Raw genomic sequence first — 63509 nt, forward strand, 5'->3', positions numbered from 1 at the left:
TATGCCTCTGCTAGACCAAACCCCTTCTTATAACCTCATCTCCATCAAAGGAGGTCATCAATGGAAAACCGTCGACGGACGAGTCACTGAAGTGAGGATTCATGAACTGGGTAATGATATATTTCATTTGGAATGTATTGTGGCTTTGGGCTTCCACTTTGGTTCTATTTGAAGGTTCTCACTTGGTGGGGAAGGGCTGCCAATGGATTTTTTTTTCTCTCCTGGGGTAGGGTACCCTACAATAGAGCTTTCTTATTTTCAATTTTTCTTATATTTATTACATTAGCAAGATGTGATATCGGTTCTGACTCCCCGATTTTAGTAGTTGAAGTGTCGATGATCAGACAAATTTTGATAACATTTAGTTCACAATTACATTGACAATATTAAAGAAACTCCAAAGATATAATTTTTCTAGACAGAAAGCCCTGAAGTATCTTTATTAGTATAGGTATGGCTTTCATCTTATTCCTTATTCATCGTATTTATTTGTCTCACCTAAACTAAGGAAGGGAGCCTTACATAAAAAAGGATGCTTACATCCTCCTATCATTTTCCTCCCATCTCTAAGGAGCTATTTGGAACCACATGGAAAATAATAATAATAATAATAATACTAAGATTTTAACTATTATTATTCCCAAAAATAATGTAGGGAAAAAATAATTAGACGAATTTTATATATGGCTATAATAAAAATTTATATACTGAATATTAATCAAATTGTTTCCATTTTTATATATTGTACATCACATCATCATATATGTGAAGAGAAATATTTAATTAAATACCATATTATAATTAAAGTAATAAATTATGTCAAATTAAATTATAATAAACATATTATATATATTTATATTTTATAAAAAATTATAAAAAATATTATTTTTATTTTAAATATAAATTCATAGAGAAGTTTCCCTGCTTCATCTAGTTTCAAAAACCAGCTTCAAAGTAAGATAATGACTTCATCAAAGTACAATTTTTTGTGCTAAGTGTATTTTAGTATTATTCGGTTTTATTTACTAGAATCGTACAAAAAATAAGGGAAAAATTGATCTCTAGAGAGGATAAGAGGATCGAGCAAAGCCTACTAAGATCATATGGTTCTCCTTTTTTATTAGTGTTTTGGTTTTTTTTATTTGTATCTATATTTGTATCAATTTTTAATCGAATATTATTATTATTATTATTACTAGTTAGAAGGTTGAAAGAACAAGTGGCTAATACACTTTATGCATGGTTCATCGACCGAAATATTCATCTTTCTCCAAAAGTAAATGGTATACAGATGAAACAAAATAGATTACTCTAGTTCCGATTACCATTATGGTTGATGATTATTTTTTAAGACATTCCGGTTTCATTTATTTATTCGGCTAGGTTAAATAAAATAAAATAGTAAAAAATATAATTTTAAAAATTATAAAAAAAACATAACAACATATTTATAATGTCCAAAGATAGTAAAAAATCATATAACAATATACATGACAAATTCTCCCTACATAGGTATATAAGACAATTATAAAAATATTAAAAAATTATTATGATTTAATTGAAATACCATGGTATAGTCAAAATATAATGTAGGATGGATGAAAGGATTTGGAGTCCACTACTTTGCTCATTGATGATTATGGATCAATGAAACTACCAAAATGGGCCTTAACAACCATGGAACCTTGGGTTGTTAATAGGCCTCTTGAAACCCCCAGATAAGTCCATTTCTATTCTGATGCCCAAATCTCTGCCCCTACATTTCCGTCCCCCTCTCCTAGATGTCCAAATTCCGAGAGGAGTTACCTTACCAGTTACCTCCCCTCACTTTCTACCCTGCTCTGACTAGCTTTTCTTCTCTCATGGCGGCCTCCTCCTCGTTTGGCGGGGGAGCTTCCGAGCCGCCTTCCGGCGCTTCCCTGCCGTCCCCGTCAGCGCCGGACGCCAGGAAGCGGCTCGTTAGCTACTTCTACGAACCCTCCATCGGCGATTACTACTATGGTCAGGGTCACCCTATGAAACCTCATCGTATTCGAATGGCTCATAACCTCGTCGTCCATTATTCCCTTCACCGTCTCCTTCAAATCTCCCGCCCTTTCCCTGCCTCCCCCGCCGACATAGGAAAGTTCCATTCCGACGACTACGTCGATTTCCTCGCCGCTGCCACTCCACGGACCGTCTCTTCCCACCAAAGGCACTTCAAGCGCTTCAACGTCGGTGAAGACTGCCCAGTCTTTGACGGTCTTTGGGGGTTTTGCCGCGCATCTGCGGGTGGCTCCATTGGCGCCGCCGTGAAGCTCAATAGAAAGGACGCGGATATAGCCATAAATTGGGCCGGTGGATTGCATCACGCAAAGAAGTGCGAGGCCTCCGGTTTTTGTTATGTTAACGACATCGTGCTGGGCATTCTTGAACTGCTCAAGGTTCATAGGGTACGTGATATATGTACGTTTTCTTTCTGGTGATTTCCATCTTTCTTTTACTTGATTTCAGTTCTTGAGCAACATTTTCAGTTTTAGGAGGTTAGTAGAGTTGTGGACTTTTGTACGACTGATTTTTAAGCAAGGTAGTTTACGTACATGGAAAAGCCGTTGTTGTAATTAAAATGATTTTATGAGTGATTATGGTTTTTAAGTTTAAATTGATTAGTTGATAGTTGAAGAATATCTTGATGTTTTAAGTGGCATTTTTACTGTAAAGATAATAATGAGTCCAATGTTTTCATACATTTTGTTAGTGTTTCTTATTGTTACTTGTTCTTCATTTATTTATTTATTACTATATGTCAACAAAGTGAGGGCGATCGGTGAAAGGGATGTCTAACATCAACTCATGCACAAAGAGGAACTTAAACCGGCATAAAATGACTAGTTAGTAGATGAAAGGAGAACAAAAGAAATCAACTTTAAGCATCCCTCGACTCGAGGAGCTGCAAAACATTTAGTGCACCTGAATCTCTTCGATATTCTGTTGCATTTCTTACGGAATCTTTGTTTTCAGTATAAATTTAATAGGTGGTATTGCACTTTTTTATGAATAGAAACTCTCATCAACTTGCCAAGTTCTACAAAACTAGCTATATTCATGATTAACAAAATTCTAACATGCTTTGATGGTTTCCTATCAAGTACTAAACCAAATGACAATCTGACTGTGTCTTATATCCTTAAATGGTGGTTCGTATTTTAGTCCTGAATATCTTTTATCAGATGCTTGGAAGGCATGGGTTTTCTATATTATTCTTTTAAGCTTGAGACATTTATAAAAAAAAAGTTCATTTTACCTTATCTGTATAATATCTGCTTGCAGCGTGTTCTGTATGTTGATATTGACATTCACCATGGAGATGGTGTGGAAGAAGCTTTTTTCACAACTGATAGGGTCATGACAGTTTCTTTCCATAAGTTTGGAGACTATTTTCCAGGCACAGGCCATCTTAAGGATATTGGATATGGCTCTGGCAAATACTATGCTCTAAATGTGCCTTTGAATGATGGAATGGATGATGAAAGTTTCTGTGGGCTCTTTAGACCTGTAATCCAGAAAGTAATGGAAGTTTATCAACCTGATGCAGTAGTGCTTCAGTGTGGGGCTGATTCTTTGGCTGGTGATAGGTTGGGTTGCTTCAACCTGTCAGTGAGGGGCCATGCAGATTGCCTTCGTTTCTTAAGGTCATTTAATGTGCCCCTGATGGTCTTAGGTGGTGGAGGTTATACCATCCGTAATGTTGCCCGGTGCTGGTGTTATGAGGTTTGTGGCATTTAATATCCAGGGACTGCTAGTGCTGTAGCTAATGTATCAGCAATGAGAAAGTGCACTTGAGCTACCTAAATCTGATGTGATATGCAGGTGACCCAGACTCACCATTTCCTTAGCCCTACCATGGTTAGCCTTAAATGAAAATTTTGCTTACCACTATTTGTCCTTCTACCTGATCTATACCAGAAAAATGGAGATAAAGTACTTAATGGACAATTCAGCTAGTGACTCTGATCAGATAGAAAGACATGCTCAGTATGAGAAATTTGATTCATGCTTCCAAATGTGTGGAGCCTTGGAATGGTGGGTCCAGGTTGTGAAAAACAGTCATGGTCATTTTTCATTTCTGTTGTCCTTAAGGCCTGTTTGATGTTTTAAACTATCACTAGCTTATTTTAGGTTTGATTTGTTACTTTGGAACAGACTGCAGTTGCAGTTGGTGTTGAGCCTGATAATAAGCTGCCTTACAATGAATACTATGAGTACTTTGGCCCTGACTATACTCTTCACATTGCACCTAGCAACATGGAGAATCAAAACGCACCAAGAGATTTAGAAAAGATGAGGTAAAATTGCACATCGTGGAATCATTTAGATTGGCTCTGGTAACTGAATCACAAGGGTAGGCTATATTACTTACTTCATATGATGATTTTGCTGATTACCATACTTTGGATCATATATTTTAGTGGCGTTTTTACTATGAAGATAATAATGAATTCAATGTTTTCTTCTGCCAGGAGTGTGTTGTTAGAGCAGCTCTCAAAGGTACAACATGCTCCTAGCGTTCAATTTCAGGCAAGACCACCAGAGACAGAACCTCCAGAAGAGGTAGGATCCTCATGGTAATGAAGTTTCTTGATCTGCTCAATATTGTTTGAGCTTGCAATTGATTCAGATATTTGTATTTTGAGCTGTTCAAATATAGGAGGAAGATCATATGGAGCAGAGGCCAAAACCTCGAATATGGGATGGGGAGTATTTTGAATCAGATTCTGAAGAAGACCCCAAGCCTCAACCTCACAATGGTGACCATGTCATGCTGGATTCTGAAACGTGGTATTTCTTATTTCCTTATGTAGTCAGGATTTCTTTATGAGTTCATTTTCTTGTTCAAAAATCATCAAATGCTTTTATCTGCTACACTTTCATAAAGCAGTCACTTGATAAGAGTGTGACTTCTCATTAGCATTTAGGAGGCTTAGTGCACCTGGAGAATAGATCTCCCATGGAAAGAGAAAGTGAGTTTCACGGTAATCTACTTTTCTATTTAGTAAGACCTAATAAGATGGATTTGAGACATTTCTTTCTTAATATATAATTAGAAATATTACATCAGAAAAATAAAATTAGAAATACTCTCTTCTAGGTTGTCTCTTAAAATATGATATAGAATAAGTTAAGAAATTACATTAATACAAAAGCTCTCCCATTGTGTGTAAAATTGCTGAAATACCCAATGCTTAATTTTATGATTTTAGATGCTCCCTACTAAGTTATTTATTATATATGCCATAGAAAATGGATCTAAAATTACCTAAATTCCTATACCATCAAATGTTAAATTTAATGACAATGTAACCTGTATTGGATCTGCTCTCCTCGACTATTGTTAGATAACCTGTATTGGATCTGCTCTCCTCAACTATTGTCAGATATAATATACTGCATATAGCACCATTCGTATGTAACTTACCAAGATATCTTTATCATTGAATTCTTTTGTATTGATTCTTAAACCCTGAGAAATTATAGGTTTTATTTCTATACTATTAAAGAAAGAATCAGCTCACCCAAGAAATTGGTCATATTTTTTGACAGGAAACCAAAATTAAAAGTTAAATTAAAGCATATTGATGTGATTTCTGTGCTATTTTCATCTTATATATCAGAAAACTATAAGAAGAACGCTGCCTATTTTCTTTTAATTGTGTCATATAAAGTACCCATCACAAGTTAAACACCCCCAACTAAAGTGAAACTCCAAAAAAAAAAAAAAATTACATTAAATGTAATATAACATGTTAGTATTTTGTCAGTTGAAAGCAAACCTAAATGTTCAATTTCACAAGTTTCTAAAGCAAATAAAAAGAAACAGGAAAACAAGAAAGAAGAAAAATAGAAAAAGAAGAAGAAAATCAGAGAAAGAAGGGGGGAAATAGAGAAGGAAGAAGAAAAACATAAAAAGAAGAAAATCAGAGAAAGAAGGGTGGAAATAGAGAAGGAAGAAGAAAAACATAAAAAGAAGAAAAAGAAGAAAACAGAGAGAGTAGGAAAAACTGTAAACAACTCTGACAGTTGCAATTACTAATATATGGAACAAGAAATATATACATCATATTTTCAACTATGAAATATGAAAAACAGATCACCAAACCCAAAAGAGTATACAAATTTAGATGAATAACCTTATTTAAATGTTAGTCAATTTTTATATAAATGAAGCACTCCTTTCCTTTGTTATGTATATAATTGCCTTTCAGCTCATTAGGTTGATATATATTGGTGGTGGGAGTAATTAGTTTATTTTACTTTCAAGAGATAGGAAAGATTAGGGTTGACAGACCCTTCTCCCCTATTTCTAACTTAAATATTATGAAAAATTGCATCCATGTCCCTGAGACTCATAAAACCTAGGAATCTACTTTATGCAAGAAATGACTTTCCTAGAAATCAAAGTAAACTAAAATTGTACCTTCCAACAAAAGCATTGGTTACTGAATTGTTCCTGTACAATAGTCAGAATCTGAAATCCTAAATGGCTATCCATAAACGTATCTGTAACCTCATGATTGATGGCCTAACAGTCTCTTGAGCCTTGGACTTGGACTAATCCTGTGCACCATGGAACATTCTAGCTTTCTCTTATCTGGTCTTACTTCAAGCAATTTTTTTTCCCGAACATAGATACTCAACATCCATTTGGACAAAAACAACAAGAACAACAACATTTGTATTGTCAAAATGCCAAATCCATAGTTCAATTACTATATCTCAAGAAACTCAACCAATAGTCTACATTCATAGAACAACAATAGTATCATCCATACAACAACATTCTAAAATCTGTTAAAATTGCTGAATAGTTTCTCATCTATTTACAAGTACTATAAAAGAGTTCCGTGAAACATTCTCTCTGTTTTAGGTTTTACAATTCCTATGACTGATTGCCTTACATTTTCCATTTCCATAGAGCCTTCCTGTTACTGCATCCACTTTCAAAATACAAGAAGATTTTTTTTTTACCCAATGAAAATTCTAAACAACAAAAAGATAATCCTGACACAAAATAAACAAGAAAATCAACAACCACAAATTCCCAAAGTGATTTCTGTTAAAGCCCCAATTACCCATTCACATTTGGCATGTCTTAATCTAAAGAAAATCATGGACTAAGCTCCCTTGAGAAAAGCTTTGACAAGATTTTTTATTTCTGGGCAAAAATAGATGCCAAAATAAACTTGATTTATGTGATATACCCCAATGAGAGACCTGAAAATGAGAATCAGAGAGAGATTGTATGCACCCACAATGAAATATGGGAAAGTGATATATCTGAAAAAGAAAGTCTCTAACCTTGGATCTGAAGAGAAAAGCTTCGATTTGAAAGAATACTCAGATTTGATCTGAAAGATAACCTTGGCTTGAAGCTCTGATGAAGGAGCTCAGATTTGCCCCTCAATTGTTAGATGCAGATAGCTTAAGAGAGCCTAAAAAATCATGCACTTAGATATACATTGAATAAAGAAAGAAGACAAATACTTATAATAGCTGAGGATTCTAGAGGGTTAAAAAAAACACAAATATAGAAAAAGGTTTGATAACAGTTGATCATGTGGATAGCTGGGGATTCTTGAGGGTTTTAAAAAAACACAAATGTAGAAAATAGTTGATCTTGTGGTACATACCCCACTGCAAAAGGTTTCGATTAGCTTCTTCTAAAAATAAGAGAAGCTCGAAGACGATGATAGAGAGAGGGACAAGGAGGTTTCAGAGAGATCTCTCAACCAACAGCTTGATGGAAAGCAAAATCTCACCCATGAACGGGGTGAAGTAATTTTCCTTTCCTTCATTTTGTGTGGGATATGGGGTGAAGAACATGCCTAGGGAATGTACTGTTTTTTTTTTTTTTTTGCCACATTCCACAGGGAATGTGAGTTCTCTACCCTCATTCCCTGTGCACTAACTGGCCATTGTGTTTTTTTCTTTTTACTAGAATCTTTACATGATATGGATCAAGCTAAGTGACGCCTACGAGTAGACTAGTTTGCACCAAGGTTCTGTCTGCATCATGAATATGGCATTCTTAGGATTTCTATGAGAGTTCGCATCATTATGGGCATTGTCTGATTCGCTGCATGGATCTGTTGACTTGTCTGCTATTTCTGTCTTTTGTGGGGGATTTCTTTACATATTATTTCTGTTTATATTATTTAACAAGAAAACATATGTGACCTCTGCATATAATAGTAATGAGGTTATCCTTTTCAAGGATGGTCTAATAGTGCTGCTTTTTCTTCTTTCTTTTGGGTCTTTTTAAGCAGCAAGGCCGAAACCAAAGAAGAAGATGCATGATGTGCCCTGTGATATTGCCTGTTGAAGCTGATGCATGGGCTGGAAGTTCAAGGACATCTCTATTTCTGCACAAGCTTAGCTTTTTGAAGATCTTGTCAACTGCATAACCTTAAATTATCTTCAACACAGATTGACAGATTCTTCATCCTCATTGTAGACACTGTCTTTAGGAGTGATTTTCATTCCCGTTATTCTATCATCACTGTAAATCAAAAGAGCGTAAGATATGGGTAGGAATTGACAGCGCAGTTTATGTAAAGATAGGCAAAGAAATAGATGTACACTGATGATAGATGTTTCTGTGATCTATGCATCCAAATATAGTATTAACCAAAATTGAATTTGATTTAACCGTTTATTTAGCAAACGAGTTTTTAGCAATGGTTTTATGACTCACCGAATCGAGTTGTGACTCGAACGAGTCGGGTTTCATTATAGAATGGGCGAGTTTGATGACATTCCAGACTGAAAACCCAAAAGACTGGCGAGGTGGTTGGACAGAATCGAAGACAGTTTTGTTTGTTTTCTCGGTGACGCCTCTGTACTGAAATTCCCATCATCTCTGAATTCCGATCTCCATCTTCATAAATGAGGATGATTCCACGCAGTAACTTATCAACGAAACAGACGTTTGATTTGATCTGATGGGTCAGATCCACTGTTCATCGTTACGTCAACATTTCTCTCTGCATAGAACGGACGATTCAGATCGTACCGGACCCACCGATTTCCGTCTCAGATAAAAAAGAATCCAACACGTGAAAATTTTGAAATGGCAGCATGGAACTGTCGCTCTTGGCTGCACAGCCCGCTTTTCCCGGAACCTCTGTGTTTTTTTCTTTCTTCTTTGGCGCGAAGCGGACGTTACATTCCGTATTTTTGAACGTTTCCCGCCAAAGGAAGGGCTGGCGGTCGGGCAGTTCGGGCATGGGTTTACGTAAATTGGGATTTGCATAAATAGCGAGCCGGGCTTTTCTTTGGATTCCCCCCCCCCCCCCCTAGGTTTTTCCTTTTGATAATAGAAGAAAACTGGAAACCCCATGTGTGGATGTCGCTCTGTACATTGGATTCCTTTGCCTTTTATATATCTCTCATGAAATGAAAAATACACATTCAGTTCGTTCATGAACCTTCAATTTTCCAGTACAGAGGCGTGACACAATACCCTTAAAATTTTGTGACAATACGCTATATATATCGTCGATACACCGACCATGGAACGGGTTCCATTTTTTAATTAACTAATTAGTTGAAATAATCATTTTTAAAGAAGAAGGTAAGGACACTTGTGTTTACTCTTTTGCTGACATTTCCATCTCCTTGTAACATTCACGTTTTGGACAATTCCTAATTAGAAATAGTGAAGGTTAGGTTAATGGAGGTTTAATTTGGCTCTATCTGAGGAGATCCATGTGAAAAAAGGTAACACAAGAGTTCAAAAAAAAAAAAAAATTCTAATTTGAAGTACAATTAAGGATTAGTTCAAATCGTTTGTCCAAAGAATGGGAACATGGGCTTACTTATTGCTTGCAGTTCCCTGATCAAAACTAAAGAAACCTTAAGAATTCTCCAAAGGGGACTCTGCCCCCAGAATGGGACAAACTAGGCCAGATCTTCTGGATTCCATTCAAGGGAAAGAGAGTGGAAGCTGATGGAGGCAATGACGTGGATAAGGATGATCCGTTTCAGATGATGACAAAACTCATGGGGACCCAATAATTTGAGTCTTGGGAGACTGTAGGAAGCGCCATGTGGGGAGTTCCCATTGGTTTCTTTTCTAATGGATGTGAGTCAGCACTGAAAGCACTCTGAGAGATTGAATAAAATGGCCAACAGACGTAAGTTTCATGCTGTCATTTCAGCTGCAATGGTGGGTTCTAAGCTCTTGTTCATTAGCCAATCACTAGGGTTTGCTTGATGGACTTATTTGAATTCCTTTCAGAAAGTAAAAGCCAGGAGAAGAAGCACGCTTCCATCTCAATTAGTCAATCTTCAACATGTTCAAGTCGTCATCATCAACTTTTCCCCCATGAAAATTATCAGTTTTCTTCTTCGATTATAAATTGTTTTGTACATGGACAAGTTCATGTTTTTCGTTGAGATTCATCACATTTGATTTTTCTTCAAATCCCTTTTTACATATCGATAGAGATAACAAATAACAATTATCCGTTTTCTCTACGATAACACTTATCTTGTCGATAACCCTTACCATGTAATCTATCGATAATGCTTATATTATAAATCTTTAACCTATAAATACCTATGATTCATTAATATAACGCATGACAAATGCCGATTTACTTCTATCGGATGAAAAATTATAACAAGTGAAAGCGTCTCATTCATGGTGGGAGGAAATGTTAACAAAATGAATTTTACTATCCAATTTAGAAATTTAGTTATGATGGGTACACTGCAAAAAGTATGGTGGAAGTAATTGAGAATGTAAGATATAAGTGCACTTGTACACACAAGGCAGAGGGAATGAATTATTTTGTTGAAGTAGGGGAAGACAAGATGAGGTGAGCTTCTCCCAACAAAAATACCAGTCTCTCTCTGGTGTTTTTTTTGGTTATTCTGACTACTCCACTGTAAGAATGGATTCCCACTTGCACGTAACATGATTTAGCAATAAAAAAAAAGGAAAAACCCACAAAGTTTATCCAAAAAGCCGGTCATTTTATCTTTACTTCATCATCATCTTCACCATGCAATGTGTCCAAAAAGATTTTTTAAGTGGAGAGGTGGCTTCGCTTTCAAATATTCAATGGAGAAAAAGAAAAGCCGCACAGTTGCCTTGTAGACATTGGATTCTGAAACTACTCATGTCGCAGTGAGAACCTTCCCTTGACAAAATCCAAAGTGGCGGTGATTGGGCCACCACGGGAGACCAACGTACTGCTCTCCGACAGCTCGGGTGGTGTGTTCTATCGGTTTCAAGAGCATCCCACGTTTGAATCAGGAACTAGAACGATCTACTTTTTCTTGTCAAAATTTGACTTGTTTTGCTCGATTTGCATGCCCATGGAATCTCAAGTAGGGGGATTACAGAGAGGGAGGGAGAGAAAGAGATTACATGACATTGAAGTCTTTAACGTAGGGTGATTCCCAGTTCAGGAACTTAGCCAGGCAGCCATGAAACCATTCGATAGTACTGCGTTTAATATTTTGTACTTCTGGGTCCAAACTCCAAAGCTTGTGTTTCTAGTTCGAGAGGGAGAGACAGTTTCTGCTAAAAAAAAAAAGAAAAAAGAAAAAAGAAAAGAAAGACAGCTATAAGAAGATATAACTGATAGCAAGAAAGAGATTTCAAAAGATAACCAACATTTTGGTTCAAGTTATCGTAATCTCGGTTGTGAGAATCAAGAAGAGACGAGAGTTAAGTAACTCTGTCAGAAATACTTTGTATACACAAATCGCTCTCTCCTTCAGGAAAATACAGTACTGAAACCGCTCAGGCGCAACGCGAGAAAGACGAAGATTCACCGAGAACCCTCTCGATTATTCACTTGGCTCTCTCTACGCGACGTATAAACACGGAGTCCAAGTCGGGTGGGACGAAGAAGTCTCTAGCTCCGGAGAAACGGCACTTGGAGGAGGACCGGCGCTTCCTTGGTGCAGGCGGACATGGGAGGCTTTCGGGTATTCTTGCTTCTTCGGCGGTGGGAGTCGTCGAACACCCTTCTTCAGCTTCTTCTACCTCCGACTGAGTTTCTTTTTCCGACGAAGACTTTGTATTTATGGGTTTCAAAGGAGCTCGCAAAGAAACTCCGGCTATAACCCACTTCTGCCCTTCGGACTCCAGTCCTCCTTCCACTTGAAGCTTGTCGGAAATCCCCATACCAAAGCAGAAACCTTTCGAACAGAGAACAACGGAACCTCCGAAAAGTGGAAGCTAGATAACAATGGAACCTTTCTTTCTTTCCCTTTATTTTCCTTCCCACTTAAAAGAGAAGAGAGGAGAGAAATCCAGAAGAGATTCGATGCAGTGAGAGAGAGAGAGAGAGAGAAAGAAAGAAAAACAAAATCCAGACAGAAAGAGATGCTGTGGGTTAAGTAGCGAAGACAGAGGAGGACTGAAGGAGAGAAATACCAGGGGGCGAATTGGTTAAAAGCTGAGGAAACCCGTGACCTAAGCAAAGAGGAAGCTGAAAACCCTATATCTCCCCCAAGAGAAGAGGGGGAGCTGCCCGTGAAATTTGCTGACCGCGGTCAGCCCAAACAACTGACCTGGGTTTTGCCGCCAAATTTTTTGGTGGGTGTGGCTCTGTACGGCTTTAACGTCTCTCCTTCTTTTCTCTCTCTAAAAACTCAAAAATATTCCCTTATCCGTATTACTTTTACTTTTTTTCCTGTTTTTTCCATCCATGGCCTCCTCTAAGCTACCGCAGTAGCCTTTCTGATATGGCGTTTTCTTTGCTTTTCGTTCGTCTATAAAATGTTTGATCTCCGATTCCTCTTTGAGCTCTTTCTCCAAAAAGATAGCATTATCATTGTCCTTGATTCTCACTCTAAATATTCTATTGCCTTTTATTATCATCTCAGTACTGATGAATTATCTCTTTCATGTCTACAAAAGATAGATATAGAATCGGCGATGGCTGCTCTCTCTCTCTCTCTCACACCCACAAACAGTTTCATTTTCACTTCTTAAAACCCAGAAAGGAATTTGAAGTGTTAATATAAAGAAATCTCTTTTTTTCCTGAGTTTTACTGTATGGATACTGAGGAGTACAGGAGCTGATTTTTTCTGAGTTTTACTGTTATGGATTCATTTCTTTCAGTAACTTTCAGGAATAGAAGACGTGTTCAATGGCTGGTTCTCTCTATGAACTACAGCGGGAACCCGGGGATGGGTGAGTTTACTTTAATGAGATTAATGGAAACTACGTTGAAGTACAGTTAATTATTTTCCAGTGAGCAATTTATGTTTTTGAGCTTTGCTGGCTTTAAATTCTTGAGCTGCTTTTGTTTGGTAGATCTGCTAATCAAATCGCAATCACCTAAGATGAAGGAGTTCGGCCTGAAAAGCTTCATCCGACCCTTCTTCCCAAAACATTGCGTTTCCATTTTCTTCTAGACCATTCATTCTGGGTCTTTATAAATAACCGGTTGCCTTTCCATCTTTAAATTTTCGAGTCTCGTCCACATGAGAAGAGTTTATAGTCCGTGAAAGGAAAAGAGCCTCACTACCGTGTCATCTTCTTCCCGTCACTGTCTTCAGAAGGGTAGGCGAAGGGCAATCCTCACACGGTTAATAACTGCTTTCTCTATCAGAAATTTATAACGGTCTGTTTCTTCTTCCTCTGCAATGTCACCTTCCATTAACCGCTTAGTGGGGAAATATAAATGAACCATTTCAAGGAAAGAAAGCTTTGTAATTTTTTCTTCTTATATGTTGCCTCTGGCTTTCTGCATGAGTTTTGATTTTTCGAACCTGTTTGAGAAAATGACAAGAGACCCAGGAGCTTTCTATCATTTAACGTAAGTTGGATTAATTACCAGCCTGTGGTCAATTAGATCAAAGCCCTCGAGATTCAGGGTCACTACCCTTCACAAGGATTAAGACAAGTTAATTGTGGTTTTCTTTGGCATGCATGAACATGGTACAAGTCCTAGGTTTCATCAGCAAAAGAGAAAAGCAAAAAAGGAAAAAGAAAAGAAGAAAAAGGATGAAAAAGCAAGGCCAGTCTTAGTTTCTTATATGATAAAGAGGGAGCAGATTAGACATGAACAAGACGATCCATATGCCCACTTGGAAATGTTCAGTAGACATGCAAAATAGTGAGTTTTTTTTTTTTTTTTTTTTTTTTTTTAACATTTTGATGCAGGTTGTTCTTTTAATGTCACCTTTCACATTATGTTGTTGAAATGTTAAAAAATCAATTTGATAATCAGCTAAGGCATCTCTTCTAATGCAAGTAACTTCATGCATGAATCAACATCCAAAGCTCTCTCTTCTCTTAATTGAATGAAGTCAAACACTTCATTTTCCTTTTATAATTCCCCCTTTCTTACCAATCTTCTTTAAATTTAGCTTTAAACAAGGCTACCCTTCTTTGTTGTACCCTTGTCTATCTTCTTTGTTCTTTACAATTTTCTTTTTGAAAAAAAAAAAAAAGGAATATGAACACTATATTCAATTTGAGCACTTTGAAAGGTAGACAATGTGATATGGCTCGAAAACTACGATTTGCAATAGAATTTCTTAATTTGTAATTGAATTTGCCATTAATATCTCTCCATAGAAGAGATGATTTAGACCCTGCAACAAAAATCACTGAGATATTTTAGATTTGATAAATTATGAAGATCTTTACAACTCTCACATAATTTCTAGGCACACTAAAGGTTTTTCTTTGTGATAAGGTGAACTTATATCTCACACTAAATTCAATTGATTATTAGATATTAACAAGTAAATTAAAATTATGTTGTCCAAAATTCAATATTAAATTTCGATTAAAATTTCGCACCAAGGTCATCGAAGATTCTCATATATATATATATAACATAGTGATTTTTAAGTATGATCTCATGCCCAAGAGTAATTCAAAAAAATAGCAATCTAGGTTTCATGCATCTATTTTCTCTTGGCAGGGTACCAGTAAAGCTTGTTTTTTTAACATAAAAAAAATTGTATATGTGACGTGTTTGTTTGTGCAGCTATAGGAAAATAAAAAGATGAAAAAATAATTTTAATAAAAATATTAAAAAATTCCCTTCGACCAAATTTTCTTGTATTTATGTAGCGAAAGGAAATAATAAAAAAAATTAATTTATTATTTCCATATGCACAAGAAACAAAAGGAAAATAGTTTTATAAATAATTTAAGGTTAACACTAGAATTAGGTATATATGTTGTAGCTGATAGAGATAACAGATAACAATTATCCATAATTTCAAAGATAAACACTTATCATGTAATCCTACCGATAACATTTACCTATGATTCATGAATGTTAGCACGGCGAAATATTGTATTTTCTACAATAGTGACATAACCTGAATTGGAAACTTCAACCCTAGACCTAAACCTTTCAAAATACGGATGCATTTGTGTCTATATCTGGTTGTAGAGAGAGAGAGAGAGAGAATCAATCTTGTTTATGCATTGAAGTGGGTAGAGTGGAGGGTAGAGAGTAGAGGGAAGAGCGTAGCATCCTGTGCACGAAAGGGGCGTATCAGCATTGAAGGCTGGAGCGTAAGCCCCACATCTTACATGAGAGTGAGAGAAAGTGACAATTGATGGCATTAGAAATCTGAGCAGAATCTCCTCGCCTTCGCCATGCTCACGCTCACCCTCCATTAACAGCTTATACTCTTGTCAGAAACGTACAGCGTCAGTCTCTGTATCAAAGCCACACACTGCAATCTCTCTACAGTTCTACTTTCACATCGCTTCCCTCTTGCCTCTCTCGTCTGTCAACAATTACCAACTACGTGCAGTACGAAAGAGGGAGATATTTAATAGCTTCATCGACGAGTTTATGTCCGACGTGATGCCTACACCAGATTAACTCCGGTATGGCGGCATTGGGCAGTTGAAAATAAAAGAATTACTGTATGGACGGTGAAGTTGTAAGATTTCTTCTATCGCGGCCATGGTTTTGCGACTCAGTATTAGAAAACAGAGTCAAGATAGAGTTGACTCTTCCCGTCCAATTCGTATCTACCTAAGGTAGGTTGATTTAAGTCACACTGATTTTAGCCAAATATGGGTAATTCAGTTCACGCGGATTTTTCCAGTGGGAATGGTGCTAGCGAGTTCAGTGGTAGAACTTGGGGGTTGAGTTGGGAGAACTTGGGGGTTGAGTTGGGAGAGACAACTCGCCTTTTGTAAAAGGGTTGAATCTGATCTCGACACGACCCACCCAGTCTCAAAATCTATAGTGGTTGTCTTAACCAAAATCTACTGGGAATTTTTTTTTAATAAAATCAGAGATAGCTCTTCTTGAATTCATCTCAAAACCGCGAGAGAGAGAGAGAGAGAGAGAGAGCGCGAATTAATGGCCGGACGTGAAGAATATCAAACCGCAAGATTCCTTTTCTGTGAAATAATTTATTCTTCACTTCTTCTCTGAATCATCTGCATGAAGAGAGAATGAATGTTCTTCTCCGACTCAACCTGCATCATGTCATTTACAGGGCGAGTCGGTCAGCCATGGACATCCCTTTCAATCTTTACATTATTTAAGGAGAAGAAAAAAGCAGGGCCAGAGAGATTGAGAGAATGATCTGAGTGTTCATGAAAATGTCTAGTTTCTTCGGCTTTTCTATTTGTTTACGTCTAAAGAGATCAGTTGCCAAAATATAAAAAGCTTGTGGGCGCAAATCAATCACCTTTCATAATTGACAAAACAGTAAAGATAAGATTCTCAGTATGTTCTTTGTAAGCAGGCGGCTTGGGGGAGATGGAGGTGTCGTTTTGGAACTTTGAAAAGCTTATTTAAGCGGACTGCAAAGCTTAGGGGATTTTTCTTTTTTCTTCTCTTTAAAATTTTAATTTGAACAAGAATATCCCAAAACACAAAAGCTTCTCAAATTCAGAAAAATTCTGAATCATAAATAAAAATTTCATCTGTGAAGAACTTTTAAAAAATGGAACAATACAAATAATACAGCAGCAATTAATCAAATTACTACTAAATTGCAGCCAATTATGCTTGAATATATAAGAGCTTACGGATTGTCATTTATATCATCGCACACCGGTCCCACGACGGACAGAGCGTCTTCATCTCTGTGTTCAAAGCAAGTCCAGTTTCAGTATCCCGAACAGCTCAAAATCAGAAACCCACTTGCATTTAGACCATTATTGACACGTTGGGGGCGGCGGAGACGACAAGCAATAATGCATTGGTCGGTCGATTTTGATCCTCTGTTTTTTGTTTCCATTCGTCCAGTTTCCATTTTATAAATCTTCTTTCTGTTTTATCCCTCCTCCCATGAATCATTACAGCAGCTTTTCACTTAAAAAACTAAGCTGCGTTCTCTGCTTCCAATTCAAAACTGTCAATGTCTTTAGAGAGATTTACAGATTTAATTTATTCCAGTTGCAATAGAAAACTAGATAGTGAAAACTTGTTGTTGTGATTTATGGATGATTATCAATTTATCTATTTTCTTTTCACTCTTGCACTAATCCATCAGTTCAATAAGCAGATTCCTTACGTAAATGGAGATTGAAATCTGGGGATAAACGATGCTGGCAATACCTCATCTTGGAAAATAACAGCCAGACTGCCAAAGCCAGCGACTTTGATGATGATTTCTTTCCGTCTTGAAGCAGCAAATGGGCACTGATGAGGACTGAAATGAATGAGACCGGCCGATGGACTATCATTCCCGTTTTCTACATTCTCCTTTCTTTGACTGGTTCTACCATCCCTGTCTTGGAGGTGTTTGCTTAGATTCCTCTGAGAAAATGACATGGATTTTTAACAGTTTGCATAAATTCAAATGAACCCATCTTGAATTTCTGGATAACAGTTCATAAAAGTAAAGGCTGCACCAACAAAAAGGGATTATCAAAAGAGGATTTGACACCTCGTGGGGCCAAAGTAAAACCTACACTGGGTATAAAGACTGATCAACCTTTTCCACTGACTTCATAATCAGAGGCCAGTGTCCCACAGTGGGTATCAATATCGACATCTTTAATATCTAATAAATACCAAAGTGACTACATATTTATCTACTGGACTGGATTAATCTGGTTTGAGTTTGAAAAAATACAAAACTCTACAATCATCATTTTTTGCTCTTCTTTCCAGAATTTATTCATGGGGAGTTAGAGACCATTAAAATTTTTTTTTAGCTCTACAAGAAATATAAAGAATGAAGTGGCATTTGTCACCATATGGTCAGTTCCTCTCTCAGTAATCTATCTGTAAGACTGATACAGATACCTAACTTACAAAAATTCTCTACATATATGGTTGTATGCTAATCGGCTCTTGCTACTTAATATGGAATTTGAACCATTTGGAGGAAGAATAAAGTTGAACTGCAGCAGCAGTACTTTTCCAGTCTTAGCTCAATCATTCTTTCCGACAAATTAAAAACATCAGCTTTTCTCTTCCTCATTGATCCGAAGCAACTCTGCTTCAACAATGGCGACTGCAACTGGGATCCAAGAAACGATCTCCCATAAGGTGAGTGAATTGATTTTGCTTCAACTTTCTCAGAATTTTTTTTCATATCATATGATGAAGTTTCATCTGCTGAAAATGGAGCTTGCTTTGTCATGTTCATGTACATCAAATTACTGAAAATGAAAAAAATGGATTCTGGGTCTGCAAGATAGTTGGAAGCAAGGATGAAACAGAATCAAGTTTTTCATCAATTTGCTTCACCTTGTAGCCGGGAGAATCTGTTGTGTCTTTCCTCCTACTTCAATTTTAGAATTTTGAATGAAGATAGTTTGGTTTTAAGTGAAGAAATTTATTCCTGATTGTTCATCGCATTCAAATTTCAATTAACTATCCTGGAATCAGAAATCTGTATAAACTTGAGAACCTGACATCAAATATTTTCTGTTCATTGAAATTCTTCATCAACAAAATGGAACTTCCATCAAGATTCCAAGTGTTCAGTGCCATTAACAGGAACGGACCCGTATGAATCCTATTGTGATTACCTCTTATCTCAAAGTTAGAGATGGAACGTAACAACCAATAATTATAATATCAGATAGTGTAGACGCATCAACTTACCATTTCTTGCGCCAATCTAGTTATCCACTCCCTCAATCACATCTCAGTTTCTCTCCACCGCCACGGCGAGCCTCGATGCCACCCCTACCGTAACAATATGTACAATTTTATGTGTTATCTCAGCAAAAATATATTAATAATATGAAATCAAAAGGATTAACAGTGCAGCTATGACATCCTTGGACATTATTCTGTTTAAACGGCTTCGTTCATGTTCAATTTTCTATTCGGTTCTTAACAGTGCAGCTATGACATCCTTGGACATTATTCTGTTTAAACGTCTTCATTCATGTTCAATTATACCTAGTTTCCAAACGAATAATCATCCAGTATTGTGTCATAAATAATCTCTTTCTGGTCTCGCAGTAGTACTACTGCAACTCCCTCTGTTGCTTTTTTTTCTGCGCTGCAGATAGGAGAAAACAAAGGATTAAGCGTGGTAAAGTTTGAAACAGCTGCAGTGGGGCTAAAATTTATGGAAGCCGATCAGAACTCATCAAAGGAATTTGACATTCTCAGAACCGACTATTCGAAAGAGACTACCTGCTTGAAAGAGAATGTATCACTCGGAGAGCAGAGCCAGAGCATGCTCTCTGTTGAGATGTATACCACTGAATCCGATAGCTCTGATAAATTGCTCGAAGCTAAAGACAGGTGGAACTCCATTTCTGAAGCAAAGCAGAGCACTACAGAGCCACAAGAGCATGGCATAGATAAGGAGAAGATCGTGCTTGTTGTTACTGAAGGAGAAGTTGGTGTCAAAGATGAAAATTTTAACAACTCAGCTTTGCAAGATATAGCTTCTTCGGAACTAACATCAATTGAGGAACCGATGAAGAGTGAAACCCAAATGCCGAACACTGTGGCAGATGAAGCAGAAGATGCAAAATGCAACACTAGTAGAACACAATATTCTTCAGCAATTTATGGTTTCAGCAAACAGGCCCCTGAATGTGCAAGCTTCAAGAATGAAAACGTTGAAAATCTGGATTCCAATAATTCTTTTGAATTGCCATCCAATGAGAAGAATACTGAAACAGATAAAACGAGTTCAAATGAAGTGGGAAGAACAACAGATCACATGAAAAAAGATAATGGAGATGTGTCCAATGAGCAGCATACGGTTCAATTAGACACATTTCACAAAGCGGGGAATGGTCAGGAAACTGAATCAGAATTTGCAGATATTGAATCCTTGCAAGAAGCTGCCTCCAAAGTGGAAGACAAGGACAAGCTTGAGCTTGATGTCGAAAAGTCAAAGTTAGAGGAGGCTGAGTCAATAAGTGGAAACCTCAACCTTCAGCCTGAAGAGCAAAATCGGGGAACAGATGAGACTACCTTGCAGGATGAAGCTGCAGAGTTCAGGAAACCCGATATTGACTGTCTAACAGCTGAGGAGACAGAGATTGTCACCAATAAGTTGATGTTGATAAAAAATGAAATCCAGGTTGATCCACATGAGAAAGTTACAGACCTAGCAGAAATGAAAGAGGACTCAACCACTGATTCTCCGAAAAACACAGAAAGCCATGATGATGCATCAGCCTTTCAAATTTCTGTATATGGAGCTGAAGTTGACAAAGGAGATGCGGAAACTACCAAACAGAGTGGTGAAAAGGCAATGGCAAAGGAGAACATCATAAGGGACAACCTCACAGAAGATGTTTCGTCAGCTATGCTCAAAGCAGAGAACAAATTATTGCAAGAGAGTGAAATTGCTATTTTGACTTTTGAGACTACATCTGAAGAACGGATTCATGCCCATAGCGTTGATAAGGAGAATAAGTCTGACGTGATTCCTCTTGTACAGCATAAAGAGGAAGAGGATCACAATGAAAAAGCACAGACCAAGATAAACAATAAAAATCCTGTAGCAACAGATGCAGCACCAGAGGATCAAGACCAAGTGATAAGAAATGAAGAGAACACTAATCTCCATGATACAATGTATCACGAGTCAGGAGAAGAGATTAATGAACCCATAATATTGACATCAGAAGCAAGAGATCTTGATGGGCTTCTGAAGGACAACTCAAACGTCGAAAGAAGTCATGAGAGTCATTATGTTAGTCACCCAAAAGAAGCATCAAGCGCAAAGAAAGAGGTTGATGCAAAGCTTGAGGAGGTCATGGAGATGAGGACCGTGGATGCCAAAGTAAATGATTTCAAAGGAAGCCTTGAAACTACTAAGGAAAAGCATCACGAGACATCTTATATAGATCATGAAGATGTGCCGCATCAAAATACAATAGACCAAGTAGAAGAAGTTCAAAATGGAAAGCCGACTTTAGCTGTGGCACAGACTCAAAGTGAGGAAAGATTGGAAAGAGAAGGATCAAATGAATTGATTATGCAGGAAAAGCTCCAACAGTTTGGAGATTTCAATTCAAATAAGAGTGTCTCAACAAATGTGAAGGCACAACAAATAGAAACCGAGATGCCCAAAGATGAAAGCTCAGACAAAATGCTTGATGCATTAAACAGTGCAGAGGCTTCAGCTCAGGAGAACATGCAAGGAGCTCCTGCATCTGTGGAGGAAGAAAGTGCCAAAGATGAAGAAAACCGGAGTACAAAAAGAGATGAAATAGAAGGCATCTCAGTTCAAAGAAGCCCTGAATATGCACCAGTTGAGGAAGAAATTGCCAAAGCTGATGAAAATGGAAGTACAACAAAAGAAGAAACAGGAGGCATGAAAGTTGAAAGAAGCCCTCACTTGTATCCCAAGGGCAATGTTTCAGAAGCATCTGAATCAAGTGAGCACTGCAAAAAAGGGCTTTTGAATGAAGAGATGGATGGAGATACCAAAGAGAAAAATGCAGAATCTGTTCAGCATCCAGAGGAAAACTTAGGGAACAGGGCTTGGAGCGAGATTCTCAATGAAACAGCATACCAATTGGAACCTCAAGAACGAGAAGAAGTTAGCACAGCAAGTGAAATGACAAATATTTGCTACTCAAATGAAAAGGTAAGACCACAGAAAGAGAGAGATGGCAACTTTTAAACTTGAGCCCTGGTAAACATATCAGCTGAATCATTCACTTTAGATACTGTATCTTTCAGGAACAAGCAAAGATAGATGAAAGGGTGAAGGAAGGAGTACCACAGTTGGAACCAGAAGATCATAATTTTGGAAGAAATGATGCTGATGGCATTGATGAGGATTCAACAATAGAGGTTAGACAAGAATACCACAATTGATATTTCGTTCAGATAGTATGTTTCCTTTTTCTCTCTTTGTTTGTTCTAAATAGCTAACTGTAAAAGCTTTTACAAACATGGTTTGCAGAACCCAAATCCAGATAATCCAACAGAGGAAGAAGATACTGACAGAAAGGAAGTGAAGAAAAGAGACGAAATCATTGAGAATGTGCCTCTTACTCCAGTTTCAGTTGAGGAAACCATGCAGAACATAGACCAGAAGCATGAAGAAACATCTAGGTCTGTTCCTCAAGAGCAGTTTCAAGACATCACTCGCACAAAGGAGACTACTACACACTCAGATACCCCAGAAGTAAGTGCGCCTGAGATGGTTGACATGGCCTCCATACCAGATTTGGAAGAACAGAGAAATATTCAAATCAATGAAGCCAAAAAAGGCAAAATTGAGATCTCAGAAGAGGTGTATCCGTCAGAGGCTGTAGTCAGTATGTACCAAAAAAATGAAGTAGGTGAAGACAAAGAAAGCATAATTAAAGAGACACACACAGAAGCACCCCCAGAAGATTTAGAATCCATCTTACAGGCAAAGCTCACAGAAGCTGTACGACAGGCAGAGGTTAGTCAACTGGATATGCCAGATAAAACTGTGAACAAAACAAAGACCATTGGTATAACAAATAACACAAAAAAAGAAAGTAAGCTGGCCTTAGATAAAAAAGAAGAGAAGCAGCCTGAGGACCTCCCCAATGTGATGCCTGATGGACTCGAGGCAGATGCAGCAAATGAGAGCATCGAACAACAGAAGAAAGATGTCGGAAAAATTGCTACAGCGCAAGCTGAAGGAGAGACAGGTAGAAAAAGTGAGGACAGCAAGCTTGAAAATGATGCAGCTGCAATTGTCGTTGAATGTCACTTTAGGGAACACAGTACAAAGGATACGAAGGCGAACGAAGATCTAAATGAAAAGGTCAGCAAAAGACTAGCATATAGACGCTTTTGTTTCTTTATTGCATTATTATTAAATTAATGTTCACCTGTACTAGCTAGCCATAGAAATCATGGCACAAGCAGTTAAAGAGGTAAGAGCTCACCTTGACAGTGACATTTGTTTTCACATTCACTTGTCTGTTTCTTCTCGGTATTCTCTTGAAATATTGAGAAACAGATTCACACACGGAAAGGAGAGTACAAAGGCAGAATATATATGTTTGGGTCTCTATGCACGAGTTATAGAATATATATGTTTGAGACTTGTTTACTTATTAGGGTTGTCCCAGCAGTCCTGTGTGACTTACATTAACGTTGGAATTTAGATTGTGTCAAACATCAACAATAGGATACTAGGGACTGTCACTTTTACATCAAGTCAACACAACACTTTTCAGAGCACACCCGCACTGACCCCCCCCAACACACACACAAAAAAAAAAAGACAAGTATATTAAATACATTTTTAATGCTACACAATGTGCTGAAATAAAAAAAATTACTGCTACTTAATCAACATAATGTCACCACATAAATGTATTTGATTACAGTGTAAATTTAAATAGGAGAGTCATAATTGTTACACTAGTGCATGATTTTTGAAGCAGGACCTGGAACCAGTTCATCACAGCGAGGAAGTCATGACTCCAGATACCCATGAAGAGAATAATTCAAGTAACAGTTTAGAAGCTTTACAGGATATCCCTGCTCCCATTGAGGTATCTACTGAGCCAGTGGAGAAGAACACCATAGAAGCATCTAGTCCTGCCTCTGAAGAACAGCTTCAGGAAACCATTCATACAGATCAGAATGCATTCTCTAATGATCCTAAAGAAACTATTGAATCTGAGATACTTATTAGTGAACCTGAGGCAGCTTTGGAAGAGCAGAGAAATGAACCAATTGCTGAGTCTGGAAATGGCAAGACACAAAGGCAAGAGGAAGAGAAGTGGGAGAACAGTGTCAGTGATTTATCCACCTCAACTTCAGCAGAAAGGAGACCGCAGAAAGAAGGAAAAAAAGCTCTTCCAGCAGACAATGAAGTCCCCATGCACCGAATCAGTGGAGCAACAGAAAGCAAAGAAAGTATGATTCTGGAGGAGGAAAAAGCAACAGCTTTAGACACATCAGGAGTCACTTTACCATCAAACTTTACCAAATGTGAGCAACTTACAGAGAGTTATGGATTGCACAGACAAGATACATCAGAAGGAAAAGAAAATCAGCTCGAGTCAATGGACTACAAAGAAGCAGAGAGTTCAATTACAGAATCTCCTAGAGATGAGGAGAAGGATAAGCAGCCTAAAGGTGAAACTAACAATCAAGACATGGAACTTGAGATAGATGGCCCATTTAAGGATATACTCGTTCCCATAGTACAAGAAAAGGTTGCAGCTATGACACCTGATAATACGAATGTGGGAATTGAAACAGAGAGAGCTATAGTGGATAAAAATGAAGCGACAGAGCTCAAGAACAGGATCCCAGAAGTGACAGCTGAATATCAAACACTTGAAGTGAAGGATATTATGGACAAAGAAGTTTCAAATGAAGTGGTTAGAACAAAACTTGAAGATCTTTTTCCTTTCTCCAGATATTCTCTCACCAAACTTATGATGATTGAATTTTACTATGCTGCAGGTGTCCTTAGAAATCGAGGCCATTGAAACAGTTAATGAGGTAAGACAAAATCATCCAAGACCTTTATCTACCCATCTTTTCTTTTTCCATCATATAGATCTCTATAAATGTATTAATTTTTTTTTTTAAAAGCTTTTACTTGTCAAACATTTGTGTAACAGAATCTAAAACCAGTTGATCCAAACAAAAATGTTGACACCATGGACTCAGAAGACCAGAATATCAAACACAACAAAAATGGTGATTTACATGGTAACCTTACTTCAGTTGAGGAAGCTTTTCAGGAACAGGCCGAGAAGAACAAGGAAGCTTCTAGCTTTGCTGAAGTACATGTTCATGAAGTCATTACTGCTGATAATGAGGCAGCATATGAAACAGTAGCTGAAACAGGAAAAGGCACAACAGAAATCAGAGAGGAAGAGAAAAACTTGGACCAAACTGTTGACAATTTGTCCACCTCAAATTCAGCATATGGAAGCATAGAGAAAGAAGACGAGGAAGCTCATCCACCAGAAGTTGAAGTCCTTATGCAACAAGCTAGTAGAGAAACAGAAATTAAAGAAAGTCTTATTTTCTATGCAGAAAAACCAATAGCTGTGGATGTACCAGAAGAGAAAAAGAAGGAAGCTTCTGGCTTTCCCAAAGAACATGTTCATGGAGCCATTAATGCAGATACAGAAACAGTAGCCGAAACAGGAAATGGCATAACAGAAGGCGTGTTGGAAGAGAAGAACTTGGACAAAACAGTTGACAATTTGTTCAACTCAAATTCAGCATATATAAGCATAAATAAAGAAGAAGAAGCTCACCCACAAGTTAAAGTCCTTATGAACCAAAGCAGTGAAGCAACAGAAATCAAAGAGAGTGTAATTTTGAATGAAGAAAAGTCAACAGCGTTAGACATACAGGAGGTGAACAACGAGGAAGCTTCAGGATTTGCAGAAGAACATGTTCGTGAATTTGTTCATATAGATAATGAAACAATACCTGGAACAGAAATTCAAGAAGAAGAGGAGAGCTCGCACAAAATGGTTGATGATTTGTTCACCACAAATTCAGCATCTGAAAGTATACAGAAAGAAGAGGAATCTCATCTACCAGAAGCTGTAATTCTTATGCAGCAAACAAGTGAAGCAATGGAAATCAAAGAAAATGTCATCTTGAATGAAGAAAAAGTAACAGCTTTGGACATACCAAAGGAGAAGAACAAGGAAGCTTCTGGCTTTGCCGAAGTACATGTTCATGGAGCCATTAATGCGGATAAAGACACAGTAGCTGAAACAGGAAATGACACAACAGAAGTCAAAGAGGAAAAGAACTTGGACAACACAGTTGATGATTTGGCCAACTCAAATTCAGCATATGGAAACATACACGAAGAAGAAACTCATCCACCAGAATTTGAAATCTTTATGCACCAAACTAGTGAAGCTGTGGGAATAAAAGAAAGTGTCATTTTGAGTGAAAGACAATCCATATCTATGGACACACCAGAGGTGAAGAACAAGGAAGCTTCAGGCTTTGCTGAAGAATATGTTCAAGAAACTGTTTGTATAGATAACGAAAATATACCTGAAAGAGGAGGCAAAACAGAAATCCAAAAAGAAGAGAACTTGGACAAAACTGTCGATGATTTGTCCACAGCATATAAAGGTATACAGAAAGAAGAAGAGGAAGCACATCCATCAGAACTTGATCTACTCATGCACCAAACCAGTGAAGCAACAGAAATCATCAAAGAAAGTGTTACTTTGCATGAAAAAAAAGTAACAGCTTTGGACACACCTGAGGAGAAGAACGAGGAAGCTCCTGGTTTTGCCAAAGAACGAGTTCATGGAATCCTTCATTCAGATAAAGAAACAGTATCTGAAACAGTAAATAACCAAACAGAAGTTGGGGAGGAAGAGGAGAACTTGGACAAAACAGTTGATGATTGGTCCCACTCAAATTCAGTGTATGGTAGTATACAGGACAAAGAAGAAGAAGCCCATCCATCAGAATTTGAAGTCCCAGTGCACCAAATTGTTGAAGCAAGGGAAATCAAAGAAAGTGTCACTTTGAATGAAAAACAATCAACAGCTTTGGACATACTGGAGGTGAAGAACGAGGAGGCTTCAGGCTTTGCCAAAGAATATGTTCATGAAGCGGTCCACATAGATAATGAAACAATACCTGAAACAAGAACTGGCAAGACAGTAATCCAAAAAGAAGTGGACGACTTGGACAAAACTGTTGATGAGTTGTCCACCTCAGATTCAGCATATAGTAGTATACTGAAAGAAGAAGAGGAAGCTCATCCTCCTGAAGTTGAAATCCTCATGAATCAAACTAGTGAAGAGACAGAAATCAAAGAAACTGTTATTTTGAACGAAGAAAAATTAACAGCTTTGGACATACTAGAGGAGAAGAACAAGGAAGCTTCTGGCTTTGCCAAAGAGCATGTTCATGGAAGCATTAATGCAGATAAAGAAATAGTAGCTGAAACAGGAAATAGCACAACAAAAGTCAGAGAGGAAGATGAGAGTTTGGACAAAATAGCTGATGATTTGTCCACAAATTCAGCATATGGGAGTATACATAAAGAAGAGGAAGAAGTTCATCCACCAGAAGTTGAAGTCCTTGTGTACCAAACCACTGAAGCAACAGAAATAAAAAAAAATATTATTCTGAATGAAGAAAAATCACCAGTTTTAGATGCACCAGAACCCACTTTACCCTCCAACTTCTCAAAAGGTGAACAGCTAGCAGAGAGCCATGGACTGGACATGCAAGATGAACCAGAAGACACTGAGAATAAGCTTGAGGCAAGGGAGAACATAGAAGAAGAAAATTCACATATGGATTCATCTGAAGAAGAAGTAAAAAGGAAGTACCCTAAAGACCCATCTAACAACAAAGTGATAGAACTTCAGATAGATACCCCATTTCATTGCATAATCGAACCAAACACAGAAGAAGTTGCTGACATGACACCATGTAACATGGGTGTGAAAATTGAAACAGATAGAGAAATAATGGATAAAAATGAAGCAGTAGAGCCTGAGAGTAGAACACAAGAATTGATAGCTCTACCTCAAACACATGAAGGAGACGATAACAGAGGTGATGAAGTTTCAACTGAAGTGGTTAGAAGCAAAACTGAAGCTCTCTTTCCTTCCTCCAAACATTCTCTCCCCAATGCCATGATTAAATTGAATCTTACAATGTTTTTCAGGTATCTTCACAACTCGAGGCAAATGGAGAAATGCACAAGGTAAGACTAAATCATAAAGAGGGCCTTTAGTTTGATCCAGCTATCTTTTCTTTTTTTCATCATATCTATCTCTATATATGCATTTAAAACAAAGATAAACGAGTTTGTACTGAGCAATATCTTTACACCAGTTAGCTGATCCTACCAAAAGAATTGATACTATAGACTCAGAAAATCAGAAGATCAAAGATGACATAATTGAAGATTTACATGGTATCCCTACTTTGGGTGAGGAATTAGAGCTGAAGAAAGAGGAAGCTTCAAGCCTTGCTCATGAACATCTTCGTGAAACTATTCATATAGATAATGAAGCAATACCTGAAGCAGGAAATAGCAAGACAGAAATCCAAGAAGAGGACTTGGACAAAACTGCCGGTGATTTGTCTACCACAACTTCTGCAAATGGAAGTACGCAAAAAAATGAAGAAGCTCATCCCCCAGAAGTTAGAGTCCTTATTCAGCAAATCTGTGAAGCAACAGGAAACAAAGAAACTGTGATTTTGAAGGAAGAAAAACCAACAGCTCTGGACACACTGGAATCCAATTTACCATTGAACTTCACAAATGGCGAGCATCTTGCAGAGAGTAAGGAATTGGACAGGCAAGATAAATCAAAGGATAAAGAAAATCAGCTTGAGTCAAGTGATAACAGAGAAGTAGAAATTTCATGTATGAGCTTGGCCACAGAAGAGGTGGAGAACAAGCAGCTGAAGGACCCACCTAACAAAAAAGCAATGGAACATGAGATAGATAGCCCAGTTGAAGACATAACAGAACTAAAACCTGAAGAAATGGTTGGTGCTAGGACATCTTGTAACGTATTGGTGGGAATTGAAACAGATAAAGAAATGGTGAATAAAAATCAAGCTACACAGGTAGAGTATGACACACCAGAATTGGCAGCTCAACATCAAATACAGGAAGCAAAAGATATTATGGACAATGAAGTTTCAAATAACTTGGTCAGAAGAAAAAAAAAAAACTGAAGCTCTGTTCCTTTATGCTGACATTATCTTACAATGTTATGATTAAATTAAATCTCACTCTGGTTTTTTTCAGGTATCCACAGAAATCAAGGCTATTGAAGCAATATGCAAGGTGGACTAAATCAGGAAATTAATTACATATTATTTTCTTTTTCAACTCAAACAAAAGAAAGCTTTTACTAGTTCAATATCTCTGCAACAGGATCTAAAAGTAGTTGGCGCAAGCAAAAAATTTGACAAAGTGGACTTGGAAGACCCACAGATCAAAGATGACAATATTGATGATTGTCATGGTACCCCTACAGTTGAGGAAACTGTTCAGGAACCAGAGGAGAAGAACAGGGAAGGTTCTGACTCCGCTGAAGAACATGTTCATAAAGTCCTTCATGCAGATAATAATACACTATCTGATGCTCCAAAAGAACATATTGATTCTATGGCACTTGTAAGACCCTCTGAACCTGATCCAGGAAATGAGATAATGGCCAACACAAAGGATTCCAAGACTGAGATCTCACTGCAAAATGATCAACTGGGTGAAACTCTTGGTCATTTGTCCACTTCACTAACTTCAGCAAATGAAAATAAGCAGAGAGGAGAAGAAGCTTCTTTCGTAGATGCTGGGGATCATTTGTTTGAAACAATTGAAGTGACTAAAAGCCAGGAGAACATGGTTTTAGAAGAAGAAGAAAGAACTCAGGAATCATCAGAGTCAAATTTAAGTACAAGTTCTCCAGAATATGAGCAAATTGAAGAGATACATTCTTTGGCCACCAGATATAAATCAGTAAACATTCATATTGCAGAAAATGAAATTTCATGTACAGATTTGCCTGCGAAAGAAGTTCACCATACTGAGGAACCAGACACAGATGGTCCATCAGAAGACATAAAAAATCCGAACCAAGAGGAAGTTGGTACTGAAAAGAAGCAAGCTATTATCGAAGGTGAAATGGTTGACCAAAGCTCCAAAGAGGATAGTGATGAAGGCATCAAGCCTGAGAAACTTGAACCTGATGCAGAGGAAAAAGAATATCTTGAAACAGACAGCGTTAAGGATGAGGTCAGAACAAATAAAAATTTGAGGATAAATTTTTTTTCTTCCTATTCATACTGTTTTTTTTTATGAATAGTGCGTATATTGATCCTATTCATACTGTTGCTAGCATATAACAATGATTTGCTCTCCAGGTGTCCAAAGGCACCAGGGCTGAGGGAGAAGTTGAAATAAATGAGAAGCTGAAAACAACAGAAAAGAGAAACTTTGAGAAGCTTGACACTAAGTCAATTAAAAGTGAGGTAGCAGAAAAAAGCTCTCAAGAAGGCAACATAGAAGAGAGGATCGAGGGAGAAGCATTCCAAGTAAACAGTGAAGATCAGTGTTGCAAAGAAAGAAATACAATTCAGAACACAGAAAGTGAAAAAAATGAAGAGGTCACATCATACAAATGAAGTTAAAATTCAATTATTATTTTTTTGTGCAATTTTTGCATCATTTAGTTGACAAATCAAACTATCATCATCCAGGTTAAACCTTCCAATTTCAAGTCTGAAGGACAAGATTTTGAACAAATCTCAACTAATGGAGTTGATCCACATAGAACTGGTGATTGTACAGTTGATGCTGGTATATCAGCAGAAGAAAGAAAACAAGAACAAGAAGATGACAAGAACCAGGAAATCCCCAACTTTGTTGCTGCAGAACTGAATCAAGGAGCCATCGAAGGTGAGAGTGAAACAGAGCCTGAAGAAACTCAAAGATACTCAGAACAAGTACCTCTACCTGAAGCAATTGCTGATGAGATGTCCAGTGTGATTGCAATCGCAGAGGATACTAGCAGTATGGACAAAACGGTTCCTCACTTACCTGACTCACACATCTCAATGGAAAAATACTTCCAGAAAGGAGTGACTGAATCTATAGAAGCTGTCTCTACAACAAAAGAGGTGAATGAAGACAAAGGAACTTCAGTCATAGAACAAGAAGACTATAGAAACAGGACAATACCAGGGTCAAGTATTGAAACAAATTTCTTCGTACTTGATGAGCATGCAAGGAGCTGTCAAAACAAACCTGAAACAGTATCAGAGAAATGTGGTGAATCACAGAACATAGAAGAGGCAATGGCTACAAATGGTGCTGAAAACACAGATGATCTTATTGAAGAGTATCAAAGAGAAAAGGTCAGAACCGGAAACTCTAAACTAGTGTACTTATATTTTGACTGAGGTCTTACCACCTTCAATTTTCTCATCTCCCTTTTATTAACTAAAGTTAAATTTCTAAACAAGTTGAAAGTATCAACTGTTGGTTTTGGTGAAAACATTTGGAAATAGGTCACAGAAGACCACATAGATGATATGAAATTTGAAGAGGTAAATTTGCAGCTAGAGACTAAGAAATCATGTTTCAATGAGTGCCAGCATTGCTACAATAGAGAAAGAACAAAATGAAGAGGTCAGGTCCTAATAAAAAGTGGGAAACTTTTGCCTTTTTTCAATGTGGTGTTATGATCCCTGTCTCATACAAAGGCACGAGGGCTTAGTTCAGAGTGTTAGGTACCTAGTTGATGTTTTGCATGCAGGGATTGAGAGACTTTTTATGTAGGTTTTTGGATGAAAAGACAGGGCTGCAATAGAAGAGAATTAAGGTTCAGTTGGTTATAGGGATGAGAGAGATGTGATCGGCTAGGGTTATGTGGCTCGGTTGGAGTCAATTGAAAGTTTAGGATAGGTGAGGGCTAGGTTTTACCAGAAGAGTTGACAATTAAGGCTAGGAGTAAGAGAGAAAGGTTTCGGTTAGTGTTAAGAGAGGTAGAGACGTAGAGAGGAGAGAGAGAAAGGAGAGTTGAATGAGTGGATTGAGATGGATAGAAGGTGTTATATATACTAGGGAGAGGCTTAGGGTTTGGCTAGGAACAGGTGAATGAGTTGGAGAGGGACTAGTTGTTTGGGAGAGAAGATAAGGATCATAGAGGATTAAGAGAGTGAGAATTGGTATTGGAGTGGGTTCGAGCGGCAATTTAGGAAACTCCTAGAGATTGGCCTGAAGGAGAAAAGAGAGAAGAAAGTGAAGGATTCTATTTTAGAAAAGTGGAACTAAAAGGACTCTAGGATAAGTTTTAGGCACTCATGGAAATGGTTTAGAGTAAGTGGAGTGGGGCAGAGGTGGACTTAGAGGATTAGGAACGTTGGAGGGCCATCCTAGATAGACTTGAACTCAAGTGGTGGCTGGGCTGAAGTGGCAAAACTTGTGAGTGACTAGGCTAGAACTCGTGGGACAAGTAAGGGTATAATCCAAGGGTTAGTCGCAGTAGAGTTAAGTAGAACAGCTTGGATAGTGGATGTGAATAGATGATTCACATGGAATAGGGTAGCTAAGATGGAAGTAGTGGCAAAGGATAGTACCTGAATTAGAAAGAATGTTCTCTAAATGAACGGCTGAACTAGTGGGCTAGCACCGGGCTGGTTGGGCTTGAGTGCTCCTTCAGAAACATCAGGCAGTGGTGGAAGATAAGAAGATGGATTATGGTGCTCAAGAGAAATTGGAAAGATAGTCTTGAATCAGGGAGCACCTATGTGACCAATTATCAATGGTCAATTGCCTCAACGTGGCAAAAGCCAAATAATTTAATTATGTATTGAAATTGGATGATTTGGCTCAAGGCGTTAGACTATTTGTAGACATGATAGTTTGGACTTCAAGCTTCTACTAACCAATGACACGCTAGCCTAATCCTACACTAACTATGACTGACTAACTGACTTTGATTTGAAATCCTTGATGCATTGAACCTGGACATCTCCATGTGCTCCACCATCCAGTTGCCTTGTTGTCTTCTTGACTTCTTGACCAAGACACTATTTCCTCTCTCTTGGACTCTTGAACTCGAGCCATACTTCTCCTAAAAGTCTCCTTGCTCAAGTAGATTCCTGGACTCTACATTTGTTGAATCTAAGACTGAATCTTGCATACACTAAACCTAGAACTAGATCCTAGTACTAAAAAACTTGAACCATGTCAGACTCTAATTGTGCACGCAAGGGCATTTTATCCTCACTCTTTCAGCCTATCCCTTGTGCCCAACATGGCCTAGCCGTGGACACAACAAGGGTTCTTAACAGGTAGAATTTGTAAATGTAAGTTAATTTTAATTTATTTATGTAAGAGTATTTTTTTAAGAAATTATATTCCTAGGATTTAAGAGTAGGGAGATGATTGTAATTTTCCTATTGATTAAATTATAAATACAGGAGATGGACACTAAACCATAATGTCTCCCACACTTCAATTCCGCAAATTTCACATGGTATCACAATTGGATGTCTACCTTATGAGGCCTAATTGTGTCCCCTTTAGTTCGTACCTTGTTTGTAATATTCATGTCTCAGGCCTGTTATCTATTTGAGTAAGTATGGAGGGTGTTACTAGGATTAATCATACATAGATAAGTTTCCAAAAAAACATTCCTATGGCTATTAGTTGATAAATAGCCTTCATACTTAGTCATTTTCGGATGGATTTGGACCCACTTTAACAATTTACTTATTACATAGATTTTAAGTTTCTTGTACTCGTGTTTTGACAAGTTGAGCTACTTATTGTAATTGATCTTTCATGCTCCATATCCCTCTTTGTATAATTTTATTTTCCTTTCTACCCTTTGATATAATTCTCATTGTCTTGAAAAAATAACAAAAAAAAAGTTTGAATTGATTCTCGCTCCTACACATTTTGTGCTTTTCTAACCATTGGGTTGGATGCACAACCTTAACAGGCTAAAGCTTCTAATTTTCTTCACAAAGACCTGGATCTGCAGTAACAAATTCCGAAATGGTTAATGAAGACTCTTTAGTTATTGACTCTTCAGACTTTACAAACACATAGAGACTGCTAAAGTACAATTAGATGAGAAGTATCAAGAGACCTCTGAGATTCAAGAAATCATCAATCTAAAAGAAGAAATCAAGACACAAGAGCTTGAAAGAGATTTGGATACAGTTTCTCATGACCTGGATATAACTTCCATGAAGGAACCCACCAAAGTTAGATCTCAAAAAATAATGATAGCCCAAATGAAACAGAAGATACTTCACTGTACAGGAGAAGGACTCAGAAGTCATTAACCTTGAGCAGGAACCACATTCTGAAACGCAGTTGGGGACAATTAACATAGAGGAGAAAACAGAAGAAAAGATTCAAGAAACAGAGGAGGTTTTACAAGCAGATGAACCTGAACAGCTTAGAAAACACTCAGATGAGGTTTTTGAGCAAGTAAAGAAAAAGAGTGTGAGTGAAAATACTCAGAAAATGACCTTATATGAAGGAGGAACACTTGGAGAAACAACCCTTCTGTGGAGTCCACAAATCACAAAACAAATGAAAAGGTTGGAAAAAGAGAATTACAAAATCACAGTTTTGCCATAAACCTTTTTTTCATAATCCTTGCTCTCATATATCATTTTCGTGTTACATAGGCACTAAAATATGATGAAAAACTTCACGCAAGTATCAAAAGGCATGGTGTTGAAAATAAAATAATTAGAGAAGATATTGAGAAAGAGATAAAAAGGATGATGCGAAGGAGACTGAACTGAAGAATCATAGATCACAACTCTAATCACTATGTTGCAACAGTAAACAAACTATATTTAGTCTCTGTGAACTAAAGAAAATTGATGCTTTATCTTCCACCTTTCTGAACTTCTTTTGAGTAGTACATTATGCATGAAAACTGAAATTCTTGTGTTAAACAGAAATCTGAGGAGCTCCATGCAACTCTTGGAAGTGAAGCTGTTAAAGACAAATTAAATCTCACCATGCAACCGGAAAAATACTCCACTGAATGTGAGGAGTTCGAAGGAGGTTCTCAAAGAGAGCCAGGCAAGAAACAGAAAAAAATAACATCTGAATTCAACCTTGAAGTGCAAGGTGATGGAAGAAAAGAAGAGGTAACAGTACAAAAGAAATTGAGGTTATCTCCCATTTATTTTCCTCCACTAATCATTTCCTGCTTTCAGTTGTCTGAGGTGCCAAAGGTGGTCGATACTGAAAACCTTGAAGAACAGAAGTCAGAAGATGATGAGATGCTTGACCGAGGATTTCTGAGAGTGAAAGAAGAAAACAAATTTGAAGAGGTAGCATCTCTTTAGGGAACTGCAGATGACAAACTGTAAAGCAAGCACTATAATTCATCTCCCACAAAGATAGAGATTTATATCTTTTTACCTTAATTTTTTAATGATATTCTCTACAATTTTATCAGAAAACTGACTTCCCAAGTGCTATCCAGGTTCAACCTTCTGATTTACCATCAAAAGAGCAAGACATTAAATCAGTAGCTTCTTCTACAGACAAAACAGAAACATCAACCTTTAGCAATGAAGAGAATCAGAGTAATGTAGGAGAAGCCTCACCTCATACAACCAACTCAACTGACGGAGGTATTAAGGAAGAAGCTTCTGGAAAACAAGGAGAACCAACAGAGTTAGCAGCTAAAGGAAATATAATGGAAATTACTTGCCTCAAGGGAGAAACAAGTCCAGACAAGCCTAAGAGAGACACTCAAATAATATACAAACCAGAACAGTCTCTGAAAGATGAAAAGAACTTAAATAAGGTGGCAGCAATAAAGTTGGAGCCTGAACAACAGATGCATGAAACAAATGAAGTCAGTCAGACCACTGAAGTAAGTTGGACGACCACAAGCAGTTGATTTTCATACCAAGATAAAAAGAATTGTCAACTTACCCAACCCTCTTTAATCCCCATTATGATTATTGTTGATGCTTGATTTATTATACAGGTAGTCAATGTGCTTGAGGTTATTGAAAAAAAGATTGAGATGTCAGGCACTGAGTATGTTGTAGAAAAGATTAAAGAGACTGAGAAGTCGACAAATGAACCAGAAATCACTCCTATAGGAGAAAAGATTGAATTGACCTCTATGACCAATGAGAGCGCAAAGTTGGATGAAGAAGCACCAAAATTGAATGTTCAATATCAGATTTTTGAAAAGTATAGCTCAATCAATACCACAGAAAGTGAAAATCCAGAAGAGGAGGTAAGATCATGGAATTTTCTTACTGAATTTTCTCTTCGAACTCCTTATTAAGAGGTAGCATTACTATATTCCTTTCTATCTTTTCATTATTAAACATTCAAGAGAACAAAAAAGATCACTCCATGTTCTATCATTTAGAGATCCAAATATATCTATTTGTTAATTGAACATCCATACTTCAAAAAAATTGAACATCCAAAAGAAGAGATAAGATAAAGACTGTTTTATTATCTGGAGCTGATAATAAGAGGTAAGATCAGTAGATTTCCCAACTTTAATTACAAAAAAGAACTTCAATGCACCTAAGGGAAAAGAGAACCTTGAAAAACAGATGATATACAAAGAGGAATTTACATCTGAAGTCGAAATAAACAAATGGCAGAGAATAGCTGATGAGAAGACTACCGAGGATCTTGAAATTGCATCCACCAAAAACAAAGAGATTGAGGTAGGAGACAAGGGAAAGTGGCCTGAGGAAGAATCATTAGAAGAAGAAGTCAACAATAAGGTGATGAAAATGGAATCGAGTGTAATATTTAAACTTTTAATAAAAAATGTTTTTTCTCTTTTTCATCTTTGGTTCGTAATTTATAAGAGTCCATGGTTCATGCAGGTGTTTAACTCACGTTCAATGCTGAGTGAGCAAAACAATGAAACCCTAGGTAATTCGACAAAAGAAACCATGTATGTAGAAGATGAGGAACTTCCAAACGAGAGGTTCAATGCCCCAGCCATTGCAGGTGTGTTGGCAAAAGAAAGTAAAGAGGAAGTATGTGGGGAAGTTGCACAAAGGCCAGATTTATTCAACATGACAAACACAGTGAAAATGATTTCTGAAGAAAACAATCCAGAGTTTGCAATAACAGAGACAACAACTCAAGAAGGCCCAAATGAGGAAGAGAAGTTACAAAGCACCCAAGCTGATCCAGTTTTCGTTCATGAAGAAGTTGCAATAAGTGACATCACAGAAGAAATAAAACAGAAGGAAGACAGGAACAGCACAACAGAGATTTCCAGTACCAGGGGGCATGTGTTACATTTGATGCCTGAAGAACTATTTGATCAAACAATCACCACAAGCAAGAAGTATCCAGTACAGACAATGGTGGAAGAAGTGGAAAACAAGCAGAACTGGATAGTAGAAGAGCATAAGACTAGACAAGTTCAGTATGTTGAGCCAGAATCAATGGAGAAAGCAGAGGATGACCCAAATCAAAAACACAAAGCATTTGAACCAAATAAAGTTCAGTTCTCTGATCCTTTAAAAGTGTCTGCAAGAGACACCATAGTGAAAGCCAAAAATTTCAAGGAAGAAAATAGCCCAGAACACCAACATGATGAATTTGAAAGTAAAATAGCTGCCAATGTTGACACTGAGGATGTAAACATGCACAATGTGAAAGACGAGAAAGGCAAAGAGGACGAGGAACACAAGAGTTCAGATGTTCAAGTTATAGTAAAAGCTTCAGGAGAAACAGGTCCAAAGCCATCACCAAAGAAATCTCACAATATATTGTCCGGGGTTGGATCAAAGGTTAAACACTCAATTGCCAAAGTGAAAAAGGCCATAACTGGTAAGTCATCCCATACAAAGACTGTGTCACCAAAGTAAGAAATAGAAAGCCGTACATAAAACCACTTAAGAGGGAGTTGCACATCTTGCCATATGTCTCTTTATCAAATGTCAGAATAAAAGCGTGTGTATGATTTTGAGTGTGACCAATGTGTAAAGTTAGTTGTACAAATTGAGCTACATAATGTTGAAATTAATAGAATCGCAGAATTGAACTTGTGCTTACAATTTTGACACAAAATGGACTTATAAGAAATTAGATCCATCCTACAACAGTATATTTACTTAAACCAGTATATTGTTTGTCTTATATAATGATTTTCTCATAACATCCAACTAATAAAATGAGATAAAGGGAGAAAAAGGAAAATTTCTTCCTTTTGCTTACGACCAAACAAATAAAAACATTAAGAGACTAAGAGTTTCAGCTCTAAATACATATTGTTAAGGAATAGTCCCACATGGATTAGTGAGTACAAAGATCTTGAGTTTATTAGTTGGGAAAGATGTTTCCTAAGTTGGCTAGTCATTTTGGGATCAGGCCTTGGACCCAATTTAACATGGTATCAAAGCAGGTACTCATATGTGGGCCTGCACCTAAAAATTATCTACTTGTAGGGCCACAAAGGAGGGCCTACACCTAAACTATCCACTTGTAGAGCCACAAAAGAGGGCCTACACCTAAACTGCCTACTCCTAAATTATCTACTTGTAGAGCCACAAAAAAGAGTCTACACGTGAGGGGGAGTGTTAAGGAATAGTTCCACATAGATTAGTGAGTACAAAGATCTTGAGTTTATTAGTTGGGAAAGAGGTTTCCTAAGTTGGTTAGTCATTTTGGGATAGGGCCTTGGACCCTCAATTAACACATACAATATGAAGTTTATGAAAGAAAGGAAGAGGATTAAAAGATATTACAACTCAACCACCGTAAAGTATGAAGCTCAAAATGCTGATTTTTATTAAGATAAAAGCTCAAAATTACAAAAGAGGGAAGCCTTCCCAAACAATGAGAGATTGTTGGGAAGTTCTAAATTTTGCTAATTTATCAGCCAAAGAGTTGGCTGATCTAGGAATGAGATTCCAATTCCAATTACAATGGATAGATGATACAATGTCAACAATACAATCTGTGATAGGCCAGTGGCGCCATGGGGGGGGGGAGCTGTCTTTGGAACACCAACTGATGACAGTCTTCGAGTCTCCTTCAATGATTAACTTGCCATGGAGACGTTCCTTGAAAATTTGAAGGCCGAATAGAAGAGCATTAATTTCAGCAGTATTAAAATCAGCAATGCCCACCGGCCCAGCATAAGAAAAAATAGGGTCTCCATTTTGACCTTTGAAAACACCACCTGCTCCAGCCGGCCCAGGACAACCAATAGCACTACCATCGAAATTGAGTTTGATGCAGTCGCAAGGGGGAGGATCCCAGATGGCCATAATCAGAGTCCTGCAGGGGCCAGTCATATGAGCGATCAAGCTCCAATTTTTCCGAAGGGAAACACCCGATAGAGTGGCAAATTCCTTCCTTGTATGAAGCCAGCTCAAGATAAGGCTAATGGTACATGAAACCGTGTTGTCCGGGGTGCAAGCTTTGGAGTTAAATCTCCGGTTATTTGGGTCGAGCCAAATGCACCATGGAACATGCGCAAGACAGGCCGAAAGTATTAACTTGTCCAACCGAGGACGGTGAATCCCTCTAACCATCTCAAAGGTGTCGAAGAAGTCCTGATGTAGCCCCATTGGGAGCCCAATCTTTTGAAAAATCTTCATCCAGACTTTGCAAGAAAATCCACAGTGTAAGAGAACATGCTAGACTATCTCATCGCACGCACCACAAAGGGGACAAGAAAGATCAGGGGTTGTGAAACCTCTTCTATGAAGGTTGTCAGAAGTAAAGATCTGTTCTCTGATGGCCGATCACATGAAAATTTTGATTTTGCTTGGCGCTGAAAGTTTCCAAGCCAGATTTGCCTTGCGCTCATGCATATTGTAGTATTGTTTTCTGATATGAGAGTAAGCAGAAGTCACAGTGAATCGGCCATTAATACTGGGCTTCCAAGTCAGCTTATCAACTTGTATGCTCCCGGATAATAATACTGCTGAGTTTGGTAAGGAGAGAGCAAAAAGCCAAAGATTCTTCATCATTTAGTCCCCGACAGAACGAGAGACTCCACGACTAATCCCTCCAAGAATCAACCACTGAGCAAGAGAGGTCTCTAGCCACCCTATACAGCCTCGGGAAGTCCTCCGAGAGAGAGCGGGGGCCGCACCATTCATCCGACCAGAAGAGGAGGGTCCTTTCATTGCCCGTGTGAAACAAGGTAGCATCTCTGAATACTGGGAGGAGCTTATAAATTGATTTCCATATCGGGTATAGAGGTGAGCGGCACCACCCTCTCCACCAGGCACCCGAAAACTGAAGGTAGAACTTGACCATATTCCTCCATAGATTGTTATGCTTGATGTTGAAGTTCCAAATCTATTTGAGCATAAGAGCTTTGTTCATTTCCTTCGTAGGCCGGATGCCTAATCCTCCCCTATTACGAGGCATGCAAATATCCTTCCAACTAACCAAAAGGTATCTGAAGGAGTCTTCTGATCCTCTCAAAAGAAATCACCGACGGATGGCGTCAATCTTGGAGCAAACGGAGGCCAGACAGTGCATAAATGATAGTAGATACTTTGGCAGCCTTGCCAGACAAGACTTGAAGAGAGTGAGACACCCCTTTGTAGATAGAAGCTTACCCCTCCAAGTGGCTAGCCTCTTTTCAAATTTCTCAATGAGGGGGGACCAGAGTGACACAGAAGGCCGAGAAACAAAAAGTGGGAGCCCATGATATGTAGCTGGCAAATTTCTCACAGAGCCTCCCAAGTAGTCAGCCATATCCCGAAGCCCAGTTGGATCGATGTGGTAGCCTAGAAAAGTGTTTTTTTCCAGTTTATGTTCTGACCAAAAGCCAATTCAAATAATCCCAAAATAGCATGCAGTTTTCTAATCTGATCCATAGTACCAACCCCGAAGCAAATAGTATCATCTGCAAACTGGAGGATCGAAATATCAAAGGTTGTGCAATCCGTCGTGGGGAGGAGTCATCCCATGTACTTGGCCAAGTAGATCAAGGAGGATAGATATTCTGCCACCACATTGAAGAGCAAGGGGGAAAGGGGGTCTCCCTGTCTGATTCCCCTGGTTCCCTTAAAATACCCACAAACTATTCTGTTGAGAAGGACAGAGTAACTTGCAGAGGAGATGTAGCTTTGGATCAAGAAGCAGCATTTTTCCCCGAATATCATCTTCCCCAGGAGGGTGTCCAGAAACTTCTAGTTAACTCTGTCAAATACTTTTTCGAAGTCAAGCTTGAGGATGAATCTGGGGAGCTTGAGAACCTTGAAATGGTGGATAAATTTGTGACATGTCATGGCCGAATCAAGAATGTTCCTACCCTTAATAAAAGCACTCTGGCCATGGTGAATGGCAATAGGGAGAACCACCTTGAGGCGATTAGCAAGGAGGCGCGCAATCACCTTATATGCACTGGTGGTGAGACTAATTGTCCGGAAGTCGGATGGGAGCTCTGCCCCATCTTTTTAGGGATGAGGGCAATGAACGAGGCTCCAATGCTCCTATATCTGATGCCATGCTGATAAAAGGAGCGGGCCATGCTGGAAATGTCGTCTTTGACGAAGGGTCAACGACATCAATAAAATTCCTCATTGAATCTGTCCAGGCCCGAAGGGCGATCCAGAGGAAGACCAAGGGCTGCAATTTCAATTTCCAGGCTGGAGAAGGGGAGCTTGATGAGGCTTGCTGCAACTGATGGAATAACTTGGAAGTGAACCCTTTGGAAGAAAGAGCGGACTGGTTGGTGATCAGAGTATAAATTTGCAAAAAAAAATTCACCAATGAGTCCGAAATAAGGATTCTGTCCGAGGTGGTCTCACCATTGACGCTGAGCATGGTGATGCGGTTGGCCCTTGTCCATGAAGAGGCGACTGCATGGAAGAATTTAGCATTAACATCCCTATCGGAGATTAATTTGAATCTTGCACGTTGTTTCCAGTGCACGAGTTCACTGTGGGCGAAGGACTGCAATTTCCCTTGAAGGGCATACCTTTGAGAGACTTTTGGAGAAGAGAGACCTCTAGACTCCTCTGAGTCAAGAGCAGCTATCTGAGCAAGGGCATTGGCTCTCTTGGCCTAGGAAGAGGCCTTTGTCTCGGAGGCTCAGGACCGCAGTAACGACTTCAACATCTTGAGCTTGATTGGGAAGGTCCACCCGCTAGGGCCAGCAACGATCACGTTCTCCCAAGTGTAGGTAATCTCATCCAGGTCCCAGCTGCCAATAAAGTCAGCAAAAAGCCTCATGGAGGTTGTGATTCTCCGAGACGACAGGGATTTCTCATGGCAGAAGCGAGTAGCATTGAAGTTGCGCGCAAGCATCAGAGGAATAGGCCACATCTGGCAAGTCCTCAATAGGTCATCCCAAAAAAGGTGGCGCTCGTGGTGTCTGGTAGGGTTGTAGACACCTATTAGGCACCAAATGTTCCCCGAACTTTTGTCTCACAGCTTGATGCCAAGGGAGTAAGAGCCACAACAACGATCAAACACCTCAATAGTACTGGTGTCCCACAGTAGGATGTCGCCAGCCGGGCTCCTTGAGGGGTCACAACTCTCGGATATATCCAAGGGGAAGAGAAGTCACCTTGGTTTCTTGAAGAACAACTACATTTGCCTTGGTAGAGGCAAGGAGGTCCCGAATGGAGGAGCGACGACACAAGGACCCAATTCCACGAACATTCCAGGAGAGAATAATCATTGTTCATTTTTCTTCTATTTTGACTTCTCAGATGGGTGGTTGTCTCTCAAGAGAGGCTCCGTGAAGACGGTGCCCATCACCTTGGCAAGTTCCACTATCTGGGCCCAGGTTTTTGGGACATATTTATGTTGTTCTAACTGGAGACCAGCCACAAACTTTTGAGCTCTTTCACCCGGCTCTAAAAGGATGAAATCTCCCGTCTCTGGGTTGCGGGGTATTGAGTGGTGGCACTGGGTCCTCCCTGGAGAAGTTGTCTCGGTTGGCCTTTATCTTGGCGCTAGTAGGTGACAACGGGAGGAGGAGAAAGGTTTTGCATGTGACCACGGGGAGCACACTCACTAGTTCCGGACGGTAGCTAGAAGTTTGGGGTAGGTTCTGTTTGGGCCAGGGATATTTTCTGTGGGGGACTGGGGTGGGTGGGTGAGTGATGTGTCGGATAGGTAGGAAGGAAGACCAAGGGGTCAGCGAGAATAGATCCCGTGCCAGCTATAAAGCTGTCTATGGGAGATTGAATCTGCTGGGGGGAGGGGGGCAAAGTCTAGAGGTGCTACTCCCAGAGCATTGACTGATTGTGTGGTTTCCCGAGGCTTGGCTGTGGTTTTAGGACCACATCTCTAAAGTCATCCATCTCTACAATGCTGATGCGGATCCATTACCGTGCTTTGTCCACTATAATTCATCTGAAATATTGCCCTTCACAAGGGCGAAGAGGGTTGATGAGGTTCCGAGCCTCATCAAGACGGTGCCAGTGCTCCGTGAGTGGGTCCAAAGCAATGATGAAGCCAAACTCAGAGACGACTCTCGAGAAAACTGCATTCTGCCAGAGCTCAGCAGGAAGTCCAGTAACAGTAACCCATTGGCCATACTGGCTAGAGGGTGCTGAGGGGAGCCACTCTGAGACCCCGGTGATGCCTGAGGTGGTGTGGGGTGTGAGAGCAAGAGCCGCAGAAGACTCCTACTGGGTTCCGAAATGAACAAGCCAAGTTTGGGGGTTGAGGTAGGAGATTCTGGTGTAAAGGAGTTGAAGTTCGTCAATCAGCCAGTGAAGGATGCTGGATTTGACGATGTTGGGGGATGTTTGGACGAGAATAGAGTGAATCAAAATTCTGTGCCCGTCATGGAGAAGGTTTGGTGGGATTTGAATGGTTTCGGAGGTTTCTGTGGGAGTGGGGGGATTCAGGAAGTTTCGCGGGGGGGGGGGGGGGGGGGGGGGGGGGGGGGGGCTGTTGGTGTTGGTGTTATTGAGTCTCAGAGAGGAGTGGTGGGAATCTTTCTTTGACATCATTGGGGAGGATTGGCGCTTCTGCTGGATCGAGCGTTGGGGAGAAGCAGTGGAGAGCTATGGTTAGCTCTTTCTAGCCAAAACCCGAGTTTGTGGCCTCGGGGATGAACAATCTGGCCAAAACAAAAGTTCCTCTTCTGTGGGTGACCCGACATTCCCGGCGACCACGGAAGGTAATCACCGAGAAGAGGAAGATCGAATCCCATGACCAGAGTTCGCGGGATCTTTCCGTTTCCGTGGTCGCTCTGTGGAATTGAAGTCTGAAGTTGTGGATTGCTTCTGCTGGAACGCAGATGAAGGAGAGTTTTGATTCGTCAGCTGAAGAGATGCGGATCACTGGACCAGTTTTCCGAAAGACTCTCAATGGTAACTCTACATTTTCCATAACTGAAGCGGAAAAGGTTGTTTCACTTCTTCCGTCGGGAGACCGTCATCCAGTAGGCTTCGTGGTCCTCCGTTGGAGCCTCTAAAGGCTTGCTGGAGCAGTGGTTGGACGAATCTGACCGTCTATTGGATTTTCTTCCTCACTGTGAAGAGAAACCTCTTGCGGTTCTTCGCGTCGCAGCTTCATCGCGTCTTCTGCTGGCGTCAGAGATGGTTGCAGTGGCCTTGTCGGAGTGGCGGTGACCGTCGGGTGTGGTCCGGTCGCCGGCCATGGGGACGGTGACCGTTGGGCAAACTCTCTCACACATGGCGGTGTTCGGCGCACGTTAGCGATTTTGAAATCGCACAGTGCACGATACAATCCTCGATAGTTGAATGTTGAGTCTCAAGAGTTTCTTCTTTTATTATTTTTTAATAAGGTGAACTGAATCTGGATACCTTTTTTTTAAAATAAGGCAAGCCCAGTCTGCATACTTCTCTTTACTGAAAAAAGAGGGATTCTGTAACACTAAACTTACGAGAAGGTAATGTCACCCAATTAGGGATATCAAAGGCTTAAATATGAGTGAAAATAATGATGTTGATGTAAAACTAGACTAGTAACTTTATTACAGGTAACACTCTTTCTTATCTCCTCTATAAATAATCTTTGGGATGTTCATAGTGTCCCACAAACTTCATGTTAACTTTCTTGGGAGTGGTGAAATCATCTGCATGTCTTCTTCAGCTGGTTTTGTCCCACTAGAACACCTTGAAAACACATGCACAAGAACTTGCACTAAGAGAAAGAGAGAGCAAGAAACAAACAAAAAGCAAGAGAATCTGTAAAACATATGTTTTTCTAATGAAATTTGTAAAACATGTCTCTCCATTTTCCTTTTGTTTTTCTTGAAATGATGAAATTGTATTTCAGTAAAGAAAATAAAGTATAGAGCAAGGCCCAAAACAAGTGCAAAGAGAGTATAGAAGGAATTATAGAGGGCAGAATTAACTACCAAGAATTTGCCTGCCAACATATTTTCTAGCTAGAGAGTCAGAAAGATGCTGGCCGATCTAGGCACATGAAACATGATGTGTTAAAAGTGTTGCTCACATCCATAATTTAACTAAAAGTATGTGGTGAGCCACCATGACAAAGAGTGGAGGCCTTCTAATTCCTCCCAAGAGAAGTATGACCATCGAAAAACACTCGACCACAAAAACTCGGACTTCTAACTGTTCATAGCTGTTTCAAATGCATCTTGGAATCTTCCTGGCTTTGATGAAACAAGAGTTATCCTCCAAAAATAGAAAAATTCAGATTTAAGAAAAGAGGGAAAGGTCAAGTTTTTTCAGAATATCCTTATTGCTCAGATGTCCACTCCTAAACCAATTCCCATGCAGGAATGGACCTGCCCATTGGGTGTTCGGGACCGGCCGGTATTGAGGGGTGTTTAGGGACCACAATGGGCAGTTCCTTGCCACCTATTCGAGGCCCATTGTCAGAGCGGATGCGATCATGTCTGAGCTTCTAGTGCTTCAATCTGGGTTTTCTCTCTTCTCTAATTTCAGTGTTGGGCGTCCACCTCAATGTCTCTAAGTTGAAGGTGATTCTAAGGTGTGATTGGCTAGGCTCCTCCTTATCTGCCCCTCTGTGGCATCACTAGCAAACCCTTCAGGAGATTTTGGAGTTTTTTGTAATTTTTGATATTTCCTGGTTTCATGTTCTCCTATAGGGCATCATCTTCTGTGGTCATCTTATTGGCCCCCTCATCATTGAAGGCGATTCCAGCGTGGTGATAAATTGGTGCTCCTCCATCATGGCAGCATTGGACCACCTTCCGAGATATTACAGACGTTGTTTCCCCTTTTACTAACTGCTAAATTTCCTCATAAGATCCAATGTATGAGAAGGTGTCTTTATCTGTGACTATAGAGTTAACCCAAGTAGGCTTACTAATTTTTTTCCAGTATTTTTCAGATATATGGTTAGTCCTACGACAATGAAAACATTTCCGATTTGCTCAATTATTTTGGCCACAACCATGGGTAGAGAAAGAGCGGCTTCTACCTTTATTATTACCACCATGAAACTGACCATCAAGCTTACCTGTGGAAGACTGGAATTTAAGACAAACTGCTTCTGAGAGAGCTCCACCAGGATCATTCTTATTTACTATTGTACCTTCAACCCAAAGAACTCTACTCAAGGGTTACTCAAGGATTGCCACATCCTCATTAGCCAACAACTAGGCTCGAATAACATCATACTCAAGCCTCAAACCATCTAAAATCCGTGTTACTTGAATCTATTTTTCTTTCTTATGGAATGTCTTCAACATTCGCAGTAAAAAGGATGGAATGTATTGATTTCTTGTAGTACCTCTCTCATCTTGGTGAAATAATCTATCACTTATCTACTTACAAGCTTTATATTAAAATATTTCACATATAACTTGTGAAGTTGGGTTCAAGGCCTATCCCAAAATGACTAGTCATCTTAGAAAACCTCTTTTCCAACTAATAAACTTAACAAATTTATTCTCATTAATCTATGTGGGACTATTCCTTAACACTCTCCCTCACGTGTAGGCCCTCTGGGCTCTACATGTAGATAATTTGGGTGGAGGCCCACATACGAGTACCTACTTTGATACCATGTGAAGTTGGGTTCAAGGCCTATCCCAAAATGACTAGTCATCTTAAGAAACCTCTTTTCCAACTAATAAACTCAACATTTCTATTCTCACTAATCCATGTGGCACTATTCCTTAACATAACTCATAGATTCTTAACAAATTATTTTTTGAGATAAAATGGAGGTCAAGATAGTCCATATTGCCTTAACAGTACTGCAACTCAAAATTTAGTCACTAAATTTGGACTCCATACTGTTGACCAACTAGGCCATTACTAAATTATCTTTTGCCACCCAATCTTCAGTAATATGTACATGGGATCATCTATTATATACTTAGCCATTCTTATGACCCTCAAATACATCAAAACTAATCTTGAACAATTCACATAATTCGATCCATTCAACCTGATCGTAATTATCTGAATAGGCTAAGAGAATTTCACATCTGAGCTTTCAATAGTCCTTTGGACAGCTAACTTGTGTACTGGATTCAACCATTAAATATCACAAACCACCACAATTCAATACAATAGAGCGTCAATCAACCAAAAAGAAATATTTTCCCCAAATTTCTATGTTTGTGCAATCAAGTGGGCCCAACAACGAAGTCAATTGGGGCAACTCAAGACCCAATTCATTCAATTTCCAAGTAATAGTGGTCAGCTTCAGCAATTAAGACCACAAATTGATAAAAGAATGGCCTAATTGCAAGAAATCAGGATGATGCAGGCCATATAAATGGTGAAGCAAGCATTAGGGTTGATGGCACAGGCAGATTTAAAGAATTTCTTCAAACTAGGATCATCAAACATCTCTAAATTCCAATAGTCAATCAAATAGAAGCAGTAGCCATTAACCAAAAGGCTATGGCAAGCAGAAAAAGAGAAAAATTGAAATTTTTACCCTGTCAGTCCAGAAATCTGGGAAAATCCTTCAAGGAGATTGCTGTAAATGGAGAGAAGGTCCACAAATTTGAAAGAAACAAATCCAAGACATGTGTTACTGCTCTGAAACCATGAAAAATATGAAGTTTGGGAATAAAATAGAAAGGAGACCTGGGAGTAAAGCAGTCTTGCTGCCTTGGAGAGCGTGCCAGAGAAGCATGTCTGCCTTCTGTTAGTCAGGGTTTAAGTGATATTTTACAAAAAGACAGAAATGGCCCTCGACACTCAAAATTACATATCTCCTAAAATACAAGTCTAAATTGAATAAAAATTGAACCATAGATAAAAAAAGACATTGTCTATCTAACAGTCATACTATTAGAGAAAAATGTAATATAGGAAATGATAAAAATACCCCTGAACAGGTATTTTAATATAGAAAAACTTCCAAGATCCTGATAACAAGGATTTCTGAAGAACCACAGCACACTAAATTCGTGTACATCAACAAAATGCAGAAAAAATAAAAAAAATATTGAAAAAAGCAACAGAAACATATAAAATGCTTCACTTACCCAGAGCACATAGTTAACAGACATGTAAGTACAATGCAAGCAGATCCTTAATGGGTAGGTTATTCTCTTTAAGATGTTTATCTAACAGAAACTGGCCAGCATCTTGTAAGACAACCTCCTCCAACATCTTATGTAACAGTATGCGGGGGTAGCAGCTTCCTGTACGACACCTTCCTCCATCATCTTATGGCAATACCATTTAGCTCCACACAAATTGCCATCTTTCAGAAAGGTAAAGAGCAGTAAAAGTAACCACATTAAGATCCACATTTCTCATTTTCATCACATGAAGCAAAGAAATGGCATTGCCCATCAGCTGTGACCTGCAATATCCATTAATCTAACAGGTAATGTAACCACATCCAGAACTAAACCACTTTTCTCCATTTCTGGAAAAGTTCTCAGGCCTTCTTCATATTACAAGCCTTACAAAGGCCAGAAATAGTTGCAGTGTAAGAGATTATGTCAGGCTTTTATGCCCTTGATAATCATCTGATCAAACATGGATTGAGCATTCAAATTTTGATCATCATTAGTAAATGCAGTAATAAGGTTTGTATATGTTACAGCATTTGGTTTGATCTTATAATTTAACATCTGATGATACAACTTATTTGCCTGAACTGATTTCGATTCGTTAGCAAAACCACCTATAAGCATGCTAGAAGCAACAACATCAGGATGACATCCCCTCTCTTCCATCAAATTGAAATTTGCATGGGCCAACTCGGATTTTCTCTACCTGCAAAACCTATTTATGGCTGCATTATAAGTAAACTGATCAATAGTGCCCTTGGTTATGCATTTCTTCCATAAGGTCCCAAGCCTCCTGATTGAGTCCTTCCAGGCAAAACCCATCAACTATAATGGTGCAAGTAAAGGCATTTGGTGATACAGCTGCACTCCATCTTCCAGCCATGCAGGGTCCACATAGCAAACTAGTATAGATGAAAACATCAGGGACATCATCTCCTCCAGAAGCCTGCTGGCTTGATCCAAATCTCCATGCTTGCAATACCCATTAATAATATATGCCATAAGCAACTCAGTCATACTTAAATCCCCAAGAACCCAGTTTCCAAAACAAATCCAATGCAGTGTCCATTTGTCCACTCTTACTGTAACCATACAAGAGAAAGCTGTAGGTAACTATGGTAGGTCTAATTCCATCTTGCAACATTTCTTCAAACATATCACGAGCTTTTTGCACATCACCCTTCTTGCACAACCCATCAACCAGAATGCTACAGGTGTGAACATCAGATAATAGGCCATATTCCTTCGTTTCCCTCAAAACATTTTTAGCATCGTCTAATTTTCCTTTACAACAAAATCCATGAATGATTGCATTCTAGCAATAATTGTTCACAAAGATGTGTTTATACTCAACTCCTGAATAAAGGTAAATTCGAAATCAGTCTGGCCAGCCCGACAGAGACAATCAAGGTACGTGCTATAAGTCACCACAGCAGGTTTCAAACCTCTTATATCCAATATTTTTAAAAAAAAAATGAAGCTAGGACCATGTCCTCTTTACAGTAAAAGTTCAACAGAATGGTGAAAGAGTACACATTAGGTGACGGGCCCGAGTTGTCCACTTCAGTGAAGAAGCTACGTAAGGAGAGAATTGCATGAGAAAAGACTAAGCTCCTGCCTAATCTTATTTGCCTTCAGAAAAAAATATAAGGCATTAAAGAGTAAATAAGAGTATACGAAAACCTTCAAAAGAGCCTGAGATGCACATGGCGATTCTTTGGCTGAGTTTAGCACAGAAAATAATGCAAAAGTGTCGTAATCATTGAACCTTGCTTGGTCTTCCTGCGTAGGAAAATATGTCTATGATAACCGTAAATGCCTCCAAGGATTGAGAAAACCCATACCTTTTCACTGCTTTAGAAAGTTTTATCTTCCGGACGGCCTCCCAATCAACTGTTTAAAGTACTCTAACTATCAAAGGAAGCAAAGACGGTTTTCTAGGCCCGCGGTACGTCATATCCTCGTGATAAAATTCACCAGTAGTTTTAGTTTCTGGAATTGGATCATTAATTTGTTCATCCAACAAAACTGCAGTACAAACACTTGAATGAGTACTAGAAGCACAACTCTTTGCCTCCTACTCAAGTAACCCTCTATGGGGGACCAAATGCACGGAACCTCCGATCAGCTTTCATTTTCAAAAGCACTTCCGAAATTGAACTTCTCTTTGTTCCCACGTCCTGCTAACAAAGACACAAAGCAAAAATTTCTCTGGACAGCCTAACAGTACTTGGGTGAAGGGGGAAAGCAGACCTCTTCTGACAAATCCTGCCGTTTCTATATAGCGAGTTGTGATAAATTCTTCGACAGGAATTTGTATCAGCACCAGTGATTTCAATAGCACTCTCATTAGGTATTGGTAATCACTATAACATATTCAACTTACTCCCATTAGACCTGGAATTAGGCCAAATTATGGCAAGATCTCCAATATCGACATCTTGTTTAGCTGTACTTTTTTACAAAAGATGTTCAGATCGAGATCTTTTCTAACAACAAATGCCATATTTAAGATTATTACTGGGCTTGAACTGAACTAACTGATGAAGTCACTTTTGTTAAATAAAAAAAAACAGAAGGGAAAGCAAATAAATTATATTAGATGCATCAAAATATAACAAATCATTCAAAATTTGAAGCCCCGAGTATGCGTCTTGATGAATGTTGAGACATTTCATATATCAGGCGAGATATATCTGATCTTAAAGGCAATATAAAATATACACATAAGCGTTACATTTTATTATTCGTTTACTCCAGGCAGGCAGGTAGCATGTTATGATCCAGGATGAGAATCCAAGACCTTTTGGAGAATGGAAAAGCCCACCCTGGGGAACCCAAAAAACTTTCATTGATGGCTCAAAACAGGGCTGTAGTTGTTGGGCTTGCCAGCAACATACCAACGCAAATTAGGTCCATACATTGTGGACACGAAGGCCACTTAAAATGACGTCAAGGGGTGAAGGCCAAGGAGCTACTACAGTCCAGCCCGATTCCCTGCCACGCATAACCTCACGAGTCGTTGAGGTTCACAAGCTCAGATCAGAGTTTCCTCTCGGAACTTTATCCCTCACTCGAGGTAGCCACCCTTATTATTCCTCTGGTATTTTCAGTGGCTCTGGTGCAATTGGTTCTTTGGTCTAGATAGATTTTGTTTTTTCGCTTACGAATGGGACAAACTACTATAAACGAAGAGTAAGAAATTTATGGAGGGAATGAAACATATAAAAACACACCCCAGCCGCACATAGCCTTTCGTCTCATAGACTTAATTCTGCCACTGACTGTCTGCGCTTCTGCCCATTTCGAGTTTGGACTGAATTTGGAGGTAAACAATACAGAACAGACGCCTTCCATTGTTGTTGTTGTTCTAATCAGATCAATCAAAAGTGTATGTCGATCTATGTTTAGTATGGTTGTAATTTATTTTTTCGTTTCTATTCCTTATCGATTCTCTTTAGTTTGCTTTAGATTAGTTCTCGACTTTACAGACGAAAGTAACTTGAATAACTATCGGCTCTGGGAAGGATCATGCTTATTTTTTAATTTTATGATCGGATGCCATTTTTGCTCTGGTTGCGTTTCTCTCTGATCGGACTTGTTCCATTTGTTGCACATGCTGGGTAAAAATCTCCGCTGTTACTCTTTCCCTTTCATTTGCTTCGGTTAAACTCTGAGAATGGAGAGTGGTTTTATCTTGTAGGACTTGTTGCGTTTACCCCTATATTAGCTTGCGCATCTTCTTTTGTTAGGATATGTTTTAGTATATTAGCTTGCGCAGACTACGTCACGGTAGTTGTATGTATCTTAGGCAAATTTGTCTGTTTTGTTACAGTGGATCTTTTATCATGTTTTAAGAAATTTTGCGATGTTTGCTCTTACATATATAGTCAAAATTTGTCTCTCTCTTTGTTGGCTTTAAGAGGATTTTTTTTATTTGTTTACAACTTTACTCTCATGATTTGTCTCATATTTTGCTGAAATTTTCATGAATATGCGTTTTCTACTACTTCAAGGGTCAAACTATATTATTGGAATTCATAACTGAAAAGGCATGATTTTTCCGTTGCCGTGTTTATATTTTTGAATGTAGATATCGAATTTGCTTCCGTGATGAATTGGCTGCAGGTTGTAGCTTGATAATGTCTGAAAAATATTGAATACTTTTACTTTTTTTTTTTTCGTTTATTTATCCACAATTTTTTTTTGTTTTCTTTATTACAATATTTGACATCGGCATTGATTCAATTAATTGTGTACTATGTGTGCCTTCTCTCCTTTTATTGTTTGCAGTTAGTTATTGATACACAACTATTGGAATATTTCTGCCTGTTTAAGACAGATTATCTTATTTGCAAACATATTTATGGACCATATTTTTTTGTTTTATGTTAATTTTTCTAAATGCATTGCATGTTTTGTGTAAATGTTAATATCAAGGGATTTAAATAACCATATATTGTCATTTGCCCCCATGTTTGGCAAACTTTTTACTTTTTATTCTTATCTATTACATACTTTTTTATGCCTAACAGTAGTTAGTTCCCGTGCAAGGAATTAACTATACATTGTTTTGTTTTTTCTTTTCTATAATTATATTCTTCATGCTATCTGCTATATTATTTTGTTCCTCTAAGATAAGTGTGTTTATTTTTTTTGTTTTTGCCTCTTTTCCCAGGTTAGGATTTGAGTCTCCTGGTTGTCGATCTACGTGAAACGGCACATTAACTCTCTCTACATTTGACATTTATAAGTACCAAATCATGTCACCAAAGGCATTAGACTATGAGTCACTTAATGAAAATGTGAAGAAGGTGGCATATGCCGTTAGAGGTGAGCTGTACCTCAGAGCTTCAGAACTCCAAAAGGAAGGGAAGAAGGTACTTGTTTATTGTCAGTCATAGTGTCCTCTTTCTGTTTCTATCTTATTCAGTTATTGGACTTGGTTGAACATGTCACCAAAAGTGTGCATGGAGTACCGTTTTTGCTTCATCAAGTTCATTTTTCTCTATCAATAAGTGACTCATGGTCAATCAAGGGACCTCATCTATTTACCTTCTATCCTTGTATTTTCCCCCTTGTGCTCATACTAAACAAAATGTTCACAAAACATGTAGAGGTAGATGGGTTACCTTAAATATGGTCTAATTTGTTGAATTTTTTACTATTTTTAATAAAATCTTCAGTGATTTTCCATGCAATTGGGAGTTGTACCTATGGAGGTCTTCTTGTTTTTTGCAGATCATTTTCACCAATGTTGGGAATCCTCATGCTTTGGGGCAGAAGCCCCTGACCTTCCCTCGTCAGGTTTGTTTATATTGTTGTATTACCTCTTCCTTTTTTATGGCATAATCTAGGAGCTCCTGGTGGCTAGATATCTGCCCATAGAGCTCTTTGGCCACATTTTGTGCTTAATACATTCACGACCCTGTATTTTATTCCTTTCTTGAAAGTGTTAATAATGGATTAGGCGCCATCGTAAATTTGTTTTGAAATGAGATGGCCTGTTGCAGGTGGTAGCACTGTGTCAAGCCCCATTTCTTTTAGACGATCCAAATGTAGGGCTTTTGTTCCCAGCAGATGCTATTGCAAGAGCTAAGCATTACCTTTCACTGACAGCTGGTGGTTTAGGTATGTTTTAGGCTGAAGAATAATTGGCTGTTCTGCTTCCAGGCTAGACTTTTTTCCTCTTTCAAAAAGTTCTTGTTATTTACATTATTTAATATGTACAATGAACGGATAACAGTAGCTTCTCCATTGAGTTAACACCTTTTTGCTGCATTCATAGTGGTCACACTCATAACTCATTTTGTGGTGATTTATATCCTTAAACATATTTTTAAGTGAATGAGACTGGTCTTCATCATCTTATGGAACTTCCACAGCATATTGCTGCAAAATGCAGTACCTAAACAAATACTTACGTCGCTTCTCCTGGTCAATTAGGTGCATACAGTGACTCTCGAGGCCTTCCTGGAATAAGGAAAGAAATTGCAGATTTCATTGCTAGACGTGATGGGTATCCAAGGTAATCGGGTCTTATATTCAAGAAATATGGAAACATGGAAAAATGAAATTTCCATGGAACTGTGGAATTAAATTTTCTCTTGCTTGTGAAGCCACAACTGATCATACCTGTTGCTTCTTCCAGTGATCCAGAGCTTATATTTCTCACCGACGGTGCCAGCAAAGGAGTGATGCAGATGTTAAATGCAACTATTCGTAATGAGAAGGATGGGGTAAATTGTACTTTTTTGCATGATTATTTCTAGATAAAACCATTTTTGATCTGTTGCTTTCCTCTTTCCTGTTTCAATTTTTCCCAGTATTGACATTCTTAATAACTTGTAATTGGTAGATCCTAGTACCTGTTCCACAATACCCACTGTATTCTGCTTCAATATCTCTAAATGGTGGGTCACTTGTACCATATTACTTGGATGAGTCAGCAAATTGGGGTCTTGATGTAAATCAATTACGGCAATCTGTCTTACAGGCTCGTGCCAAAGGAATTAATGTAAGCTTCTCATTTTTCTGTGTTTTCTTACTGTAGAGCCGTACATCTTACTGAGCCAACTTGAGTTTTTGATTTAGTATTGGCTTTCCAAATCTATGCTGTTACAAGTTTTAAGCTCTATTGATACTGAATTGCTGAAACATTTCAGAGCTTAAAGTTTCTCATGATGCACATCTTATCCAGGTTCGGGCGATGGTGATTATAAACCCGGGGAACCCCACCGGTCAATGTCTTAGCGAAGCCAATTTGAGAGAAATTGTTGAATTTTGTTTCATAGAAAACTTGGTACTGCTAGCAGATGAAGTTTATCAGCAGAACATATATCAGGACGAGCGACCGTTCATAAGTGCTAGAAAGGTAGATACTCTCTATTTCCATCCTAAGTAACCACATAAGCAATTGTACTTATCTTTAAATATACTTATGTTGCTAGGTTTTGTTGGGCATGGGACCTCCCTTAAGCAAGGAAGTTCAGCTTGTGTCTTTCCACACCGTGTCCAAAGGGTACTGGGGGGAGTGTGGGCAACGGGGAGGGTACTTTGAGATGACAAATCTTTCTCCACAGGTTAGTTTCTACCATGAATTCTTTTTTGAGTTTTTCTTACAAGCTTTGATATTGTGAAGACCATCTACTGTTGTTTATGAAGGGTAGCTATGGGTCAATCAGGTTGAATAGGTCGATTATGACCTTGCCTGTATTTGTTCTACGATGAATAATTCTAACCTTTAGTTGGGGTGGTTGACCTACAACACAACGTACCTGCTTGAGGAAAAAGGAAAGTTAAAACAGGAAATTGAAAAAACTATAATTAATTAAATTACATAATTAGTTCCATTGTACTTCATTTACTTGTGGAGAAGCAACAAATAAAATGTCACTTAAATGCCAATCAAACAATTCATCACTTAAACAAAGTACTGGGTTGTTGTGCATTCTTTATGCATTCTTTCCTAAGGGATTGGCCAGACATTAAATCTATTTCATCCAAGTTTTACAATGGCTACAAGTGGTCCTCAGCCCTCTTGCCAGTTCTTGTTATAAGGATTTATATCAATGGTTTCTGGTTGTTTAGTCTATCATTTTGATGTAGGTCAAAAATACATTACAACCATTAAAATCCATGTAAGGATATTTTGGTCATTTCAACAATTGGGTATGCACATTGTGAGATAGCAGTAGGCTAGGTGTCATGTAAGAAGTATAAGTTTCAAGTTCGATAAGATTCTTAGAATTCTTAAAAAAAAAAAAAAGATTCTTAGAATTCAGTAAATTATGAGAGTTTAAGCTATGGGGGGGTATTCTTATAGTTTTGCTAAAGTTTTCACCTAAGTGATATTTAATAGAAAGGGGGCTCGAGTTTTTGCTCTATCGAGTGCAGCTTCACACACTCTTCTTTTCTCCTTATTTTTCTATTTTCTTCTTTTTCTCCTTAAATGTCACATTTTTACAAAGCCTCTATATAACTACTTTTTGGGAGAAATGACTATATTTCTTTTCTGATAGTAACAACCCTAAATTTGAAAAAATCTGGAAGTTTTTTTTACCCTTTGGAAAACTTCACCCACATAACCTCAGTGTTTCTCAACACACTTTCATAATTGTTAGTTTCACTTGTATGACAGGATTTGAAACTTTTCTTTTTGTGGGAAAGACATTTGAGCCCAGACATACAAGTTTCTGATGTACATTTATTTTTGTTTGTTCCGTTGTTGTTTTAATGCAGACTGTTGATGAGATCTATAAAGTTGCATCCATCTCACTGAGTCCCAATGTTCCTGGCCAGATATTTGTAAGTCAGGCCGTGTTTAGTCTATTAAAAGTTATCATCATCAACAAATCTTGTAGTGGCTGATAATTCTACTTTGAACAGTTAGGGCTGATGGTTAATCCCCCCAAACCAGGAGACATTTCTTACATCAAGTTTGAGTTGGAGAGGTATAAGCACCGATATTCAATTTTCAATCAATTTTGGCTGCAGGTTGCATGAATTGAACTGGTTGAATCTGTACCAATTCCCAAGTTTTTCCGTTTTTGCCATGATCTGCTATAATTATAATTATAAAAGGTTAATATCAATTTCTATTTCAATAAAGTTAATTGGACTGTCTTCTCTTCCCTTATCCTATAATTGTTTTGCTTGCCTGTGTTTACTTATATATGGCTAATTGAGCCCTATCTGATCCTTTGTCTTCTTATCATTTTGCACAAAAGGTCTAGAATGTCTCTATATTCCTTGTAGTAGTACTTTTTAACTGTTCTATAGAGCTGCTGGACGTTTATGATGTGCAAGCAAATCATGGTATAAGCAATCAAAAAATTCAGCATATCTTTTACTTAGCTAGTCGAGTACTTAATGATGGAGCCTTGCCATTTCGGCAAATAAAGAAAAAAGATGTAGGCAAGATGTCTTTTTCTTGGAAATCTTAGATGAATTTTTTTATACTAAGTTATCGATCAATGCTAATACTTTAGAACGTGTGACTATGCAGCAAGGCCATCCTGAATTCACTTAGAAGAAGAGCTCGTATAATGACTGATGGATTCAATAGGTGCAGAAATGTTGTCTGCAATTTCACAGAAGGTACAGGCAAATTAAATCGGCTTGATGTTATTCTCCAGCTTGAATTTGCTGAGTTCAGCAATAGTACTCACCCCTTGGTTGGTGACTGTTTTCCAGGGGCAATGTATTCATTCCCACAAATACGGTTGCCGCCAAAAGCTATTGAAGCAGCAAAAAGAGCCGGGAAAGTACCTGATGTTTTCTACTGTCTAAAGCTTCTGGAAGCAACTGGCATTTCTACCGTTCCTGGGTCAGGTTTTGGTCAAAAAGAAGGGTAATGTCTATTCTTCCTAGTTTCTAGTATTGAGATTCATATCCTGTTCGTGGAAAGTCATTTTCCTTTCCCTGCAGCTCTTTTTGATCTTGTTATCTTACCCTTTTTGGTGCGGGTTACTTGTAGTGTCTTCCACTTGAGAACTACCATCTTGCCTGCTGAAGAAGACATGCCTGAAATCATGGTCAGCTTCAAGAAATTCAATGACGAGTTCATGGAGCTATACGAAGACCACAAAGGTTATTCAAGAATGTAAGAAAGAAGTCTTATCTGTATTAATGTCTATATAATTGGAATCAACGCAGACTCACATCTCCTATAAGTATTATCTCTAGCATTTTATAATCTTTTGATGCTCTGGATGTGTTTTTCATGGTGTTTTGGTCTTTATTAAAGTATTCAATTTTATATTGATGCTCTTAGAAAAGGTGAGAATGGCCATTTAACTCTGTAGCACAGCAAGCGTTTTCATGACGTTTATTTTCCTTCTCCCAGGACTGCATGGTCATCTCTGCAGTCCAATTTATACGATAACATCGTTATCTCTAATTTTTATTTTATAATTAAAATTGTTAAAAATAAAAATATTGATTAAAATTAATCTAATAAAAATTATAAATAATTAAAATAAAATACTTTAATATCATTGTAAAACTAAGTTATAACAAGTCTGTTATCCCTTAATTTGGTATTTAAGGTATATCGTATTTATATTTAAACGGATCCGACAAAAACCAGGATCCCCACTAGGGCCCGTTTACGCAAAACGCGGACGGGTCAGCAGCGGAGCTCCGGAAACGCCTTTCTCACTTCTTTTCAGCAGACTAGCAACGCTCGCCGCTGCCTTGCTTCCGCTTACTGATGGAGGCAACTGTGCCACGCGCGTCTTCCTCTACTCGCCCATTACTTCACCTGAAAATCCTTCGAAGCTTACCTCATTTCCATGGAAAATCTGATCCGGATCCACGGGTCTGGAAGAATGCGAAGAGTCGAACTGTCGTCTGCTTGGGGTTGAAGAACTTCGACAATCCTCGGCAATGGCGTATAGATCGTATCTCCGATCTCATGCATAGTTCTTCGGGTGCTCCAATGGCATCGACGGCTTTGGACTCCTCTATTTCTTCCAAGAGTATGTAGAAGGTCTGCCTTTTTTACTGCGCGGAGCCGGGAAGGTTGCTGCGCAGTCCGATTCGATCGAGCTTAGAAGCATTACTTGGAGGTAGGTCTTCTTGGAGTTCAATTTATGAAAGCTCTTCCGTGCTAACTTTGCGCTTGAATTTGGGAATTTTATGCAAAGCATGGAGTTCCCATGTAATTTTTGCATAAAGCTTTGATTTTCTTGATTTTTTTTCCTTTTTTATGTCCTAAATATTTATATTAACAACAGCTGAATTTTGCATTGTGCGTTTCTTAGACTTCTTAACAGTTCTAAACTTTCATCGTAGCACCACTTTGGCATGTTTGTCATTTGAACCATATTGAAGAAGATTAAACTAATAATTATTGAAAGAAATTTAACCGTCATAATTTCACTAATCGAGAAATTTATGACAAGATTTTAATACATGTTCCCTGTTTATCGCGTGCACAGGTTATGCCTAGCTCAGTTGGTTAGTGTCTTGTGTCAAAATGCTAATGTCGTTCGGACTTCTTGGGTTAAATACAAATACCCTCCTTTCCTCCTTGAGTTCATGTGAGACTCACACACGCGCATGTAAGACTCTCATGCTAGCACATGCACGTGGTCTCATATGGTCTGTCACACATGTTTACACATGTATTTGGGTGGGTCTGCATGTCATATGTGTGACATGTAGGGCCAAATTAGGCTGAGTTTTTTTATCAGATTAATCCAACCTTTGGAATGGATCAAGATTAGAGTCATTGGATTAAAACGGTTACAAATCTTAAACAGCGGATCAAGCTGTTACAGATCTGAACTATCGGATCAGTCAGTTACAAATTTGAATCGTTAGATTGAACGGTCACAAGATTTGAACCTTCGGATCAAACAGTTACAAATCCAAATGGTTAGATCGTGTCGTTACAGATCTAACGGTTAGATCAAAAGCCGTTACAAATCTGAACCTTTAGACCAAAGCAGTTACAAATCTAAAGGTCAAATTGGGATCATTGATTTGAACCGTCATATCAAAACAGTTACAGATCTGATGGTCAAATTGGGATCATTAATTTGAACCGTCAGATCAAAGCGGTTACAGATCTGGATAGTTAGATCAATGGGTGGTTTTTCCCAAAAGAGTTAGAAACTCTATAAGTAGAGTTGCAACACACGAGAGAGAAACAAAGAAGAAATTTGAGCTTTGAAAAGTGTTCTGATAAGAAGAAATCGTGCTCGTGTTACTGAGAGAAATTCTAGCGTTCTTGAAAGAAAAGGAGGAAATATCCTCCGTTCAATCTGATTCGAGCAGTCAAAAAAGGTCCTGTAGAGTTCGTGGGTCTGCTTAGCACTGTGCGCATCTAAGAGGGCAAAAGGTCTATTATATCTTAGGAAGGGATTGTCAGCATTTTGTGTACTAGACGAGGCGAATCTCTTTCGAAGACAGTGAATACATGCCTCGGGCCTGGTAGAGGTATTGTTTAACTAATTAATTATTTTTTGTTTGATTGGTGAAGCGAATCGACAAAAGGTACGCATCGGCACCAAATTTAATTTGGGGTTATTAAAGTGTTTATTGAAGTTCTCTGAGTTTGCTTTATATTATTTCCAGCAATTTCAAAAGAGATTCAAACTTCTAGAATGGAGAAATCGAAAAACTCATTGAACAAAACATTGAAACCCGCACCTTTTGATGGAAAAAACGGATGGAATATTGGTTAACAACGTTAGTGTCTATGTACTTGTGAGTGCCTCACCAATTAATAGCCTAGAGGACCATGAACCAGCAAGATCAGATGTTAAACACAAATATGAGAAAGATGATTATTTGTGTTGTGATCTGATCCTTAGTGCACTAAGCAATAGTTTATATGACTTGTATCTGATGCAAAAAGTGCAAAACTTTTATGGAAGACTTTAGAGTCAAAATACGGGCAAAAAATAGAGTATGAACAAAAGTTTTTCGTAGGAGAGTATTTCACCTACACGATGGCAGATGAGAAATCGGTAATTGATCAAGCACATGAAATTCAAAACATTGTTTCTAAGATTATCACCTAAGGGTTTTTTTATTGATGATAGAATACAAGCATCTGCCCTTGTAGAAAAACTTCCTCCATCATGATCAAACTTCAAGATCCAAATGAAACATAAAAGAGAACTTCCCACATTAGATGAAGTGTTGGTGTCGATTCAAATAAAAGAAAAACACAGAAACAACACTGAGAAAAACTTGGGCAATGGGTCTAAAGTTAGTGGAAGAGCAAATTTGATAGAATCAAAGAAGACTAACTTCATAAAGAAGAAGCCCAAGAAATTCCTTGGTAATCCTAAATAGAAATTTTAGAAAAGAACAAAATAAAAGGTCATGTTATGTCTGTGGAAATCCAGGTCACTTTGCTAAACAATTAAGATACAAGAAACATAAAGGGCAAGGTGATAGTACAACTCCTCAGGCGAACATGATAATCAGAACTAGCTCGGTTGCAACCAATAACAGGTTAGTAAGAACTAAATTGGAAATAAATCTGGCATTTAATCCAACCGATTGGTGGATTTACATAGGAGCAACTATCCATATTTGTTATGATATTTTCTCTTTTTCTTCCTACCAGGAGGTCAAAGGAAAACTGTGACAATGGACAATTCCAGTGTTGCTCAAGTGATAGGTGAAGGAAAAATAGAGTTGAAATTCACATCCAGGAACACACTCACTCTTCACAACGTGTTGTACCTGCCAGACATATGAAAGAATCTTGTTAGCGGTTTCCTTTTGAGTTATTTAGGCGAAAAATTAGTATTTAAATCGAATAAGGTTGTAATTATCAAGGGTGGATCTTTTGTAGGGAAGAGTTATGTGTTTTTATGGTTTATTCAAATTAAATGTAATTTTTGCCAAAAATATCAATGAGAATAAAGTTTCATCTTATGTCATGCTAGTTGACTCTTTTGACTTATGGCATAGTAGGCTTGGAGTAAATATGATTACTCTAAAAAGATTGATAAACTTAGATTTAATACCTAAAAATAACATAGAATTAAAAAAATGTGAGATATGTGTCCAATCGAAACAACCTAAAAATCCATTTAAGTCAATGAGTAGGAACTCTGACCTTCTAGAGGTTATACACAGTGACATCTATGAGATGAGCGGTATTTTGACTAGAGGAGGAAAAAGGTATTTTATTACCTTTATAGATGATATGTTAAAATACTTCAATGTAAATCTAATTAGGACTAAGGATGAAGCGTCAGAAAAATTTTAATTTATAAATCAGAAGTAGAAAATCATACCCAAAAAACAATATAACTAGTATTCCGTTCGTTTCTGCCATCTACTGAAAATTTTCCCATCAAACGGCTCGGGTTTCAATGTTTTGTTTAGTGACTTTTCCGATTTCCCCATTCTAGAAGTTTGAATCTCTTTCAAAATTGTTGGAAATAATATAAAACAAACTCACAAAACTTCAATAAACATTGTAAGAAACCCAACTTAAATTTGGTGCCGATGTGTACCTTTTGTTGATCTATTTCACCAATCAGACAGAAAATAGTTAAATAATTAAATAATACATCTATCAAGCCCGAGGCTCGTATCCACTGTCTTCAAAAGAGATTCGCCTCCTATAGTGCACAGGATGCTGACGATCCCTTCCTAAAATACAACGGACCTTTCTGCCCTCTTAGAAGTTCACAGTGCTAAACGGGCCCATAAACTCTATAGGACCTTTTTTAACTGCTTGAATCAGATCGAATGGAGGATATTTCCTCCTTTTCTTTCAAGAATGTTGGAATTTCTCTCAAGAACACGAATAATGATTTCTTCTTTTCAAAATACTTTTTAGAGCTCATATTTTTTCTATGATGTTTTGAAGCTCTATTTATAGAGACTCTTCTAGGAAAAACCACCTCTTGATCTGACCGTCCAGATCTGTAATCGCTTTCATCTGACGGTTCAAATCAATGATCCCAATATGACCGTCAGATTTGTAACCGCTTTGTTATGACGGATCAAATCCATAACAACTTTTGATCTAACTGAGATCTATAACAGTACAATCTGACTGTTCGGATCTATAACCGCTTGATCTGACGGTTTTTATCTTGTAACCGTTCGATCTAACGGTTCAGATTTGTAACTGGCTGATCCAACGATTCAGATCTGTAACCGCTTGATCCAATGGTTAAGATTTGTAACCATTTTCATCCAACGACTCTGATCTTGATTCATCCCAACTGTCGGATTGATCCGATCAAAAAACTCATTATGCTTTGGCCTTACATGTCACACATGTGACATGCGAGCCCATCCAAACACATGTGCAAACATGTGTGACAGACCACACACACGTGCAAGCATGAGAGCCTCGCACGCGTTTGTGTGTGTCTCACACAAACTCAAGAAGGAAAGGAGGATATCTCGATTTAACACAGGAAGTCTTCGTTGCTTTTAAAAATATGGGACTAAAGGAAATTGAACTAAATGAAAATACATGTCTTTGGTCCAGACAGGTCTTGAACTTGTGACCTTGGCATTTAGACACAATGCTCTTAACTAATTCAGCTAGGCATGCATATTTGAAAAAAAACTCTAACAGCTTCGTGACCTATTGGCGCTCCAGTTATATTCATGTTCATCGTGGTGCTCTACTTATGCTAATAAGAAGCATGTGGAGCGTTGCATGTCCCTTTTGTAATTGGTCCTCCCTCCGTA

General features: G+C 38.4%; 4 protein-coding genes across 6 annotated transcripts; 3 read left to right on the forward strand and 1 right to left on the reverse strand.

Annotated features, from left to right (window-relative positions):
* The first annotated feature begins 1781 nt into the window (after nt 1–1781).
* LOC137940902 (histone deacetylase 6-like) lies at nt 1782–8715 on the forward strand. The gene is made up of 6 exons (XM_068786016.1): nt 1782–2432; nt 3310–3750; nt 4183–4325; nt 4500–4590; nt 4688–4818; nt 8301–8715. The coding sequence occupies exons 1-6, from the start codon at nt 1782–1784 to the stop codon at nt 8332–8334; spliced, it is 1491 nt and encodes a 496-aa protein (XP_068642117.1). The 3' UTR covers nt 8335–8715.
* A 2796-nt stretch (nt 8716–11511) lies between these two features.
* On the reverse strand, nt 11512–12418 carry LOC137942060 (cyclin-dependent protein kinase inhibitor SMR6). Its single transcript, XM_068787734.1, has one exon. The coding sequence runs from the start codon at nt 12176–12178 to the stop codon at nt 11843–11845; it is 336 nt and encodes a 111-aa protein (XP_068643835.1). The 5' UTR covers nt 12179–12418; the 3' UTR covers nt 11512–11842.
* A 5907-nt stretch (nt 12419–18325) lies between these two features.
* LOC137941872 (uncharacterized) lies at nt 18326–37935 on the forward strand. Its single transcript, XM_068787481.1, has 18 exons — nt 18326–18495; nt 19469–22021; nt 22117–22230; nt 22343–23182; nt 23808–24758; nt 24844–24882; nt 25005–27968; nt 28058–28096; nt 29156–29194; nt 29285–30145; nt 30274–30516; nt 30610–31266; nt 34840–35034; nt 35104–35220; nt 35376–35771; nt 35889–36146; nt 36529–36654; nt 36760–37935. The coding sequence occupies exons 1-18, from the start codon at nt 18454–18456 to the stop codon at nt 37756–37758; spliced, it is 11433 nt and encodes a 3810-aa protein (XP_068643582.1). The 5' UTR covers nt 18326–18453; the 3' UTR covers nt 37759–37935.
* Nucleotides 37936–51313: 13378 nt separating this feature from the next.
* On the forward strand, nt 51314–58034 carry LOC137940129 (glutamate--glyoxylate aminotransferase 2). Of its 3 annotated transcripts, none has more exons than XM_068785059.1 (14): nt 51314–51402; nt 53002–53203; nt 53565–53630; nt 53837–53954; nt 54270–54351; nt 54475–54562; nt 54682–54840; nt 55024–55197; nt 55274–55405; nt 56565–56630; nt 56712–56776; nt 57331–57422; nt 57519–57675; nt 57802–58034. In XM_068785059.1, exons 2-14 carry the CDS (start codon nt 53087–53089, stop codon nt 57929–57931), a joined length of 1446 nt encoding a protein of 481 aa, XP_068641160.1. In that variant the 5' UTR covers nt 51314–51402; nt 53002–53086; the 3' UTR covers nt 57932–58034. The 3 variants fall into 3 exon arrangements, with proteins under 3 accessions (XP_068641160.1, XP_068641159.1, XP_068641161.1); XM_068785058.1 differs by lacking the exon at nt 51314–51402 and adding an exon at nt 51426–51651; XM_068785060.1 differs by lacking the exon at nt 51314–51402 and adding an exon at nt 51695–51714.
* The last annotated feature ends 5475 nt before the right edge of the window (nt 58035–63509 follow it).

The sequence above is a fragment of the Aristolochia californica genome, unplaced genomic scaffold (genome assembly GCF_029961685.1).
Source record: "Aristolochia californica isolate CCGP_79_NKW_82.1479 unplaced genomic scaffold, dmAriCali1.0.hap1 SCAF_9, whole genome shotgun sequence".
In the NCBI taxonomy this organism is placed as follows: Eukaryota; Viridiplantae; Streptophyta; class Magnoliopsida; order Piperales; family Aristolochiaceae; genus Aristolochia; species Aristolochia californica.

What these genes read in the sequence shown, in the direction of transcription:
- LOC137942060 (XM_068787734.1), bottom strand. Translation starts at nt 12,178, where the DNA reads ATGGGGATTTCCGACAAGCTTCAAGTGGAAGGAGGACTGGAGTCCGAA.
- LOC137941872 (XM_068787481.1), top strand. Translation starts at nt 18,454, where the DNA reads ATGGCGACTGCAACTGGGATCCAAGAAACGATCTCCCATAAG. An exon ending in AAGAAGTTTCAAATGAAGTG is followed by an intron (nt 24,759 to 24,843) that starts GTTAGAACAAAA and finishes ACTATGCTGCAG; the next exon opens with GTGTCCTTAGAAATCGAGGC. An exon ending in AAGAAGAAGTCAACAATAAG is followed by an intron (nt 36,655 to 36,759) that starts GTGATGAAAATG and finishes TGGTTCATGCAG; the next exon opens with GTGTTTAACTCACGTTCAAT.
- LOC137940129 (XM_068785059.1), top strand. Translation starts at nt 53,087, where the DNA reads ATGTCACCAAAGGCATTAGACTATGAGTCACTTAATGAAAATGTGAAG. An exon ending in CCCTGACCTTCCCTCGTCAG is followed by an intron (nt 53,631 to 53,836) that starts GTTTGTTTATAT and finishes GGCCTGTTGCAG; the next exon opens with GTGGTAGCACTGTGTCAAGC. An exon ending in ACTGACAGCTGGTGGTTTAG is followed by an intron (nt 53,955 to 54,269) that starts GTATGTTTTAGG and finishes CTGGTCAATTAG; the next exon opens with GTGCATACAGTGACTCTCGA.
- LOC137940902 (XM_068786016.1), top strand. Translation starts at nt 1,782, where the DNA reads ATGTCCAAATTCCGAGAGGAGTTACCTTACCAGTTACCTCCCCTCACT. An exon ending in AGAGATTTAGAAAAGATGAG is followed by an intron (nt 4,326 to 4,499) that starts GTAAAATTGCAC and finishes TTCTTCTGCCAG; the next exon opens with GAGTGTGTTGTTAGAGCAGC. An exon ending in ATGCTGGATTCTGAAACGTG is followed by an intron (nt 4,819 to 8,300) that starts GTATTTCTTATT and finishes GGTCTTTTTAAG; the next exon opens with CAGCAAGGCCGAAACCAAAG.